Below are 60,948 nucleotides of genomic sequence, written 5' to 3'. Positions count from 1 at the left end.
GAAACGCAACACACTCATTTTGAAATATTCAAAATTGAACCTCAGCCTTCCCGATTGACATTGAAGAATGAAACTCGGCCATCTTGGGAAAAATGCTCAATTTTGGTGCATTTTTTGGTCTGTCTGTGCATGCTCTGTCCTCATGCTGCACGGTAGTTAACTACCATGGCAACGACTGTGTGTGTATGTGTGTGCACGTGCGTGCGTGCGTGTGCGTGCGGGCGTGTGTGTATGTACGCGTGTGTCGGTATCAGTGAAAACATGGAGCGGAGTTTCATTGATTTGGGTTTTCTCTCAATAAACAAGCGAGATGGATTAAATAATAAAGCTGTGACACCGCGGTCTGAAAACAGCGCTGAGTGAATAGGTAGAAGTGTGTGTGTGTGTGTGTGTGTGTGTAGGGGGGTTATTGTTACTGTGATTGCGTGAGAGTTGACAGCTCTGATTAAGCCACTTTTCGTCTTTCTGTTCAATGCATTTTATCCAGGTTTTGTTGTCTACAGATCTGACTTTCTCGCGCATGCGCAAGGTAGATCCACAAATCAGTCATTTGGGAAATTTCCATGAAAGAGGAAAGGTAAGAGGTATTTTCTTAATTGTGGTTTTAGTATCAACCCGTAATGACGAAGCAAGTTATTTCTTTTTTCTGGACAATGTGGTCTATCACAATGATGTATGCTGCAGTGATGTCACATGAATGTATAATAATAATATAATAAATAAATAAATAATAATAATAAATAATTAATATCGTGTTATAACGTGTATTAGTGTGAATGTCGTTTGGAGTTGATTTATTGTCATGTTTTATGTTCAGATGGCAACCAATTCGCCCCGAAAATTTGCAGCGGTGGAGGAGAAAGAGGTGATGGATCTCAGGCATGCGTTTCAAATGTTAAGTGTAAGTATTAAATGTGGCGGGTTTTGTGCTGTTTTGGCGCGTTTTTGACAAGAAGTGGGGAAACAAATTTGCAATCTTATAAAACAATGTTGCTCTGATCTGAGATACTATGAAGTGCTGGTTTTGATGAAAGAAAAAAAAAATTATATCCATTTTATAGCATAATGATCTAATGAACCCATTCTCTGTAGACACACTATTTTGGATGGAGTGACAAGAAAATAAGTGTAATAAATTAGATATGATAAAGATTAGGTGAAATTGGATAAATACATTCTATTATTAATTCCTTATAACATCTACAATTGTTTAACCTCTAAAACTGGAAAGCCCCCACCATCTGGGGCAACAGTGCCCCCTATAAATGAAAAACGTCTCAGAGCAGCGAAACAAGCACCAATATAGTCATATGACACACCATGTTTTTCAAAAGCAGCTCAGCTATCAGCCAGCACCACCATTTACAGCTCAACAAAACACAAGTCAAACACCGAGCAACTGATTGTGCCTTTTGCAAAAACACTGCACTGCACAATGCTTAGATGGAGTAGAGTTGAGCGCCTAAATATATCTCTACTAAAATCTCTAACTTTGCAGTGCTTTACTTTATTAACATGAAACTTGGCACAGATAATGTTCAGATGTCATGTACAGTTTCAAGAGTTTTTTGGCTACAGCAGCAAAATTCAGAAGGTGTTATTCACTCTAAAAGTGTACATTTTTGTCAGGCGAAAATTAAATGTTTAATTTATGCTGTGTTCAATCTTCATTTAGTCTGACCCAGTAACATATATACTGATGCTTCATATTGTTTTATGATTGATGTGTACATTGCTTATTTTGTATATGCAGTACGCCTGTATAGATCCAACGGCTAATCGGGACGAAATATATAAGGAGAGCCTGGCTGTACATGGCCAGGCCATGCAGGTACTGGTGCGCCAGGTGCGGCTGCGGAAGGCCGCAGAGCAGAGGGCAGCCACGCTGGAGCGCCAGCTCAAAGCAGCAAAGCTGCAGCTGGAGGTGGAGCAGGCGGCTGCCTGTCTCCTAAAAGATGGTGAGTGTTTGTGTTTAGTTGTGATTTGCGTGTTGTCAAAGATATGACTGATATGGTTGTGTAATAATATTACAGTGTTTATGTGTTTGTTTTTTGGCTGGATCACAGCAAAGTGGGGGTTAGCCTTAGTCTGTCATTGAGTGAATGAGTGATCAATTTGGTGAGTCATGGAGTTACACCATTGGTTGGTTGAAGTTTCCACCTAGATGTTACCGTTTGAAATTAATAGGATATGAAAAAAAGCTGTCCACAACTATTTTGCTGAAATTCAGCTTAATCACATCATGTGATATGCTATTTCAGTACAGTTTAATAATCAATATTACTGGGACCAGTATAGAAAATTATTGATGAAAATGTCATGTCCAGGAATTCCCATTATAGACAGAAATGAGTATCCCTGTAACATTTGGCAATAATTAGGCCAATTAAGTTTGTCAATTGGCAGGGTTACATGGATATTGTCATTATATTTTTGTTCATGATTGTGTTATAAAGAATCAGTTCGACAAACAGGCAATGACATAATTAATGCATTTATATGTTTTTCTACATGTGTGCAGACAATGACACCCCCCCGCCCCCATTGGAAGAATCAGAGGACGTCCCCATTGACGAATAGTTTTTTTTTGTTAAATTGTTAATTTTTGTTAAATTGTTAAATTTGGAGTTGTATTGTTGTTATATTTTTAATAAAGTTTTATTGATTGTTTCTTGTGGTGGTTGGTTGTTCATTTTGAGGTAATGTGTGTAGGTGTAATTTAAAATGTTATGGGAGGGAGGGAAGTGGAGAGAGATGGTGATAGTTTTGGAATCATTACAAGTTCTCTCCACTGGGTGGCAGGGTTAATCAATTAAGGGTCTTTACTTGTATGTTAAACAAAAACCTTTACTGTGGAATTATTTAACATATACAGGTTGTTCTTTTAATAGTGTGTTATGGTCTGAGCTTTTCCAAATTTAATATGCTTGTTCAGCGTCCTAATCTGAACACATGTACAGTCTCATATTTAGTGACAGTCATAGCGCCACCTACTGGCAAGAGGAAGTCACTTGCTTCATTCTTTCACTAATTACTCCCATAATCTTAAGTATTTGAACCTGAAATTGACTCAGCTGAGATGTAACGCCTGTCATCAAAATCTTTTTGATGACTTCTTCCTGTTGGGCGTGGCCGTGCAAACAATTTCGATGCTTCGCCATAAAGCAGGAAGATGTTATAACTCCTACAGACATGGTCCTGTCTACACCAAATTGATCACACATGTAGAGGGTCCCGCCCTGAACACTTCTATGCATCAATACTGCTTCATATACACAGCGCCACCTACTGGACACAGGAAGTCAGCCTCATATGACAAACATTATCCGATTTACATGAAATTTACAGGATGTGTTCTCCACATCACACACTGCAACATGACATATAATTGGTGGGTGATCTCTAGCGCCACCTAGTGGACACATGCAATGTGACTTAGCCCCATCACACAACGTTGATTAGGAGCCCGGGTGCCAAGAAGTCTACATGCCCGCTGTGTCTGCCGTGTGACTGCAGCACGCACCGACATGCGCGTACGGGGCGGTGCGTGGGGGGGGCTTGGGCCCGATCATCGCTGCTTGCAGCTTTAATTATACATGTTTTTCAGCGTTTGATGAAAAAGCTCCTTGATGGACGTCAACATGTTTCATGTAACTTTTTGTTATTATACTGTAAAGTTTTCTTGAATTTAAATAATCAGTGCTGTTTGTCATTTATTTTTATATGTTTATTATATATTTAATATATTTATATAACTGAGTGAGCTAGAGTTTAGTATTTTTAATTATTAAATTTGAAGCTCTAGGAACATCTGGGGAAACAAAACATTCAGCTTTTTCCTCCTGATCTTAAGAAATGTTGTCATCCAATATCACATGTGAATATTACCTAATATGATCTGATCAGAGAGCAGACAGAGTTGAGGAAGCAGAGAGAAGAGTGGTGCACTACTGATCCATATCTAATAATGAAAAGCTGAACATCAGATAACAAATACACATTGCAATTAATGCCAACTGTTATGAATAGAAAGGTCAAACAATGAAGAGTCACCCATCAAATAGTGAATACAGAGGTAGAACAGTCATTAAATATGAAGAAAGAACCTCCACACAAATTAAACTCCATCCTTTTTTATTTGAAGGTCTATGTCTAGTTTTCGCCACTAGATGGTGCTATTTCATTATATGATGTGAGCCTTCATTATTTGCCTCCACATTCATTGTTTGATGTGGTGATTTGTTATTTGATGTGAGCTGTGTGCCTGAACTGTCAATCAAATCTGCCATCAAAGCTTCACCCATGTCTAAAGAGTACGAGACCTGAAGAGGAGACTCTTGATGAACAGTTTAAAATGAGGAAACACTGTAGAGTCTTGTGTGCGAGTGACATTTTCAACTCACTTGTTGGTATGCTGGACAGGGTCGGGATGGACTGGGTCTGTGCTGTCGGCCTGGCTACAGATGGCGCGCCATCAATTCTCATGAAGAAGGCAGGTGTTTTGACAAATACTCAGAATGTACTTGTACTATATACTGAATGTCAAAAAAACTGAGATATAATGTTGAACGTACTAACTTTTCTTAAGACATCCCAGACTGTTCATCCATGGGCGGAGCCAACGTGGTGGCTGTTATCTGCCCCCCCCCCCCCCCCATTTCATTTCATTTCATTTCATTTTATACTAGTAAAAAAAAAACCTTTTACTGTGATTTGATATTTTCTGCCTCACTGTCGTTAAAGATGTATTAGTTACCGCAGGGGTTTCTGTTTTTCTTCTATGCACTTGAACGTGACACCTGACGAGCCCCTGCAGACTTCACGGGGAGGCCCCGTATGTTGCTACAGTATCTCTCATGGTTAGTAGATTAGGGCTAAACTGTGGTAAAATACTTTCCTTTTTTTAGGATGAAATGTGTTTTATTTGCCATATATTTGCCATATAAACTCCAGACAACACTAATATTCTGTGATGATGTTTGGTGGTTGAAATATTTGAGGAGCAAATTGTCGTACAGGTTACGGCTTGAGGTTATCACTGGTGGTGTGGCTGTTTGACTGGAGGCAAGCCACGTGAGTTTTCTTCATTTAGTTTCACTGTATACAGTAAATGTATTGTGTGCTAACTAAATGCAACAACTGTGTCAAGATAATGGTTTGATGAACTGAAAAATATGCATTATTTATTTCTTCAGGGACAGATGACACCTACGAAGGAAAGAATAACATCAATGTAAAGGTCTGAAACTATTGAGAATTTCTTCATTTTGAAGAAAAAACCAAGTAGCCACAAGAGGAATGATATATTTGTCCAATCACCCAACCCTAATAGACTGTACTTATATAGCGCTTTTCTGGTCGTTATGACCACTCAAAATGCTTTTACACTACATGTCTCATTCACCCGTTCACACACTGATGGCGGGAGCTACCATGCAGGGTGCCAACCTGCTCATCAGGAGGAAACTATACCATTCACCGCTCTACCTCCTGAGCCACAGCCGCCCCGTATAATAAGAGTTTTTAACTGTACTGTTGGCAACCACTTTTCTTTAATATCCAGGGATACAGAACATTTTTCAACTTGGTCTTAAATGTCAATTTAATTGCATTAAGTAATTTTGAATGTCTTTTCTCAGGAGCATTACATGGTGATGAATATGGAGGTGAGGATGAAGACCCATCATCTGCAGTTCAGCAAGTAAAGTTAATCTAATTTTGCGTTGGTGGAAGGAAGGAAATCATGGGGGGGGGGGGTGACATGCAGAAAAGTTCCTCTGGCCAGGTCTTGAACCAGGTTCCGCTGTGTATGTGGCATGCACCCAAACCACTTGACCACCTGGGCACCCAGTGTTATTATTTCATTATTACATGACTGCAGAGCACAAGTCCTGCAGAGGAGACTCAACAAACCGATTCAAATGAGGAAATACTGTAGAGTCTTTAGTTAAAACCACATTTATGTTGACAGCAAGAAGACATGTTTCACAGCTGATTGACAAACCGAGGTGATAGACCGTGGTCAAGATGAAAAACATAGTGTGAACTTTAAGTTCATATTTTCCCACACTGAACCCTCTGGCTTTCTGTTAGGACTAATTGAGAACTGACATAGTGAAAACATATTGACTGTCCACATAATTATATTCAAAGAGTCATTTGACTCAATTTCTAGTACCTCTCAAAATATTTTCATTTAATCTAATTTCTACTGCCTAAAAATATGATTGTACACCATGCACAGTATCAGACACCTCGTCTTTTCTGCTTATTGACACATTAGCTCTAGTGTGAATGTATGAATTTATCGCAACACATCATTGGTGTTGAAGTTAGGCAGGCAGCAACACATATGATGGTGATGGTTTTATGGTTCATGGAAGTGCATAAATGCTTATTGTTTTTATCTTTTTTTAATATAACATATTAACATAACATTTTCCAGGCACAAACCTTTGCAGAAGACATAAGCTAAGATATCTCTACAATTGTGTTCGTTCTTTGCAGGCAACACATTTGTTAGTCAGGGCTTCTACACACAACACATACCTCACCACAATGCAGGAACTGTTGTTGCAGAGCACTGGGCGTGTGCTGTAAAACATGCACAAATGAACACATGATTAAATGTTAAACATGTACATGAAAGTTTGATGATTTTATGGTTCATGGATGTGAAATAAATGCTTATTGTGAATATAACTTTTTAAATGCAATATTTTCACAAACCTTTTCACAAGAATTAAGCTAAGATATCTCTGCAGTAGCCAGGAAGTGTGAAGGTGTCAAAGTTTGCTGCGGTCAAACGAACTGAAGTGGTTTGAGCTTCACATATAAGGGAAGGAAACACAGGCAGACTAAACTTAGAACTAGTTTGAGAAAAACTCTGATCTCATATTCACATGAAATGTAACTTCTCTCTTTCTGCTGCATTATAATTGAAGCAAAGTAGAAACATTGTCAGACTGGGAGCAGCTGAGTGACAGAGTGTCAGTGTTGGATGTGAGGATGAGGTCCACTTTGATCTGTGTGCTGGGATTATTCTGTAAGTACATTACTGACTTTGTTTGCATGGCACAGATTAAAGAACATGTTCCTGATTAGTCACAATTACAGAGTATCACTGGTTTCATCAGTTTCTCTGAGAACTTGAACTAGGGCTGGACGATTAATTGAATTTTAATCGCGATATCGATTTTGGCCTCCCGCGATTATAAAAACGTAATAATCGACGCCCCCATCTTTCCCAGCAAGTTCTGTGTCCCGCCCCTCATGTTAGACCCGCTGGAGGAACGGTGTGTTTCTGCACAGATCTGGGAGATTTAAAATGACAGAAAGGCCTTTGGTTGACAAGAAGAAAGGTAGGACTGGGACATCTTCAGTGCTCTCAAATTTCATGAAAAGTTTGGCGTGAGATCACACAGCTATCAGGACGCTGCGCTCTCACACGCGCTGCATTGATGGTCACCAGGGGCGGAGTGGGGCACTAAAAGCCACCGGGAGAATTCTGACCAGCCCAGGCCACCACCGGCCCACTACCAGCCCCCCCCCAACGTTTCTCCCACATATCAACAATTATATTATAATAATATTTATATTCATATATAATAATTTATATATATATATATATGTAATAATTTATATATAAATGATGTATAAAAATGAGTTGCATATGAATACATTATTTATATTTATATATAATAATTTATATATATATATAAAATAATATATATACGTATATCATGGGCGAGCGGTCATAATAAGCTATAAATACAGTGCATGCCCAAGCCCTTCAATAAAAATAATTGAAAATATGTGTGTTCAATTATACAATACCTTAGTTCTACTGTTTTGGTCTTAAATCCGTGCCTAATCTGTCCTGTTCTGCTTGTGAAAAGCTGGAAAGCTGACAGCTTGTTTCGCGCATGCGCACTGTGACACTGAGTGGTACAGTTACTGCTAGAGGCTGTGTTTACTGTAGATGAAGCAGCTTATTTTAACGTCAAGGGGAGATTACGTGTATTTAGACGATCCACACCGAGGGAGGACCTAATTTTCTGTGTACAACATCTTAATTTTTCAACAAACTAAAAAAAAAATTGTTGGCACTCTTACCTCTTGCACATTTTTTGTTTATCGGTAACTTTGTCTGAGTTACCGGTACCGGCAAACCAAGCGGGCAGCTATGCTGGGGGTCCGATATGTATGACGTCGTTGCAGTTATTGTCCAATGACATGCCTCGAAATTTCCCGGGGGTGTAACTTATTTTTCTTTGTTTGTATGGTTACCATGGATCAGCTGCTGTCAAGTTACCGGCTGTCAAGCATCATGTCAGTGCTGAATATTTCTGCTTTCAACACATTGTTGTTGGTAACATGGGGCAAGTGTGAGTTTGAGAGTGCCAAAATCGAGTTGATATACTAGTTAAAAACCATATTATATTTTTTACCCCCCTAACCCTAACCTTTACACCAACACAGCATGTCTTTCTGAAATAATTTATCATTCTCCATATATTGCAATCATTACATTTCCCTATCATATTTCACTAATGAACTTATGCATTTTGTTATTGGCTAAGTCATTAATTCGTCTGAAATATACCATACACATTTGTCTAGCTTGTGCTAGCTTCCGCATAGCAAAAACGTCAATGATTGAGCTCCGACTAACTGTTTTTCTGGCAATTTACCTGCACTACTCATTGATGCCTGACTTCAGAATAAATTTGTTATTTTTGAGCAGTTGGATGCATCCCTCTCCAGCATCCGCTTCTTTTTTATTCTGTCCTTTTCAGCGCCTCCTTTCTCCTTTCTCTTCTTGCCTTCCATGATGCCACAACAATGCAAGCAATCACGTTAACTTGGTCGCTTTCCGAACTTGGTCGATTTCTCTGTCTGTCTGACGTATCTTTAGGGTGATGCCATCAGACGTGGGGCCGCTCATTATATCCCCCTACCAGTGATGCGCGGGTCGGCTTTTTTTAACACCCGCCCCAACCCGACCCGCCAGGAGATCCAACCCGCCCCGCCCGACCCGCAAAAAAAATGCGCTGATCATGACCCGAACCCGACCCGACCCGAGGAATGGAACCTACCGATGAGAACTCATTTGTGACACTGTAAGCCAGGGGTGTCAAACATGCGGCCCGTGGGCCAGAACCGGCCAGCCGAGAGGTCCTGTCGGGCCCAGTTTCCTTCTTCCTCTTCTCCTTCTTTTCCTACCTTTCTTCCTCTCTATCTTCTTTTCCTTCCTTCTTTCCTTCCATCTGTCCTTCCTACCTTTCTTCCTCCATCTTCTTTTCCTTCCTTCCTTCCATCTGTCCTTCCTACCTTTCTTCCTCCGTCTTCTTTTCCTTCCTTCCTTCCTTCCTTCCTTCCTCCCTGTCTTCTTTTCCTTGCTTCCTTCCTTCTTGTCTTATCTTCTCTTCCTTCCATCTTTCCTTCCTGTATTCTCTTTCTTCTCCTCCTTCTTTTCCTTCCTTCCTTCCTTTTAGTGGTCCGGCCCACATGAGATCAAATTGGGCTGTATGTGGCCCTTGAATGAAAATGAGTTTGACACCTCTGCTGTAAGCCATAGATAGACGAGGATTTGCACTGGATTCGCAGTAAAGATTATGATACAATTTCATGAAAGATTAATTGAATATCAAACAACAACAAATACACTGTAAGATTGATTTTTACATCGTTCTTTATTTAACGATTGTGGAAAGCATCTCTCTGCCCTGCGCACAAATACAAACACACACAAGTGTGCACACATGCCAAACATAGTCAAAACTGTAATATCTGCTGTAACATCAGATCTGAGAGCTTACATTTTAGTGAACTGATCTTTGATCACTTGTTTAAATTGAAGTAATAGATCATACAATATACTGTAGGTAACAATGATATTTCAACAAAACGTAGCTATATGTTTAAATTGAAGAAGCACAGAGCATATAATGATATGATGACTCTCAGATCGAGAGGTGAATTAATCTTCTGATCACAATTTAACTTTAGCGTCACTAAGCTATTAAACACATCCGTGTAGGTTATTATTGATTGAGCACAACCATAATGTTGATTTGGAGTGACACCCAACTGTGTTAGGACATAGCGTCAGGTTTGATCTGAAGAGATTGGGGGAAAACGGCACCATCAAGCTTCAGCTCTCTCCCGTTGCCATGGAGATTCAAAACAAAGCAGATAGTCAGCCAGAGTCCGCACAAAAGTAGTCACATAGCGATATTAATAACAGTTTTATTTTAAGGTTTGTCTTCTTCTTCTTTCACATGAAAAATGCTCCAGCTCCAACTCTTCAATTTTAATGTCATGTTTTTAAATGACACTAAACATCTCTACTGAAATCTTGAAATTAATGTGTGTGACTCCTACAATTTATTTGTGAATGGAAAAAACATTTGTGGATCTCAGTTCTACGCTTGTGGATTTGCTTTTTACACACACAGAGTTTTGAAACAAACTTTCCGCCGGTCCGAACGAAAATCCACTCGTATCACTCGGCCATTTTCGGATAGCAAGTGATCGCCTACTGGTGACGTCATTTCCGCATATCAAAGTAAGAGCACGCAGTCTTTCTATGAGCTTTTTAAAATGTTATCAGCGATAAGTGACGTGCATTCATGGTTTCATGTTAATGTCATACAGTGATTATTAGTGTGTGTTTATTTGTTCTATGTATATTATCTAGCACACACTTTCCTATACATTTCTGTTTGAGTATGAAAGGCACCAGGATGCTTGTGGACAAGCATCCTACTTTCACATACTTGGTGAGAACACATTAAAGGTCATCTTTAAACGCTCCGTACTTTTCCACTTCAAGCTACATTGTGTTTTTTTGGTACAGTGGTGTGACTATGTCTAAGACAATGCAAGCATTCACTTCTTATCACTTATAAAAACCCTTAGTAATTAGTGCAACATAGTTCCCTTTAATCATCACAGTCATTTCCTGTATACTCAGCAGATTACACAATGCAACAGCTCAAGGCTACATGAAAATAATATAACAACTTTAATATACTGACACTCTTACTGCTCAAACGCAGGCAGGTGTGTGTGTGTGTGTGTGCGTGTGTGTGTGTGTGTGTGCTGTGTTGTGTGCTAGCACAGGGTATGTGTGTAAAGTGCTGTAGTGTAGTGCATGTTGCTACGGCCTTGTGCTCTGTGTGCTACTCTCTGCTTACATCTCCTGTCACACTTGATACTGACCAGTAAGATGTTCTTAATACTGCAACAGTAAAAGTTATTTAATTAGTGTTAGTGCAATTATCAAAACCAGAATATGATCAGGGTGACTTTTGAACACTAGAAATAAATCATGTACTCATCCAGGCAGCAGTCCAGTGGCACTCAAAGATTACATATAATATTAGTAATAAAAAAAATAAAACATAATAAAAACAATAAAACAATAAAACAACAACTTCAAGTCCCCCTTTTGATCTCATTTTACTGAGATCAACCAAAATAGCTGTTTTCACACTGCTTCATCTTCCCACTCTGCACAGGCCAGTGCAGAATCATCAGTGGCTGCAAGCAGAGGCATCTGATAAGAAGGGGGGTTGGGATAGTCCTTCTTTTCAATGGCTGCAATTATAATGCGATTTTTTCACATGTTGCATACTGCATCACAAGTTGGTCACAAACTGGAAAAGCAACACTTGCTCCACTACAAACGATCTATAAACAAACTCTCAAGGTATTAGACAAGAAGCCATCAAGTCGTCATCACTGCAATATCATTCAAAAGCACAAGTCTTGACTTTTGAAAATTTAGTGTGTCTTGCCGATGTTAGTTAGTGTATAGGGTAATTCATAATCTGGCTGCTCCTCCGTTAAAGGAGTTCATATCACTGCGCCCAGACAACTGGAGAACAACTAGGACGACCAGCAGAGGTCACTGTGCAGTACAGTACAGATGTACTGAGGCCAAGTCCATAAAGCTTGAGCGCTGTTTACAAATCGGGATATAAGAGGTGGAAGGCTAAGCTCAAGGGCTGTGGCAATGACATCATCGAAACGCAGGTATGCGTCTTCACCATCCAAACGAACACTCAATGGCTCGGTTTGCAAATTTTTTCACCCTGGGACCAGGTTTCAGAAAGCTTTGTTTTCAGGCAATGCATTTACAGTATTCGTTTGGACGATCGGCCAAAACGATGCAAAACATCTGCGTTTAATGGCGATGGTCGGTCCGCCCAGGGTCCAAAACTAGCCAAGACCGCCTCTGGTTGTATTTAGGTATATACTTAAAAGATTTTGTCTTATCGAGGTAACTTCAGGGTTAACCCTGGGTTTTCCGTCCTACGACGCTGGTTCACTTCTTACCGGGGTAAATCAGCATGGTAACTTATGCTGAACGGCTAACCTGCTCCGGAGCAGGTTATGTTCTGGATAAGAGATCAACGAGTATGAAAGCACCTCCTGACCAATCAGCTCTCTTAGAAAATGACCTGCCCATTCTTAAAAGATCCTGTCAACATTGGTGCGCGGATCGTGAGAGGAGCGCTTAGGAGAGAATGAGTTTTTAGGGAGATGCAATCCTTTAGATGTCCCTGATGACATCCTATACAACAACATTAAGTTAGTTTAATATTCAACATTAATTTGACATTCAAAATACAAACCTATTATGCGCCTCAACTATTTGAGTGAATGAGGTCAAACCATCTGTAAAACATAGACTCCCTCATGTGCAATAAGGCTTATTTTTTATCTTTTTTACATATAGGGCCTTACAATAAATAAATAACCTTACCACAACTCCAGTTTCAGAACTTGTGCCAGGAAACTTGACAAAAAGTCTCAATAAGAACATCTTGAGAGTAATCGCTGCAAAAGTGCGGAAAAGCAGAATTTTATTCATATTTTTTAATTGTAAAGATTGACCAAAATATATATTTAAAAAAGAATCCTTGTGGCACATGAGGGATATTATTCTGTATGTTATACAGTTGGTTTGACATCATTCACTCAAATAGTTGAAGCGCATAATAGGTTTGTATTTTGAATGTCAAATGAATGTTGAATATTAAACTCACTTAATGCCGGAAATTTTCTGCCAGCATTCCTTCCTGACTTTTGCTGCAGCAACAGTGTTGCTTTTGGTCTGGATGATGTTTGAATTCTTCATATTTATGAATAATAATTGTCTGCTCCTCCATGGTAAAGTAGTCTGCTCTGCAGGGTTTCTCCATGTTTGTGATTGGTCAGACGCTGCAAACACCTCCCCTTTATGTGAACGCGCAGAGATCCAGATTGGAAAACCCTGGGTTGATTTACCGAGTTGATAACCAGCTTCGTAGTACCGCTTATCAGGATTGCGAATGTCTAGGTAAGTCAACCCAGGTAACGGAGAGATATCCCAGGTATGTTAATCCAGCTTCGTAGTACAGGCCTATGGATACTTGTCTCCACTCCTGCCTTCAAGCACAGACACAAGGAAGGGAGAGAAAGAGAGAGAGGGACTGCAGACTAGGAGGCAGACAGGATAGTATATAAATATGTAGTTTTAAATGCCTTTGTTATGATTGTGACTTTTTCAGTTTGATTTTGTCTGATCAAGTTTCATCTTTTTTAGTGATGAATACAATCTGCTACGGACAACCTGAAGGTGAATATTTTTTATTTTTGTTACATATATATATTTATCTCTTATTTGTCATCCACTGTATTTTTCTTAATCTCATCCCATTTTTAGGTTTAAGTTGTATTATGTATATCATTTTAATCCATGTATCAATATAAATACTGAAATGGCTTCATTACTGCCCAAAAGTAAAACAGCTTTTGTCTCAAAATGCATGTTCATGTTGACCTGATGCTTTATGATCGATCCCACTTCTTTTCTTGGCAAGACCCTCCTTACTCTGCCTCTGATTGGCTAGTACTTGTTACTGTCAGTGTTGTTCAAGTTGTGCAACAGTAATAGGAAATTTAAAAAAAAATCTAATTAAAATCTCATTACAATTGTTATAGTTACTGTTTTGTGTTTTTCTCCCAGCAAATAAACCCAAACCCAAACTGACAGCAGACAAAACCATCACACCAGTAGGAGGCAGTGTGACACTGAGCTGCTCTGTGGACGGTTCTGCTGACTGGAAATACGACTGGTTCAGACAAACCTCTGAGTCTTCTGCACCTCAACTCATAAGAAATGTTAATCCAGACAGAGACATAAGTGTTTATCTAGGAGGCATCTACTACTGCAGAGGAGGAAGAGGAGACTCAGTCTTCTACACAGAGGACAGCGACACAGTTACTATTCAGGAAACTGGTGAGTTAAGTCATTAGTTTTTGAATAAAACATTTATTCTTTAAATGTAATTCTTAAACAGTGTCTGAAGTGTGGAAGAAAACCATATGTGGTAACAAGAACCTGAATGAATGGATGATGTAGTCCAGTACCTCTTAGCTCTCTGAAGGAAGTTTGAACATGTATTAAATCCTTTATCATGGTAATAATGCAACATTTGATTAATACTTCAGTTTGTATACAGACACAATAAAGGAGTTGAGGGTTCTTCCCTAATGCTGCTCAGTTTAACTTATAAATATCTGGAAAACACATGACTGTTTAATTCAGTATTATTTGTGGACTTTTCCTTGACATTGAATATCATTTAACTCAATGTTTCAGCTGAAATAGTTTTCCTTTGTTTCAATCTAGATTTTAAATCAGTGAGGAGGCTTTTAGATGATTTTATTGAGTATATTTTAAAATGATCAGAGTCAGTGACGGTAGGTCAGATTCTTTACTCCAATGGCTCCCCCTAGTGGTGACTCCTTTCTCAGCATGAGATCAGACACATCATTACATTTACTCACAGTACTGTGATCCTCAGTTTATTACTTTACCAACTTTTCCTCCTGCTACAAATCATCTTTTCATACAGTGAATGTTTATAAGAAACATGGCTGTGAACAGACTGTCCTGCAAATAAAAGCTTTTCACAACAAATCTTAATACTGAATAAAAAGTTCTCATTCTTATTCATAGAAAGTTTAATTTAATATATATTTAATTCCCAGTAATCTGCCTGCTTAGTAACCTAGACAGCAAAGACACAACTACAGGAGATTATTAAACTGTTCCCTAAAATGACTAACGTTGAACAGTCAAGTCTCTCTGCTCTGTGAGATAAATGAATCCTGTAAAAGTTTAGGTTTAGGTGTTTTGGAGGACTGTTGTCCTCAGTAAAACCTGTTTATCTGACAAATAGATGTGATTACAAAGGTCTGTTTATACTACTTGATTTTTAGTCTTTTGGGTTTTTTCTCTCTTTATTTTATATTTCTAGTTGTGTCCTAACTATGTATTTTTGGTTTGAACAGTTTCCAACAAGGCAGTTGTGACTCTGCAACCCAACTGGTCTCTGATATACAGCGGTGAGACAATCACTGTCAGATGTGAGATACAGAGAGGTGGAAACACTCGATGGGAATTTGAATGGAGAGAAAACAATGTGGTCTCACCTCAGAAAGATAAAGAATTCAGAATCAGTGCTTCTTCTTCCAGTAATATAAACCTCATGTGTAAGGGTAGAAGAGATTTATATTCCTCTACAGAGTGGAGTGAAGCCGTCACACTGAGACGATCATGTAAGTCAAATATGTTCATATCATATTCATGTTTTTCTGTTTCAATCTATCTCGATAAAGGTAACAGTAAATATATTCTCCTTCCTATAATAACGTAGCTTCCTAGTCTGGTGTTAATCTAGAAGAGTCACATTTTTGTTTTTGTTGTGTTTTTTCTCTGAACTGAACAGTGAATAAAGCCGAGTCGACACTGAAAGTAGACAGAAACGTCATACCAGTAGGAGGCGATGTGACACTGACCTGCTCTGTGGACTCCTCTGCTGATTGGAAATACTACTGGTTTAGAGATTATTCTCCTCTTCAGCCCATAACAAATGTTAAACCAGTTAACAAGGTCTCAGAAGGAGGCATCTATTACTGCAGAGCAGGAAGAGGAAACCCAGAGATCTTCACAGAGTTCAGCAGAACAGTCACTGTTTGGAAAGCTGGTGAGTTTAATAATTTGTTGTGGAATAATAAAACATTTATTAATTAAATCTATTATCAGTAGTATAAACAGAGTAATTTTTTTAAGAGGAGGATTAAGGAGATTGTTAATGAAAAGTGAGTATATGTTAGTAGCTCTTGATCCTCTGATGACGGCCTGTTCAGGTTGTAAAGATGTGAAACAAGAGTGGAAGCTTCCACAACACATTTGTCCTGTTAAAGTATTTGAGGAGCTGCTGTCCTGTTTCAGTCCAGACTTTAAATTAGACTTTTAAAGTTTTATATAAGTGTCCTTTAATCCCACTTCTATATTTAATATGTTTAGTATGAAAGACTGTCTCTTATTTATTGCATTTTTTCTTCTGGTAATAAAAAATGGCTATTTTCCTCTTTTTTAATTTAAATGTTTGCCTCTGATGTGTATCTGATGTTTTTAAGATTTTTTTTGGCAAATAAGTTGCTTGACATGTCTTCAAACTGCGTGTGTGTGTGTGTGTAGTTCCAAATAAGGCTGTTGTGACTCTGCAACCCAACTGGACTGAGATATACAGCGGAGAGACGATCATGCTGAGATGTGAGATCCATGACGGAGACACAGAGTGGGAGTATGAATGGAAGAGTCCCCATGGCACATATCCAAATAACAATGAATACAGGATTAGCAAAGCTTCTTCACACCACAGTGGAAACTACAGGTGTAGAGGCAAAATGAAAAATGCAGAACATATTTCAACAGAGTGGAGTGCTGACATCACATTGACAGTATCTGATAGTAAGTCTGATCTTATTTAATTTTACACTGAAAATATTCAATATTCAATAAAATACTTTTTTGTTAGTACATATTTACATATAAAAAATATTTAAATATAATGTAGCTCAATAATAGATAAAATGATACTTGTCTTATATAATATATATTTACTGTCTAGAGACTAAAGTTTTCTCATAACATGTTTTCATTCTGAGAAAATCACTTTCCAACAGAACCACCTGTCCTCACTGTGTCTCCATTATGGCTGAGTCCTGGAGACTCAGTAACTCTGAGCTGTGAGGTTGAACATCCATCTGCAGGATGGAGGTTTTACTGGTATAAGACTGTTCCCAAACTATCAGACTACTCCTACATCTATGAGCTGCTACCTGGTAGCATCAATGGGACTGAACAGGATTCCTACATCATTCATGGACCGACACACACAGCAAGATATAAGTGTAGAGCTGGAAGAGGAGACCCAGTGTATTACACTCAATACAGCAAACCTGGGTTTGTTTGGTCTGGAGGTGAGTTTGTTTGTTTTTGTGTCTTTCTGTCAAGAAGCAGTTGTGATGTCATTATCTGGGTATTGATTGTGGTGAACCTTTGACTTTTCTCCATCAAGTCAAGGTTTCAGTTTTTCACCAAACACAATGTTGATGTTGAATTATTTTACAAACTGGACTGAGCTGGATTTCCTTTAGTTGATCTGAAACCATTAAAGCACCAAAACACTGAGATATTATGATACTGAAACTGAACTCTCCTCTTTACATTCAATACTTTGGATACCTGAGATCATCTTACAGCCAATACTCATTACTTTTACCTACACAGCAGCTGTGTGGTTAAATGAGATTGTATCTGTTCATCAGGAAACTTGTAGATTAACAAAACAGTCAAAGTATAGTCATAAAAACCAGAAAAGTCAGCAGGCAACAAATCAGGTAAATGGACAAAGTACAGAAACTAGAAACCTCAGAAAAGTTTGACTAGTACTTTAAATAGAGACAATGAAGCATCATTTAGTATGAAAAACACAATCCTGTATGTTTGAAAGGTGGCAGGTAAATATTTACAGCTTCACAGTGAACAGTTTCAATAGTTATCTTGGTAGCAAGTTTTCAAGATAGAAAAAATTATCCAAACATCCATATGTTACGAACCCAGCTCGATGGGGAAAAGGGAAGGTAACACACACACAACCGATGGAAAATGGTTGTAAAATAAAATGGGTATTTATTATAACAAATTATGACAACGTGGAATTTAATACAAAAACCAACAGAAAGGGGCCGCTAATACAGCAAAAAGAGGACTCCTTACAAATAAAAATGGAGCTAACTGTCTAATCAATACAGGGAATAATAAACAACAAATCAAATATTCCTAAACCAAAAGTCTAACTACCTACTCTAACGCTATACCAAACAGAAAATACAAGTAATCAGCACCCCTAAACCTAACCAGAAAACACAGTGACACAAATAGGAAAGAAAGAAAGAAACTAGTCTTACCCTGGCCCAAATCTGGGTAACCAAAACACAAGCTATTATTCGAACAAGAACAACTGCTACTACTACTACAACGACTATTGCAGCTACTGAGGTGTCTGCCGGCGTCTGGAGGGCACGCCAGGCTTTTAAAGCTGTCGCACGCTGATTGGAGATGCGCAGCACCAATCAGCCTCATCCACCAGCCGCCAAGGGTCTGCTTCACTGGTCCACCGGAAACCTCGGAGCGGAGCACATATACACACAGAGGAAGGGGAGAAACCATACCAACGGCCTAGGGCCGTAACACCATAAAACAGCTGAAACCTCTCTGTAGCACACTTCACGTCTCCACTGTCAGTCCATATGCTCTGTATGTTCTTAACACTCAGTTTCACCTAAACACAGCACCTGATGCACCGATTATATGATTCAGATGTTTTTATTCTCAACAATAAATAGAATAAAAAATAAAAATAATAATATTTGTATTATGATCTTTTTAAATGTAATATCTCTGTTGATTTTTCATTACATGTTTTCAGATGTTCATTCAGCAGTGACTCTCAAAGTGAGTCCTGACAGAGTGCAGCACTTCACCTCTGACTCTGTCTCACTGAGCTGTGAAGGAAACTTTACTGGGAGAGTGAGGAGGTTTCCTGAGGGTCGCTACAGGTCAGACTGTAACTGGAGGTCCATGACTGAATCCACATGCAACATCTACAGTTATCATCAGAGTGATGCAGTGTACTGGTGTGAGTCTGGATCAGGAGAGTTCAGCAATGCCGTCAACATCACTAGACAGAGTATGTTTTCATTACATATATTTTATTTTCATCTTGTATTTAAATTATTTTCAACATGGTGCCACTAATTACACTTCCTGTGTAGACAAACAAGTTATATACACTAACTTCTTGTTAAACGCAAGTAAACTGTGAACCAAAATTAAACCTTTCTTTAAAATTACACCAAAACTCAGCTTCATATTTATTTAAACAAGGGGAAATCAATCACATTTCTTAAGTTTTGATGATAAAATTAAAATGCTGATTTAGTCAGAGGTGTTTTTGTGACAGTAGCCATCCACTGTTTCTTTCATGTGTACCTGTTAGCTCTAGAGCTAACTAGCCATAGCTATATTTACAGTTATGTAATAAAGCTGAAATGTTGGGTCTTTGTTCAGCTACACTGATTCTGTGAGATATATTAGTTGTAGAAAAATAAAGGTATATGTGTGATCTCTTCTTATAGTTTTATGTCACCTTATTCTAAAGGCCACCAGCTGGTCTCTGACTGAAACTTCTTATTCTTTGACTGTTTTACAGATGCAGATATTATCCTGGTGAGCCCTGTGCATCCTGTGACTGAGGGACAGTCTGTTACTCTTGGCTGCAAACTGAGGACAGGAGAATTACTTTCCAACGTGTTTTTCTATCAAAATGACAAACTTATCCAAAATGATACCAGAAGAGAGCTGAATATCTCTGCAGTGTCAAAGTCAGACGAAGGTTTCTACAAGTGTAAATACTCAGGAGAAGAATCAGCACAGAGTTGGATGTCAGTTCAGGGTGAGTAGGATTAAAACAACTCATACATTTAGTTTTTTATGAACTGTGTTACTGTCTTTGAAAGAAATGTGGACAAACAGAAATTCCAATTTACATGTTTAGTTTCAGAAGATTTAACATATTGGATTAACTTCTCTTATACTGTACATCAAGACCATTAAATAATTATCTCAACATATCATTTATTATCCCTTACAGCAGTGTCCAGACCTGAAAACTCTTCATCTCTTATTCCATTAATTGTTGGGGCGGTTTGTGGAGTTGTATTTATTATTCTCCTGATCCTGTTGTATCTCTACAGACCATCCAAAGGTGAGACTTTTCCTTCTGATGTTAAATGTTTTATTTAATTATTCAAATACAAAGTTGTATTCTGATGTCATGATGTGGAATAGCAGAAAAAATATTTATAAAACAAAACCATGTAACAACAAATATTCTTTTCACAGATTCTCACTCTGTCAGGTTGGTAAAAAACTCTCCTCTCTTTCATTATGAACATAACAGCAGTAACTTCAATGTCTCTTATTAAATTCATTGTATTTGCTAAATGTTTTAGACCAATCCAGTCTAAGAGCACCAATCAGGACTCTGCCACACATCACATGGTCAACCTGAATGAAACTCAAGATCACATCTACAATTCTCTTCTCCACGGTCAGTCTCCATACTAATCCTTATCATTTTATATTTACTTTAAGTGTAACCCTAACATTTCTATTACAGTCTACAAATACAGTAAAGGCTCTAAAACAGACAGTTTGATTTTTACTTGTTGCTCACAGGTGATGTTTGTGTCTATGAATCAATCAGAGGCTCTGAAGACCCTGAAAACGGTAAAGTATAAACCTTAACATGGAGCAGTCTGAAATACAACTATTGTATAATTTTAGAGAAAATCCTTTACAAAACAAAACCATGTAACAACAAATCTCCTTTTCACAGATCCAGACTATGTCAGGTTGGTACAAACCTCTCCTCTCTTTTATTATGAACATAACAGCAGTACCTTCAGTTGTCTATATATCTGTCTATATGTCTATATCTATATCGTGTCTTGTAGAGACAATTCACAGCCTTGTGACTGATGGAAAAAGGAGTGGTTTATTCTGCACAGAAGAAAGTGACTGACTTAAACACATCCAAGTGAACATTATATACAAAGATAGGCAGAGCTACAGAAGACAACACACATACCAGTGTCTCCTGTTATTCTCTACAACCGCAGCTCATCACCTCGTTCTCTCTGATCATACTCTGCTCCCAAACTGTCCTTGATCATTCTCACACCACATATCCTGCTCTTTAGCTGAATCTCTGCACACACACTCTGCCTCGAACTCTTTCTTTGTAAATCAACCTCTGCAATACCATATAATGTCTCTTATTAAATTCATTGTACTTGCTAAATGTTTTAGACCAATCCAGTCTGAGAGCACCAATCAGGACTCTGCCACACATCACATGGTCAACCTGAATGAAACTCAAGATCACATCTACAATTCTCTTCTCCACGGTCAGTCTTCAAACTCATCCTGATTAATTCTGTGATTATTTATTAACTCTAACTCTTCAACATTTCTATTACAGTCTACAAAGACAGTAAAGTTTATCTTTAAACATTTAAGAGTCCCTGTCTGCACTTATCTTCACCATTAAAATCAACATTGATGATTTTTGTTAGAAGTGATATTTGATTGGTGTCGTGCATTTTAAAATGATTAATTTGACTTTGGCCTGACTTTTACTTTTTGCTCACAGGTGATACTTGTCTCTATGAATCAATCAAAGGCTCCGAAGACCCAAAATAGTAAGTGTTTGTAATTATTACTTTTTCATTGAATACCTTGTGTTTGAATATGTGTTTATTTTACATTATGTGTGTTTATTTTACATTATGTGTGTTTATTTTACATTATGTGTGTATGCAGTGCTGAAGAACAGTATTTATACATCAGTGTGTTTATTCAGTATCAGTATGTTTACTAAATTCAGTAAAAGTCATAATACTCTGCTTTGTGACTGCTTTGAGCCCTGTGGACATTATAATACTGTTATTCTTTTATTATCAGTGGAGACATTAACCCTGACAACCCTTCAGTACATTATCATTATAAAATATAACATTACTGACAAATGTTTAATCTTCTCTCCATTTAAAGGAAAATCAGCTCCTGCAGCAACTGATGAAGCTGTTTATTCTGAAGTTAAACCAGGAACAGCTCATGGTAATAATTAATCATACTGATAATTAGATGAATAATCTTATATTGGGATTTCCAAAGCATTAAATTCTGAATAACCCAACACATCTATCTTTTTTGTGATTGTCTTTCAGGTGTGTAAAGACAGCTGTGTGGACAAGGCCAAATAAATATGGTTAACAGCATTTTATAACCATTGTGTGCATCTCTGCTATCCAAATATCAGCCATGCTCAATGCTTCGTACAGTTAATATAATAAGATTATATGAAATAAATACATCATGTGGATTTAATACAGAAAGTACAAGACTACTGAGGTTTATGTAGTTTTTATGCACTGTATTATTATTTTATTTGTAGTTATTTTGTTACTTCATTTAAAAAGTTTGATTGCAGCTATTTCAAAAAGCAGCAGGAGGTATCAGTTTGAAATGTGTAAATGATATTAACCAGGTGATACTGCAGCTTTAAACTCAGCATATTTTTCAGTGTTAGATGAAAAAGCTTCAGGACGGACGTCAACAGTTACTTTGGTATTTGTAATAAACTGCTATCAAATGTTACATGTAAGTTTTTCTGTTGTTATACTGGAAGGTTTTCATGAATTTACTGGTGTTATATGTGCTTCAGTGTTTTTGGCATCAATAAACTTTTTAAAGAATCTAATAATCAGTGGTGTTTTAATTTCTTTTTATATTTAGATAACATATATTTGATATATTTTATAGAGCTTTTTTCTCCTGATCTTAAGAAGTGTTGCCATCCAATATCACATGTGAATATTACCCAATATGATCTGATCAGAGAGCAGACAGAGTTGAGGAAGCAGAGAGGAGAGTGGTGCACTACTGATCCGTATCTAATAATGAAAAGCTGAACATCAAATAACAAATACACATTGCAATTAATGCCAACTGTTATGAATTTATTTGAAGGTCTATGTCTAGTTTTCGCCACTAGATGGTGCTATTTCATTATTTGGTGTGAGCCTTCATTATTTATTGCCTCCACATTCATTGTTTGATGTGGTGTAAACATAAGCAGTCATTATAACACCAGACAGTTTAGTATATAAATATGTAGTTTTAAATGCCTTTGTTATGATTTTGACTTTTTCAGTTTGATTTTGTTAGATCAAGTTTCATCTTTTTTAGTGATGAATACACTCTGCTACGGACAATCTGAAGGTGGCAAATTTTATATTAAATATATAAACAGTACCAGTCAAAAGTCTAGACACGCCATCCCATTCACTTCACAGTATTATTCTTAATCTCATCCCATTTGTGTGTTTAGAATTATTTATCTTCTGTTTCAGGGACAGAAAAAAGTCACATTTAAGGAAGTGAAACATACGACAGTCTGTAATCATACAGCAGAATAAGAAGATGTAGAAACACTATAAATAATTTCCAAATATTAAAAATTGGCTTAGGTTCAAAATAAAGATATTATTATATATGACTTAACTATAGAGTATTTTTTGCTTTTTACTTGAATAATGAAGAAACCGTCTGAACATGTCACATAAAAATAACTGAAGTTAGTTGTTAACTGTTCAGCATTAGTTACCATGGTGATGCACCTCTTAGAGAAGTGATAATAATAAGTAATAGGACTGAAAACCCAGAGTTGAACCTGCAGTAACTTGCAAACACCAAATCCAGCTTCATAGTTCAGACCCCAGATGTTGACCTGATGCATTATTATGGATCCCACTTCTTCTCTTGGCAGGACCCTCCATACTTACGGCCACCTTAAATCCTCGACATTTTGACCGTCACCATCTTGGATTTTTGGAGCAAGAGGTGATGAGAAATGATCATATTTAGATGAGAGGGTGGAGCTGAACGCTAACTGCTAGCTTGGTTGGCATGTTAACATTTACAGTCCTTTATCGTCAAGTTTATATTAAATGGGACCATAATTTACAAAATGAACATCATGCTGTATTGAAGAAGACTTGGACTTAGTGATTGAGACCATAAATTAATTAGGAAACTGTTTACTGAGGTAAATCAAGTGATAAATAGGGTCATTTTCTCGATCTGACTTCTTTTTGGAGCCAGTTGAGTCGCCCCCTGTTGGCCATTAGAGAGAATTGCGGTTTAAGGCTTTACTTTTCAGACCCATAACTACTTTCCGCATAGTGATGGGTTTTCTTTTCATGCATTTATCTGATAATGTTAATGCTTTTATTAACAGGGCAGTATGGTGGACAAACCATCATCTGTAGGTGTAGTCAATTACAACTTCATTAATTATTACACTGGAGGCAATAACGGTGTTTGACTCCAGTGTCTTGATTCGTCATTGTATAACTGTGATAATCGATTACAGTAAATGTGACTACAACTTCCTTCTTTCTTAATCCAGTGGCTTTCTTCTGCATCTCAAGATCTTCTTTTTTTGTTTATTGCATGAAACAGTGCAAAAATGTCAATTATAATTAAATAAAAGCTGCAAAATCCCCACAATTTGACAAGCAGGTACCACTGAATAATGACTAATCGATTAAAATTCAACCCAGAAACGAATTGACTGATCAGCTCACAGTTTCAACACTACACACAGTTCAATTGAATAGATATTTCTAGACAGTCACTCTGCAGTCTTTTTGATTGCAAAGACTTGATGAATAATTGATCCCCATTTTCTTCTCTCTCTCTCTCTCTCTCTCTCTCTCTCTCTCCATCATCTTTCCTCCTCCTCCTGCATGTTTTACCCTCTCAGACTGCGGGTGGGAGCTACTGCTGCTGCTGCTGCTGCTGGGATGGGAAACAGGAAGTGAACGTCACTGACACAGGAATGGGACTGAAAAAAGAAAAAAAGAAAAACACACACACACACACACACACACACACACACATACACACACAGGCGGACAGAAAACACCACCATGATGAGGGGAATGTCAAATCCATAACCGTATGAGGAAACAAGAAATCACCACCTATTTTTCAACTCAGGACAAGAACATTAAAAGATGAATTGTTGTGTCCAGGCTGGATTTGAGGCATCAGGAAGGTAAGATTGTAGCGTTTTAAAGGTTGGGACGATTAATGCTGTGAGTGTGTCTGTGTGTGTGTATGTGTGTTTCTCTCCACCCGAGGCCATGCATCCATCCATGTCTCATCCATCCATCCTTGCATCGCTGTCATATTTAACTATCCCACAGGTTGATTTCACTCCTCTTTCAGGCCGCTTAGCTCGGTTGTCGATGCCTCTCACTTTGCGTCAAAAAAAAAAAAAAAAACAAGTCACCGCTAGCTTGTCTTCAAATGCATCACTGGAGTGTATTTTCAATGGATACAATTTCATGCATTTGGCGCAGAAACGCTTTATTTCATTTTATTTTATGGATGTCTGCACCGTGTAACGCAGATGTAACGGTGGTGCGTTCAGGGCTCACAGGCTGCCATGCTGTGGCTGTGTCATGGCTGTTTTCTGACATTTAGCATCCAAAATCTAATCTGTTTAAACCATTAAAGCAGCATTTCTCTCATTTAGCATTAATCCAGGGTTGTTCTTATTACTATCACCTCTTTAACAATACACAAAGAGTGTAAAAAGTTGGCTTAGATACACAATTAACATTATCAGCATTAATAACTACCCACCTGTGTCCCTAAGTTATTCTACTGATTCTCTGTATTAGGGCTGCAGCTAATGATAACTTTCATCATTGATTAATTAGTCAGTCATTTTATTGATAAATTGGTTATTTGTTTAGGTTGTAAAATGTAAGTAAATCGTGAAAAATGTCTATCAGTGTTTCTCATAGTCCAAGGTGATGTCCTCAAATGTCTTGTTTTGTCCTGAATAACATTCGACAACCCAAAGATATTCAGTTTATTACATATTAGACCAAAGAAACCAGAAAATACTCACATTTAAGAAGCTGTAATCAGAAAATGTGGACTTTTTTCCTTTTAAAAGAATTGACTTACAATATCAAAATAGTTGGCAATAAACAGATTCATCAAGTAATTGTTGCAGCTCTACTCTTAATACTTTAATTTGACTTGATATTCGTGTTTCAAAGGCTTCACCAAACTGCTAGGAATAGAGGTTCAATGGAGAAAAACTAAGTCCTTTCAGTATTTACAACCAGCCATGTGTTTTTTTTATTAGTTAGTGTAAATGTGAACCCCTCCTCAGGTCAGTGAAACCCCCACATTTCCAGATAACACAGCTAACGTGACCTCAGTGTCCATTACTGCAGCTTTTGATAGTGAAGTTGAAGATGAAACAATAATTAGCCTATTAGTTGCTCAGATTTTTGGATAATGAATTATTTATGTCATCTGAAAATGAGAGTTGACTCCCCCGTCATTGACATCCATTATACAAATTATAGTGTAATCCCCTCCTCCACCTTTCACCACCCACCCTGATATCTCAACATATATGAAAACGTGTGTTAATAGCAGCTGTTGTTTAATCTCATCATCGGTTCATTTGTTGATCATTCGCTCTATAAAATGTCAAACAACCATCAAGTTCCTGGACGCCATGAATGATGCTTGTTTGGTCCTTAAATCTAAAGATACTCCGATATACTCCGATATACTCTGATTATACAAACAGGAAACAACAAATCCTCATATTAAGAAGCTTGAGCTGATAGTTTTGACTCATTTACTTGTTGAATTATTAAAAAGGTGTATTGGTAATCAGAATAGTCTGTTTGCTCGTTGCTTCTTTAGTTTAAAGGACTCTTGGATGTTGTGTTTTAGGTTGATGTACGCTCTTCTTTTCCTTTTTCTTAAATCCAAATCCTTGTACGTGTGTCTGTAGACATCACATACAAACATTTAGGTCAAATTTAAAAGGTGATTTTTATGTCATCAGCTGCATATTTGTTTAAAAAGAGGCAAAAATACAAAGATGCCACCTTGGTTTCATACTAACTAGATCTCACATGTTGACAAGAAGTCCCTGATAGCCGTGTTACTTATAAACGTGTGCTCGAGTTAATGTTTCCTCCAGTCTGTCTCTGCTCAGGTGTTCAAGTGTACATTTATAATTTAACACCCGGCGTTTACAGGCAGGTCAAAGCAAAGGCGCACTGCAACGTTCCTTATTTGATTTGCTATCGCTGTTGGTGGTTTTAATCAGCGTTCCTGATTGTGTTACGACTGTCTGGACTGTTTGCCTTCTTCCCCTGTAAGTACCACCTCTCAGTTTCAAACAGTCGCTTCTTCTCATTTAAGTGTTTACCCCCCACCCCCACCCCCTTCCCCTCCTCCCCTCTGTAGCGTGACATATGACCCAGTCTGTAAAATCAGTTCATGTCCGTCGTTGTTCGTGTGGAAGAAAACGATGACGTTGCACAAATCGGTAGAAATAACGTGTTTTTTAAGGATGTTGCTAAATCACTCTGAGCTTTCACTTCCTTGTATCCTCACAGCGTTGAAAACATCAGTCTGCTCTCTTATTAAATCTACCAGAAAGAAATTTGACTATCCGCTTCTCCTCTACATGTAATATAACACTCACAGTTTGTAGTATAGGCTGGATGAATTTATCTGCTGACTAAGCGTTGATCGTACACACACACACACACACACTGAAGGATTTCTTTAATAGATTTATTCATTTAACTTTCACTGCAAGTCAGATACGATTCATTTCTCAGCAATCATTTTGTCCCCTCTGGTTAAAGCATATTAATGTATAACTTATCACCCTGTTCTGTGGTAGACCTTTTTAGCCAACTTCATCTTCATTTCAACTTGTTACCAAAATCTTACACACATGTTTGGAAATGATGGTCAATAGGCCTCATTTAAATTAAACTACACCTCATTTTTGAGTTAAGGCCTGTTCTTGGGTCAAAATTGGAATCATGACAACACGGGAGTTATTATTGATTTGATTGATTTACAAGTGTCAGGTCACCATCTTACACAGACATGTAATACTCATATATACACACATACTTACCTTGTACATGAATACATCTGTGGCAGCTTGTACGTCATTAACCGTTTATGACAACAGATGCATTTATTTCTGCGATAGGTCATTTGGTCTATAAAATGTCAGAAAATGTTGAAAAAAACCTGAATTACCTAAAATGTCCTAAAGCCCAAGATGCAACCTAAAGATATAAAGACATAAATTACAGAAGAAGAGAGAAATCATTACAATATTACAATGTATTAAAAGGTGGAATCAGAGAAATTCAGCATTTTTCCTGAGAGGAATAAAAGATTCAAAATGATAAATCGATTATAGTAGGTGATTAATTTTTTTGTTGAGTGGCGCATTGATTAATTGACTAACCATTGCAGCTCTAATCATGAATCAACTCTATTTGTGATGAATTATATTTTTTGCCTGAATTTTTATTACTTAGTCTGATCAGTAGACTTAAAACTGCTTGGTAATTATTTGGTGAGGGTCTAAAATGATCAATTGTTGTTGTTGTTGTTGTTGATCAGAACTGATGAATTTTCCATCTAGTATCTGATAAATCAACATTATAACTAAAACAATTACAATTAACCCATTATTTGAGTGATAAATAGTTTGTGGAAAATAGTTTCTTAATTGTTAAAAAAATATTTTATAAATGAAAAAACTTTTCTTCTGATTACAGATTCTTAAATGTCAATTCTTCTTTCTTTTCTTTTTTCACATAATTGGTAGTTAAGAGTACTTCTTAGGCTTTTTCTGATGGACATTTGTGACTGTTGAAATTTAATAGATGATAGATAGATTAATAATCTTTTAATTTAAACCAATTAAAACACCTGAATATAACAGTAGGTCTGAAATCAGACAGAAGAGATCCAGTCGCTTCAGTCTGGTGTCTGACTGTCAGCGTCGTGGTTAATGGTGAGGAGTGAGACTTCCCTGTTGTGTTAACTTAGTGGTCCTATCTCTGCGGAGGAGGTGCGAGCCTTTGTCAGTTAGAGGGAGGTCAAAACGCTGAGTCACATCGCAGCAACGGTCGCCTGGGCAACGCCTATGTAGTGAGCAGCCAGAGGATGATAAGGCCGCTTGCTCGCTGCTCAACTGGTTGTGTGGCATCAGCGGACCCTGCAACACACACACACACACACACACACACACACACACACACACACACACACATACTCTCTCCTTCTCCTCACATCCATAAACAAGGACAGCAGCTCCTCAATAAAGCCCCTCCGCTCTCCGTGGTGTAATTATTGTTTTGTTACTCACAGAAAGAACGAGGGGGAAAACATGAACGAGCAAAGCAGAGCGTCATAATAACAGCTATTCACTGTCACTGTAGCAGAGAGAAAGAGAGATGGTAGCAAACATGTCAAAGAGTCTAATTAAAGCAGAGTCTTAATAACACATCTGCCAGTCTGAATGGATAATTAAACACCTTAATAAACATGTCACTGCATTAATAAGCACCCCTGCTGCGTTCAAGTGCTTTAAATTTACCTCGAAAGTTTAGTTGTAAACCAAACAGAACAGTTGAAGGAAGTAGAGAAATGGTCTATCATTACATCAATATGCCTTTCAACACATTTTATTTCCTGTTATTCATATTGCTTGTTTCTTTATCTCTTTATTGATACTCTTCTATTTTTGCTAAATGTCCTCATTGTGGGACTAATAAATGATTATTTTATCTTATCTTACATCTTGACTTTTCTGCTCAGTGTAACTAGAGGTCAAAGGGAGACAAAAGTCGACCCACCTAGAAGCTCTCCGCGTCTGTGTTTTGGCTCCGCAAACGAGCTGAATTGAATTTCCTGGCCGCTGCTGATTCGATAGAGGCTCAAAGGGAAGTCCTGTCTCGCTGTGAATCGCTGTGATTGTTGGCTCGGAGGGAATGAACGTTTCTCTTTCCTCTTTGCCTCACATTAGAGTTTACGCCAGCGAAGATTAAGCGGTCTCTCGGTGTCACTGTTGGCGTTTGCAGAAGGCTTTTTGTCTGTAGCAGCTCGGGCCGGGCTGCAGCGTCCCTGTCGTAACAAAGTGTCAGGATGTATTTGTTAGAGGTGAGTGACTTTCACCGCAACAGGGCCACATCTGAGCTGAGCAGTGTCGACATTAAACAGTCTGTCCAGCAGGGAGCACTGACGCTTTTATTTTGAAGGGTCCCTTTCACAACATATGCTGACCACATTTCTTTTTAAAGGATTCTTATATAAAATGTATTAATCAGACTTTTAATATCTTATTTCTTTCTTTCATATCTTGTCAACATTTAAACTTTTAGTTTTAGCTGCTCTGAACTGACTTCCTGTAACTTTCATATTGACTTTAAGGTCTTCCTCCTTACATACAAAGACCTTAATGGGCTAGGATCAAGCTACACGGTTAACTCCCTTTTTTTAACTATTTGCCTTCAAGTATACTGTGATCATCTGCTGCTGGTTTATTGAAGGTTCACAGCAACAGATGAGAGAAAATCAGTGATTCAACCTTAGTCAATTACATCCTTAAACTGTGGAACAAACTACCGATCGATATTTCAAAAAGAAAGCTAAAAGCTTACCTTAACTTCTTCGCTTTTCTTTCTCTCAATCTGCTTCACACTACTGCACTTCTTTTAAAATGTTAAATGTTACTTGATATAATAGTTTTAGCTACTTTTACTATGCACTATATTACATCCATGTTGTTTTTTGGGGTTCTTTTTTTAACTTTATTCCCCTTTTAGGCCCTTTGTTGTAAAGCACTTTGAGGTGCATCTCTTGTATGAAAGGTGCTGTAGAAAAAAGTTATTATTATTATGGTAGGGCTGTAGTAATTAATATGTCAATACAATATATATTGTAATTTCTTCTTGATAGTAGAAGCTTTGTGATTGTGTAATGCTGAAAATCAACATCATACTGCAGCTCTTTGATAACACTTGAAGTTAAGTTGTCCATTTTATTGAAGTAAAATGGGTAAATACAACATATATAATCCTCTGAATCCTCTGTGGTCAATATATGCAACTATACAGAAAGCTTGCACCTTTTTTCATTTAGATCCAGACATGAAAACTCATTTTAAAGACATGTTTACTAGTCTTAATTGTTTACCTTGTTGTTAGTACACGTGGTATTTTGTTTACGTGCATCCTTTCTTCTGTATTGACCTGATTTGGACTGTAGCCAGATTTATTTTTAAATGCAAAGCTTAGACCGAAGTTTTTATTTGCCGAGTTGAATGTTTGATACTCAGTATTCAGTGCTGCACTCAATCCTCAACGCTGAGCTCACAACTTTTTTTATGCTGAGATTTCTAAACTCTTCACCCTGAAACTTACAATTTTTTTTGTCGATTGTGCTCCTCAGAAACAAACCTTCAATGACTCACTTCGTTCAACTTGCCTTAACGCTCTCTTCTTTAAATACTACCTGAACACTGGATGAAAGGACGGTTGGTTTTGTAACACAAACACTGTCACATGTTGAAGAGAAATCCACTTCCTGAATGAATGCATTTCTTTTTCTTCACTTCCTTGTCATCGCTGAATTTTCTGAGAGTCAGAAAACAAGACAAAAACTAGGATGGAGGGAGCTCTGAAATCTATTAGGCCCAGGTCTCTTTTCACACAGATATAGAGGAGTGTGGAGTCACCTATCAGACAGTAACGGATTAGTGAAGATCAGTCAGGCTGCAGCAGCGAGGTACAATAAAACCCTCTTCCTCTCTCTTTCTTCATTACTTAGTGACTCATCGTAGCTCTAGGCTCATACTCCTATAAATACCTCCAAGTTATCTGTCATTTTCAGGAGTAATGAGGCTGTCGTCGTGGAGATAATTTCAGGTCAAGTCCGTCACCGTCACACACTCACTCACTCACACACACACACAGTCACAGCTACAGCTACACACTCTGCTGCAGTTTCCACGTTTGTCCACATGAGGGAGAGGTTTGAGCGAGGGAGAGGCGGCCCAGTGTCGACGCCGCTCTGCACTCTTTGGTCCAAGCTGTGTTATCATCAAAATCATCGTGTGTCGCTGTAGGCAGGATGTTCGTGTCGTTTTTAATCCCTCCATCTATAAATACACCAGTTTTTTGTCATCATCACTGCCAAATATCTTAATTTAAAATGTTAAATATTGTATGAAGCCTGTTTTTAGCCATGTGTAGTAAGTAATTTAAATATTCCTTTAATTATATGTTGTATGTATGCATGATGATCAGACTTAATTCTGTTTGATTATAATAAAGCCAACTGTGCTTTTCTAAAGATACATCTGGTGTGTTTTTACTGCCAGTTGTATGACTTCATTAACCCAGTCAGACCAGTTTTCAAAATTTACTGGGAAGCCTCCACCCAGTATGTTTACATAATGATCTGATGTTGTCGTCCATTTGTAGAATATCACATCATCTACAGCCATAATACATTTGAGACTACATTTTAAAGCCTTAATAGCAATAGAAGAGGTCTTTAATTTCCTCTTTATTAAGAATAACTATGTAATTATGTACTAAATTTAAGGAAAATTGGGATTTACTGTGGACTGAACCTCTGTTTAAACACAGGAAATATTCTTTTGATATCTCTCTATCATTGGAAACATTATCCTCTATTTATGTAATATGTTTGCCTGTAAATATATGTGACATTTTTGTATTTCAAGGATATGCTACAGTAGCAATTAACTGCAATTATTACATTTTAAGTACACCAATTTTAAACTCTCTGTTTTCTCCATAATCAGCACCAGATCTCATGGTTGCTTCAAGGGAAAGTTTTGGAAATTACCCTGAAATTACAGATCTGTAAACGCCGATAAGAGTGAGGTAAGAATGAAACAAAACAACAGGCTGAGATGTGAAGTTTTTAAATAGTCAGTCGTAGTTGATTTATTGATAGTTTCTCATCTACAATGTGTGATCTTCTGCTGCTCCTTGCATCTCTTGTTCTCCGTCTGTCTTTTTCATCACTGGAGCGACGAGGTTCATGAACTCACTTTAGTTCCTCCTCTTCCTCCTCCTCCTCATCCTCATCATCATCATACATCTTCTCTTTCTTCATATCAGTCACCAGTTGACGACTTTCTGATTCCTTTCTCAAGATAAGTTTCATAATAAACTTGTCTTGTCTACCTGCTCTGAGATCTCACTCTGGGTCCTGATTGCGTCGTCTGTGATGTCCTCCTCGACTGATGATGATGATGATTTTTTTGCTGGACTCTGATTAATGTGTCTGACTGTAATCGAGCCAATCACTGCCTCTCTGTTAGGCTGTCTCTGTTTCCCCACCTGTCAGTGTGCACGTTTATCCACCCGCACCACTCACTCCTTCTTCTTCTTCTTCTTCTTCTTCTTGTAGACTGTGTAATCTCGCATCCTCACAACAAGAGTATGTATATCTCCACCACTCCCTCCCTCCCCTTCCTTCCCTCCCCCCCCCTCCCCATCATCTAGGGCACCGGCGTGTTGCTAAATGGAGTCGGAGCAGCTGTACCACAGAGGCTACTGCAGGAACAGCTACAACAGCATCGCCAGCGCCAGCAGCGACGAGGAGCTGCTGGATGGAGCCGGCGTCATCATGGACTTCCACACCACCGAGGATGACAACCTGCTGGATGGGGACGCTGCTTCCCCAGGTAGGGAGCTCAGGAAATACCTCCCTTCCACAGCTTGATTGGACCCCTAGAGCTTCCCACTCCACGTTCCAAGACTTGACGAGTCCTGACCCCTCACTCTCCGATCAGAGCTTTTCCTTGAATTCTCACTGAGCTTCCCATCGTCCCTCCTTCTTCCCTCTCCACTCCGCTCTTTATGTTGCAGCTTCTTCAAGTCCAAAAGTTGTTTTTTTTTTTTTTTCAAATCTTCTCAGCAGACAAAGCAGCTGCTCTGCTCTGCTGATGTCAAGACGCTCGTGTGTGCTATCATTTGACGCAGTCTCTCCGCTACCCCCCCCCCCAGCCTCTTCCCCTCCAGCCCCTCTTCATCCTCAGTCACATCCACCAGCTGCTCCACATGCCATCCTGTCGCTCCCTTCAGACACCGACAGCATCTATCCAGCGTTATGTTTCTTCTCCCGTTCTGACCTTCAGAGCCTTGCAAATGGTTATAAAACTATTTAATTTAATTTAATTTATTTGACAAGGACATTTACACAGTCAATCAACATTTTAGTTTACACCGCCAAGAGGTTAGTTTAGATCTGTAGTCCCTGGGCAAAGCACAATAAAAAAAGAAGAGAAAGAAAGAAGAAATAATATTAAAATAGACATTACATTTAGAACTGTAAATAACACAAACTATTAACTGAAATAAAAAAATAAATATAGTTACAGAGTTAAAGTCACTTCTTTGTAAGCAAATGAAACTGATTCAGAAATTCAACAACTCAATATTAAGATTGCTTGCTTCTTCCAAAACAAATATAAAAGTAAATTAAGGAGCAGTTAGTAAATGAAAACGTAAACTGAAATATAAATTTGTGGATACAGATGCATTTCTTTAGGCATTAATTTATGATTTTTTAACCTATCTATGCATATATGTTGTTTTAGTTAGTTATTTACAGATGCATTTGTAATTTGAGCTGATTACTAATTCATTACTGGATTAATTTGTGAAATCTTGTTCGCTGTCCTGTTAAATTTCAATTGGCTTTATAATCATTTGCAAGGCTCTCTAAAGGCTTTCTTTTTGTTTTCTTTGATTTTATCTTCATTTCCTTGTTGTCATAATTTTGGTTCTGCTCATAATTATGACAATGCACCAAAACCTTCGTGGTTATATGTGTCCTGCTCTTTCCATCCTCCATCTTGACTAGGACACATTTTTTCTTTTTTTTGAATGATCTCTCTCGTTGTTTTAGTGCTGTTTGCTTTGCGTCTTCGCTGCCAACTGTAAGTGTGCTTTGGCCTTGGGGCGTCGATCCTCCTCCTTCTTTATCCTACGTGGACTTGTCTCTGGTGACAGGTGTAATAACACACACACACGTGGTAGAGCCTGTCTTGTGTGTTTTTACAATGGGTGTGTGTGTGTGTGTGTGTGTGTGTGTGTGTGTGTTCATGAATACGTCATTGGCCTGGCTAAATATAGAAGTACTTAGCTGGAATGTGGTATGCGAGTGAGGCACAGTGTTTTTAGGTTATTAAAAAAATACAGTGGCATATTTGTGGTACCAGTAAGTGTGTTTTTTCTCTCTCTCTCTCTCTCTTGAGTTAAACGTCTGGAAGTAGTTTCTATCCAGCCGCCATGCTGCATGTTACAAGTCATACCTGCCTTCTCGTTGCACTCACCTGTTTGTCATTCATTCAGCGTCTCACTGACACTCTTGAGTGGTGTATCTGGTGTCCCATCCACATCTGATCTGCTGAGTCTGTTTGGTTTTCCTCTCAGAGTAAATATGCTGATTCCTCTCTTGCTGCTTCTTGTTTCGCTTCCTTTTTTTTTTCTTCAGTTTCGATTTGCAGCTGATCAAATAGAAAACGCACATGCTGAAGGTTGTGTCGGAGGTATTGGCTGAGCTTGACTCCACAAATATGAACAACTTGTATTTAATCAGAATACAAGCATCCATGTTAGACATTTGCTGCTTTGATTTTTGTTTTGTGGTCCTCTTTCTCTTTGAATGAGCTCTGAAATCTGCAAACTCTGCTTACAACTGATTGTTTATACAAGGGATCAAGTTCTGTTTAACTCTTGTTTCTATCTGCTTGAATCAGATCATTAAGATGCATTACCTTTTAATTGATTTAAATTAAAAGTTTTCAGGCTGCAAACAGGGTTTACAATTAAAGTGCATATTTATTTGGGAGGAGCATCAAAATGGGAGCTGGTTTTGGTTTGGCAGGCTGTATATTGAAGATGATTTAGAGAGTGAGTTATGTATTATCTTCTGTAAGTGTGGTGCAGCACAGCAGGGATATAAAAAGAGTCTAGACTTGGCCTATTTATTATTGAAGAGGTGACTGTGGGTGACCAGGCCACTCAGTATACGACACACACCAACATAGGACACTTGCAAACACATCCTACTGTGTTTGCAAACATACACAGGGCAGCAGGATGGAGACAAATGAGACAGTGTGGAACAAGTCTGAAGCTAAGCTAAGCTTGCAGCCTGTTATGTTGAAATGCTCGTTACACACTACTGAAACAAACCTATTAGATGTGTGGCTGCAACTAATGATTATTTTAATTACTGATTTAATGTGCCAGTTACTTTCTTAATGGGTTGATTAATTGTTTTGTCTAAGAAATACCAGAAAATAGCGAAAAATGACTGTTATAATGCCTTATTTTGTCTGACTGACACTCCAAAACCCAAGATATTACTATCATATATGACAAAGAAAAGAGTCAAATATTTGCATTTAAGAAGCTGAGTTCCTAAAGCTATAAAAAAATAATTACAGCTCAATGCTGCTCGACTGGTTGATGAATCATTGCAGCTCAAGTTGGTTAAATTGTTAATGGAGAGACACCTTTTACTATTCTTTAGCAGTAATGAAGCAGAACACGTTTAGCTTGAATGTAGCACTGGACCAAATGCCATGTCGTTAGCTTAAACAATACATAAATATAATAAACAAAATGTATCCTCTGTTTTGACAACCCTTGGTAACATTAGCATTCTGCTAAAAGCACAGTTAGCATTTACACACAGTTAGCATATTAATAACTTCATGCTAAATGTAGCATTGCATTTAGGAGGTTACCATGTTAGCATGCCATTGATAGCTTCTAAACTTGATCAGTTGCTTATTACATAATGTAATGTTAAGTATATAAAGTTGAGCATGTTAGCAAATGTATGTGGGTCAGTGCCAAGTAAGGGTTGGCAAGATGAGCAATTCAATTCAAAATAGTTTTAAAAGCAGCATCAGGTTTGTTCAAATGTACATTTTGTGTTTTTGTTGGTTTTATGTCATTTGAAATGGCCACAAAAGAATGATAAATATTGCATATTTCATCCACCTTCAGTGTTTTTAAGTGTAATTGTTTACATTTAAAAACCTTTATTTAATATAAGGACAAGTGGAAATAGTGACGTGCACTCGTTGGCAGAAGATGGAGAGTCAGGGGACCGTCCAAATCACGAGGATTAATTAGAAATCCTAATGAAGATATGATGAAGGGGACTTTTCTTTGGGACTTTCTAAATTTGAGATTTGTACTTTGTCTGTGCGGTATCAGTTTACTAATAGGAGTAGTAGAGGAGGTGTTTGTGTACAGTATGTGAAGAGGGACTTACATTTCAGTGTGTCTGGTCTCTGTCTCTTCTTGTTTTACTGTGAAACTGGACCTCTGGGGGCAGTTAACTACAATCGGTGAAAGCAAGTAACTCTAACCTACCACTGCATACACTGTCACCTCTACTGCAAATAGACAGTTAAATGTTGAAATAAGCAGAAACAACACATCACTAGTACTGTTTATATAGTGGAAAAGTTTAGGTTTTATTGTTCTTATAGTTCAAGAAACCAGAAGGAAGAATTAACACCACAACTTTCTGTACTAACCACATCAAAATGAGAGGTTATCAATCATTTTCAGCTCCTATTTGTCCTCTTTACAGTCCTTCTATTTAAACTGTACTCTACATACTACTGTACACGCCTGGGCTCCACCTACAAGTCCCCGTCAGTCTTGATTTGTGTGATGCCGGCATTCCCAGGAACCAGTTTGGCTCCCGGTCGGTGTGAGTTAGCACATAAAGAAATCTCTGGATGATTTTCCTTCCTAGAAGCTGTTGCTGCCGTCTACCCTCACCCCCTCCTCCCTATCCCCCCTCCTTTCTATTTTTACATGCTTGTGAGGGGTGGGTTCATAGGAAAGCTTTGTGAAGCCCTCCTCTGGGCTACGACTACAGTGTGAGCACTTTAGCGAGGAGGCAGTCTCGCTCTGTAGCCCCATGGAGATTTGTGCTGACACTTTTTTGTTGCCTTCCAAGACGTAAAAATGGAGAAAAATGCTTTGGAAAAGTTTTGTTCTTGAGCTGAAACAGATCTACTCGGTTCCCTTTTCACTCGCTGGATCGGAGAACCTCGAAAGATTTTCCTGTTAAAAAACTTTTTGTAGTGGTTTTGCTGCTTCTAACTTTAACGTCCTGACTGGGACTTGAAGAGGGAGGACACACGCTATGGCTGACATCACCTGTGTCATTGCCTAGCAACAGGAGCCCTGCTGAAAGGTAAGGGGGCCATCATGCTGGTGGTGGTCTTACAGGCATCACAAGACTGTGATTTTATAGCATAGCGGTGACAAAGTTACACCGTGTGAAATGTCAGGCTATTGTTACAGCCTGGGAACCGCGAGGAATGTGGAAAGAGGTTTGTTTCATATAATAACATGAGATTAGAAAGTTTACGAAACACCTGCTTGTGTTGAAATGCAATGACTTATGATCCCTTATGAATTTATCCACGTAATCCAGACTTAGAGGTAGTAGAAATGAGTAAAGTAGGACTCAACTTTAAACATGGAAATCAGGAAGCTCCCCTCTGGTGTTTCTCTACAATAAGAGCTCGTAAAATGTGTCTTATGGGACAGATGTTACTGGACGCCCAGATGATCGCTCACATGTTGTTTTTGTTTCACATCCTCCCTGTGGTGTGAACAATGGAGGGGAAGATTGTGTAATTGCTGTGTCTGTGACATTAGACCCACTTTTTGCTTACTGCAGGCAAGGCAGCAGTTGTAGTCTAATCTAGTGTCCAAAAAAATCAGTCCTATTTAAAAGCTTACTTTCTTTCTTTAATCATTTTTATTGTGTTTTCAGATCTAAACCCACATCAACCCTGAAGTAGCTGTATATTTAAATGCTAATGTCTAAAAATCAGTCACACTGGATATTAAACAGACTTTACTCTCCCGGCTCCAAAGTACAAAGTCCATGTAATGTCCGACTGAGCCCGTGTGTAAATACAGCAGGTCATTTTCCAGATAATTTATAGTGAGTAAGTGGGTGTGTTGCTGGAGTATCTGTCATGTGGCTGCTGCTGGGTAAACACAGTTTTACCTGGGCTTGATCGCTCCACTGTGAGGCTAATGGAAATAAAAGACGTTTTATTTCTGTTGAAAAGCTTGAAAACACGCTGAATTAAAACCACTGTGTACTTTTTGCATCATATCCTGCCTCTTGCAACCTTCGCCTAAACCAAACTGAGTATTTCTGGTAGGTGAGAACATGTCTGGCATGGACCATCTCATGTTTTATGCTACATGTGTGAACTATGGACCTGATTCTGCAGAGTTCACATGTAATTCTACAGTGTAGTAAATATGTTCTTTTTCACAGTAACACTGTATCCGAACAGTTTAATTACTTGATCAGCATCATGTTTGACGTAAATTATCTACTTCTGTCAGTTGGTATTTTACCTGTTGAAGCTGTGCTGGTCATGTGCGGCTCTTCATCTATCATCATCATACTCACTATGCCTGTTTCTGCTTGTTCTGCGTTATTCTGCGTTCTGCGTCTAACTGATCTGCAAGAATCTCTAAATATTTATATATGTTGTTGCGTAGATTGTTTTTTAGCGCTGACAACGAAGCTCTGCTAATTCGGTTCCTTTTAAATTCTTCACAATAAAAGTCTTTACTTATTTAGTCATTTAAAAGCTTTTACTATGAAGTGGCAGATAAAAAAGCAGGAAGTGTTGGGTTTTTTATTAGTAATAACACAATGGTAGGCCTCCTAAAACTGGCCAATCAGAACAGGAGGGGGCTCTTTAAATAGATAGGAGCGTAAACTACCCATTAAGAGAAAGAGGCTGAACTGAGGTGCTGCATAAAGGGCCAGTATATAATAAATAGAGTTTTACGAAAAGCTACTCTAGTGGAGTCCCACAACAAAAAATAGGACCTGCTCTCTATGTAGATACAAAGGGCTTCTTCTAACGTAACAAAATCACAACCATTCCTATTTTCAGCTGATTATACACTAATTAAAACATGCTTATGAATATTATATTCTATTTCTGCCAAGTCTGTTCAACTAGATGCCACTAAATCCTACACACTGCACCTTTAAAGTGATTATTTTTGCCAGAACAGAGGTCTAAAATTACCAAATTTACTATCACATAAGACAATGAAAAGCAGGAAATGATTTTAGCTTCATTAATCAACTCTCTTATAACCTTACCTGCCAGTCTGTTAAACTACATACTAAGCAATTAAAACTTCCTTTTCACCCCCTCTTCCTAAACATACTCAGAGTGGAGTTTTCCATTAAGGCCCCTTCCACCTCCCTTTAAGAGGAGTTAGGAGGGGAGGAGGGGGCTCCACAAAATGACCCCACCCCTCTCCCTTCATACAATCTCACACTCCACTCACCACCACCCTCTACCACCCTCTACTAACCTCTACCACCCTCTACTACCACCCCCCTTGTGACCCGGCATCATGGTCTGTCCCATACAGGCTCGTCTCACTGATCTCCCCTAGCAACCGAAGCTCAATGTGTGTGTACGTGCGTGTGCGTGTCTGTGCGTGCGAGTGCGTGTTCGCGTTCGATGACATCATCAGCCCTTAGCAGTCAGCTGCTGCAGTGGAGAGAGCTAACGGGAGAGGAAAAGGGAGGGAGGGGGGAGGAAGAGAGAGAGAGAGAGAGAGAGAGGGAGATAGGAGATAGGAGGAGGACTGTACACACACACTCACACACACACATACAGCCACGCTTGTGTCCTCCCTGGTAAACATGGCAGCGGTAGCAGCGAGCAGTGCGTAGTGAAGCCTTTAGCCTAGCTTTAGCCTCGGCTTCTCAGCTGTCAACATGGAGGAGGAGGACGCTGCAGCCGACCCCTATCTGCCCTACGACGGGGGAGGGGACACCATCCCCTTGCAGGAGATCCCTAAAAGAGGTAACGCCACGTCCCCACCTCTCTCTTATCTCTTCTTTCTCCCTTCTTCTCCTCCTCGTATAGGGAGCGTATACGTCCATACATATGGCAGCCAGACGCAGGGCAGGTTTAAGCTTAAAGCCGCCCTCCTCTTGCTCTGCTGTGGATTAAGAGCTGCCATTAGTTATGATGACAAAGCTTAAACCTAAGGGGAAGGAAAACTGCTATGTGGCCTATGTTCACCTGGTCTATGATTGATTTACCAGCAGTGTTTGTGCACGTCAGCCCCGGAGATAATGAGATAAAGAAAGAGCAGACTGAGTGTGAAGGGCTTGTGCTCTGGGCCTGTAGTCTTAAACAGCAGCAGCAGTGACTAAAGAGAGCATCCATTTTAATTCACTTGCAACCACATATAATATCTTAAAGTGAATGTCAAGAGATCTATGAGGTGTGTGTGTGTCTGAAATGTTTCACAACCTTTATGCAAGTGTGAGGACACCTGTTGGCCAGATTGAGGATGTCACCTCACATCACACATAACAGGTTGCATAATGAACACATGCATGGTGCCACGGTGCCAAATAGTCACTTTTTTGTGACAAATTCAAATTCTTGCATAGGATCTGTATTTGTCTTTTTTTCCTGTGAGGCCTTCTGGGAGTTTTCCTCTCCATTATGTGTGTGTGTGTGTGTGCGGGTTCCTCCAGGCCTTGTTAGATTCTCACGGTGAGCGAGCAGAGACAAAAAGACCCCAGTGAGTTTAGCAAAAGATCTGCTGCTGCGTACATCCACTTTTATACAAAAGGCACCACATGCTGCATTTTCTCTCTCTTTCTTTCTCTCTCTCTCTCTCTCTCTCTCTCTCTCTCTCTCTCTCTCTCTCTCTCTCTCTCTCTCTCTCTCTCTCTCTCTCTCTATCTTACGACTTTTGAATGAGTAGGGGTTTTTTGGGGGGTTTATTCGTCCTCCTGCAGCAGCATCTTGGTGAGCACATCTTATCGCACATCCGTCTCTTCCATTTCTATCCAGCACTTTTTCCACGTAGAAGCGGCTTCATCTATAAATCTTCTGGTGCAAACAAATTGTATTAGAGCTGAGTTTGTTTGCCAATTTCCTGCTTTAATAACAAGAGAAACTGGTCGTCTAGTGCAACTAACAATTACTTTCATTATTAACTCATCCAAAAAGGGTGAGAATTGTTGATCACTAACAACCTTAAATGTCTTTTTTTTGTCCAGATCAACAGTCATAACTAAAAGATAATTAGAAGCTGGAATTTGGACATTTTCTTCTTTGAAAAATGACTGAAAATGACTAATAGGTTGAATAGTTGACATCTAATCCATTAACTGACTAATCGGTGCAGCTCTAATTGTCTGTACACTGTTATTTCTGCTATTTCTTCCTAATTTAATTCCAAGACTCAACTCAGACCAACAACTATGCAAACACAGTCAATGCTGACATTTCGGGTAATAGCTGATATCGCGAACAAGGGATAGCTCTGTTTTTTTGAAGTGGGGCTTTTGTTTAACTGGGAATCCTCCACGAGACTGGTCATCAGGCTGGCGTTGGTCTACAACGAGGCTCCTCAATCCCATTAGGAGGTTGTCGGGGTCACTTTATGATGCTGATCATATGATGGCGGCTGACCCAGAACATCCCAGCCCGGCCGCCTCCTAAACCTCTGATCTGATTTAGTCAACAGTAGTAGACAGGCCCTGTTAAACGAGGAAAACAGGGGCGGTTGTATGACTGAGAGAAACCTAGAAAACCTGGATTCTCTCCAAATATTAGACACAGAAACCTCTGAGCAGTCAGGCCGATGCTCATTCTTATCGATCATGATCAAACAGGAAGCTCTGAAACGCTGCTCATTTAGAGAAGTGATGTTATCCACCCTCGATGCAGGCTGATGAGAATTGCCTCGTCATAGGTGGAAAGAAACCGAAGCCATATTATTTTTATGTGTGTGGTGTGTGTGAGCGTGTCTTTTTTTTGTCTGCGTGTCAGCACAGGCGTGCCCGCTGGACCGTTGAAGCGTGATGCTGGCGACGTGCTCCTATGCAGTCTTGCCTCTGGTGTCTGTTTTCCGTGGCGTCACCCTCGCCTGGCTCCACACACTGATTCAGCTCCGATGGTTGTTGGCAGTGTAGTGCAGCGTCAACAACAAGAGGGATTTTTGTCTGATTTATCTCATCACTGGAGTTTCTTACCAGACGATGGAAAATTTCATCATCTAAATCAGCCACTTTCTTTTTTTCTTTTATACCTACGTCTGAGGTCGGACTTTTGCACAGCAGCACCATCAGTCTCATTTTTGTACTTTTTAAGGTGCTTTTAGTCTCTCAGGTGCAAATTTATTGAAGCAATATAAGGGTGTCTACTGTAAAGCACTCTGATTTATGGTGCCATTATATATTTCTTGATGATAGCGCTCCTCCTGGCTGCAAGCTCTGTGCCTCACTGTATTAAATATTCTTTCTACTATGTTTGTGTGTGTGTGTGTGTGTGTGTGTGTGTGTGTGTGGTTATGTTGGTCAGTGTTTTTGTAACGGCTCGGCTATGTAGTACTTTTTTGTGCTTCCTTATACTGTTGTTTGTTGCCTTTCGATCAAGTTTGTTCCACTTTGCTCATGAGTCAGACCATGAATCATCAACAGTGGCCCATGTGGGAAAGTAACCTCTCTGACATGGGGATGCTAGTCTTTTTATTTACTTTGTTTAAAATTCATAGATCTTCCTTGAATTTTCTGGAGCAATTTTACCACAAACACACACCCATAAAGACAGACCAAGCCATCACCATCACTATGTCGTTCAATGGGTGGATTAAATAGCCTATTAAAAAACAATCTACTTAAGTTGTGCATTTGTATCCTCCGTCAGCATCAGCCTTTGCATTTTCAGGAACAGTTTCAGTTCTCTTTGTGATTGATTCTGGGCATCAGAAACTGTTTGTTCAGGAAGTGAGTGGAGAAAACTCTGCAGAAAAGTGTTCATTTCCTTTAGAGAAATATTATTATTACTCTAATCAAATTCTTTGACAGCAACTGTACACACAGTCATCACGCTCTGGAGAGAAACCTCACTAACTTTTAATTCATCACCACCTTTTTCCAACTAAGCCGGAAGTTAAAGGACTGTAGGTCTTCCCAGTTTTGACTCTCTTGTGTTTACTAAGCAGATGTAAGCACTGAAGACTCTTAAAGGAACATTGATCAAATATATAACCATCTAAAAAACAGTTGGGAGTTAGAAATCCACTCCATCTAAAGAAGTATTTAGTATTTTTTTCGTTTCTACTGATACTTTTGACTGATCTAGAGCATGGTTGTATTATGAGAGATAGATACTGGACCAAAAATGGGGCACATTCAGTTCAATACGAATTGCTGGGCTGGTGCATACCCCAAAAAAAGTTACTGGATTTGCCTCTCTGTTATGTGACCCACTGAATATGTGCAGTAGTGTTTTCCCCCGCTGGCCCTGTCTGCAAGTTCCCACAGACTCTTCATCGCTCGCTTTTCTCTGTTTTACAAATAAAACCTCCATGGATCAAAAATACATAATAGAGTCATAATTGACCTTGTTTGCTGTTTGAGGTGTCCAATTAACTGTTTTACAGAGATCTCTTTTACAATGGTGGTCGATAGGGAAAAATGTTGGGCTTCATTTTATGTTGCAGTACCACAAATGACCACAGTGAAGAAATTTGGCCACACGGCTGAGCAGCGGTGCCAAATCCAGCTTTTATCATCTATGATAGCATAGAGGGAAAATAAACTGGACCTCTTTATCAGATGCTACTGTTCATGAGTCATTCCGCCTCCTTCTTACGCACACACACACACACACACATCCCTGGACCGTCCAGACTGTAGCCGTCACTCAGGAGCCAAAATGGAGAATGATAGCATCGGTCTGCCTGCCAAGCCTGAACCTCTGCGGCTGCCGAGTCAACATCAGCAACATATCGCAGGACATCGCTGGTCAGATAAAAAAGCCGCACTTGGCCATGTTTACCCCTGCTTGTTCTTATAAGTTCTCGCCAAAGAGTTACGACCTCTTTCCTCTCTCTGTGTCCCTAATGGCACCGAGCATCAAAGGCTGTGTGATATGAGCTAATCAGCTTCACTCTTAAAGCCTCTGCAACATGCATACTGTGGGAAACAGACTTTATCCTCTGCTTCGGTCTCGGTGGGCACTAAGGGGAACATTTTCTGCTCATGTGCAAAAAAGCTTTACTCCAAATTGTTTTATAATCTGTTATATGGCCATGTTTAGAGCCATCAGAGGGATTGTTGTTATTAATGCAGATCACAGAGGGTTAACAGCTATGAACATAACCCAACCCCACTTATAGTTGTACTCAGGAGCTTAAATACGTTGTAGATAATACGTATTGTTTCCAGGAATGTGTATGTTTGCTATTCAAAGGTTTTCTGGGTTTTGTATTAACCATGGTGTGTCATTTAATTGGCATTAGTCTTGCCCACATTTCTGCGTTCACACCTTTTATCTTTTAACCTTGTGAGACCTGCAGAAGGAAAACATGTAGATCTAGTTTTGTTTCATGTTATTACAGATCGTACCACCTAGAAAATTAACTTTTTTTCAATTGTCTACACTCAAGAGCGTCTTTGGCAGAAACTCAATTGAATTTAGCTGGTAAAATAGCAGAATTTATACTTAATGATTCGATTCTGTCAGGAAATAAAAGCTGAAGGTTGAACGAGCTTTCGTCTCCTCGGTAACATTCGCTGCTGCCAACAGCATCGTATCACAAAATGCTGGAAAGTTCAGTTGAGAAGTGTCTGACTCATGGCGTGACTGACTGACTGAATGATAACAGCTGGAGAAATGGAGACGAACTGTAACAAAACAACCATATAACAGCGTTCATGTGGCCTCGGATCGACGTCACATGCACAGAAACACAGTTAAATGTTTTAAGTTTATCTTCCAGTTTGTTATCTGTCTGTAGAAAATAGAAATACTCGTCTAAAGCTCGTCGATTACAATCTGTACAGTTCTCTAGACTCTAAATTGCTGTTGTTGAAAAGAGTAACTTCAAAACGTGAAAATGTTGCTTAAATGACACTTTTTAGTTTGAGGCAAATTATCCATAAAAACACAACGATAAGGAACCAAACTTTCCAAGATCTTATCTTCTTATTACTTGTTCTCGGTTATCTCTTGGTATTTTTTCAGCATTTTTTTATCCATTTAAATTCAGTTTAGATTATAAAAGGGGTCAGAAATGTTTATTTGGAAAGTAAACTGCCAATAAAAGAGTTTAATTTATTAATTTCCCACCTCCTGATGACTTTAAATGATAAGTTTTGGACATAAATCATGTTGTTGAGGCGAAGAATTCTCTAAGTTGACACTAAGGGTCAATTTCCCAGACAGGGATTAAAGTCCAAGACTAGACTTGTTTCTTAATGGATATTTTCATAGATTATTGTCTTCAGTCTAGGACTAGTCTTAATCTCTGTCTGAGAAACTGGACCTAAATGTCTAAACCACTCAAATCGGACTTTTCTACCTTTTAAAATCAGATCTGATTTATTTCTCGGATGTGTGAACAAACCAAATCCATGTTTTTCTTTTCAAATCAAATCTGGGCCGCTTGCACTCGTGGTCTTAGACATCGGATGTGAAACTGATCTTTGTGACCGTGAGATTGGAGGTCGTGGTTTTTTTTAAAAGTCATAATCGCTGGCATTGTCATTCAGCATCGGCACCTTAGAGCTTTGCCAAAATAAACATGTTGCCTCCTTCTTCTTACTCTCATCCTCATCATCTGTATCATCTTCTGGCCTCCACATCAAATAATCCTGAACGTGTATGTTAGCACAGTCGTGTCATACATGTTTATGATTTCACTATCATACAAATTACATCACTCTTGTGCTCACTTGACTCACATTTCAGTTAAATCTGTACGTGAGGCAGCTTTGGACCTCAAAAGTGTCACGAATACTTCACACCTGCAAACATGAATGTAAACCATCAACACAAAAACATCAGATCTGACTAAAAAATGGAGTATTGAGCATTAAGCTAACAGCTGTTTTAGTATCCCAGTTTCTTGACTGGATGCTTATTGTGTTCAGTCTCTTCAGTGGTATGAGAGCTCGGTTTGCTATTTGGTGGAGCCAGATTTAGCCTCACTGTCGATGTTAACAAACACTGTAATTACATCCATGTCAGTACAAATGAATCTGTTGCTGAATATAAACAGATGGCAGAAACAAGTTGGTCTTTTATCTTCTAATGTGTCACAAAAAGTTCCTTATTGTGTTTCTCTGAATACTTAAAGAGAGGCTTTAAGCTTTTGCTATTTTACACACAGACCTGCCTTTGTGTGATCCAGATGAAGAAGCTTCACATATTTGTGGCGTCAGAAGTAGGAGGCTCGGGGCTCCAGTGTTTTTGACAGTTTCAAATGTCAGAGCAAGGTCTGTTCCTTATTTATCAAACAGGCTTTGTGCCAGATAAACTGTGGAGTGATGCATCTTTAAGTTAAGGATATGACCCCCATTCATTTTTCAAAATTGAAAACTGACTTATTGAATTATGAGGATGAAAAAAAAAAAAAAAAAAGCTTAATCATCCCAACAGTGTCTGAGTGCTGTATCGTTAAAAAATCACTTCCTATTGAGGGAAACTTCTCATTTTGCGACCACGTCAGCCGGCAAAGAGAAAAAGCAGTAAATCCAGTGATGTTTTCCAGATAACAGGCGGAGAAAATAACCCTCCAGGCTACTTCTCCTCGCCCTGTTAAAGTGTGTGCATGTGTGTGTCTGTGTGTGCGGATATGACCAAGGATGTTTTTCTCTCTCTCCTCACATTGGATCTGTGCATCAGACCGAACCAGTGACATTTAGCATCTCATGTCATTGTTATAAACAAAGTCACTGTGCTTGTGTATTTATAGCATTAACAAGAAGATCATCTGAAGGGCGGTTGGACAATGTTTGCTTTTCTTTTTTTGTTGTTGTAATTATGAAAATGTGCCGTGACTGATCTTACGTCCTTTTTGAAGTGACTGGACAAGGTCATTGTCCTGCAGCCTGTAGATGGATACAATCACACATTCAGACGAACTGTAGTTTAAATGGGATGGCATCAATGGTTAGTCGCTTGATCCGCCACTTTGATCCAGGTTGAAATGATCTCAGCAGCTACTGAATGAATTTCCTTGAAAGTTCGTGCCAACATTCATTGTTTCCAGAGGATGAAACCTTAAAAATGTTGGCATCCTTTGAAGCATCACCATACAGGTTGACATTTGTAGTTTTTAGTGAGATGTCTTTAACAACTGTTGGATGGATTCCCATGAAATTTGCTGAACATTCATGTGCTGATTAGTATCGACTGAAATAAATCAATACTAAGTAGTATCAAAAATGTCTCCCGTTAAACAATACCTAGTTAGAAAATATGACCATTTGTACGGACTTGCTCAGAGCCGACAGTGCAAGGGTCCTTTGATTTAATGTGACGTGATGCTACAACCCGTCTGTGGTGGTGAAGTCGCGGTGAATTTGATGATGGGTATTGAGGGAAGTATTCAAATGGTATCGTGACAGTATGGGGTTTTTGTTACCGTGGTGAAAAAGCAACGTATCGCTGTGGTTAGGCGGTTTACTGACCCTTCCTAGCATCCATACACCAGCCTTACCCTAAAATGAAACAAACCTGTCCGACTGGAAGGTGGTCGTACAGCCACTTCTTGGTGAAGATGAGGGCACATCAGTTTGTCAGAAGTAGTTTTGGGTAGTCTAGTTTATTGTCGATAGAGGGGATGTTTGCGAGGTATATTGATGGGTTATTGGAAGATTGATGGGATTGTGGTCGACTGGGTTTAGCCTTTAGCCCTAACGGATTCGTGCTTGCTTGCTGTGCTTCCGCTTTTGGCATCCCCCTTGGCGGTGGTTCTCATGAGGTGATGCCGAGGTCTTGTGGCCTTGTGGAGAAAGGCTGTTAAACATCAGCATGTCAGTATGTCATGTAGCATTTATCTCAAAGCGTTGTTCGTCACAACCTCACACTTCCCTTGTTTGACTAATAATGCAGTGTTTTGTAGGGCAAAAGCAGCCACTGAAGGTATAACAAATAATTCAAGTGTCATTTGTACATCTACTTTTAGGTATAACAAGTCTGGATTGTAGGGAATGGACTAGAGATGGTCTTGTAGAAGGCTGAGATGTTTTCAAATGAAATATAAGAGAGCATTTGCAGACACACACATCCACCTGCAAGCTTGAATGCTCTAGCGTAGGTGTGATTGTGTGTATGACTGTGGATAAAAGATTTCTTCCAGGTATTTCAGTGATATTTACTCAACCAAAAGTCTCAGCGGGGCAAATAAACCTCCACTTGCTGATGGGCTGCTGGCCTCGCAGGCTTCTCTCAGTGTGGCTGTGTTTCCGCCAGTCTCATTATATCTCTGGTGACTGTGCAGTGAGCTCCGCAGTGTCTCTAGTGTGCCAGATAATCAAGGAGATGTAGCGCTAATGTTGAGCCAGCAACAAGCAGGACTGTGACAGATCTCTTTACTTTTCAGGATCATTTATAAGGATCAGATGTGTGGCTGAAACGTTTTTGTGTTGTTTTGACAATGTAAAAATATTTAGTGGTACTTGTTTCTCTTTGATATATACTGTAGAGACATACATGATTTTCCAAACAACAAGGAGAATTAAAAGGCCAGAACTGTTTATGTTTTTGTATATACTTTAAAGGGAAGTTACATTATTATATCTTACTTTATTGAAGTAGAATTATACTTTCTGATGTTAACCATCTCTGTTTTCTCTCTTCTTCAGGGTCTAACTACGTCATGTCTAACGGGGGCGGGGCACCCAGCAGCACCACCCACCTGTTGGACTTCCTAGAGGAGCCCATCCCTGGTGTGGGGACCTACGATGACTTCCACACCATCGACTGGGTCCGCGAGAAGTGCAAGGACCGCGAGAGACACCGGAAGGTAAAATGAAACCTCAAATCTTAAAAGTGCAATATGTGAGATTCAGAAACATTCATCCCTTCCTGTCCTCCCACGTCTACGTCCATTTCTAACATGGCAGCCAGGTCACAAGCTTTCTCATATTACACCTAAACAGTACATTAATATATGTGTCTGAAAACAGTAAGAAATTGGCAATAATTTAGTAAACGCTGCACACATTTGTTTTAGTCTGAGATGCTGGTGCTCTAGTGCAACATCTAGTGGGGAAGAATGTGGTATTGCACCTTTAAAGATCTCCGTATTCTTCAAATGAAGTACTATGTGGTGTTTATACAGAACTGTATTTGCTGTTTTAACGCAATTTATAATACAAACAGAGGTAATGATACACTGTCAGACAGTTGTCTCCACCACCTCAAAGTCATTCATGATGTTGTACAGGTTAATAGTTAAGGAAGTGGTTGTTTGAAGATTAAAAAAACATGCCTAATTACATATTTTAGCACATCTGGCTAGTCCTGACCCCAATCACATTGTCTGACGAAGGGTTGTAGATGCTGTTCGGCAACCCAAGAAGAACTCTTAAAACATGGATATAACGTTAAAGGGCTTTTGAAAATGATGCTCATATTTATTTTGTTTGAAATTCAACCGATACTCAGAGCTCACAAGGATCCATGTTGACTCAGTCTACTTCCTGTTCCTTTTTTGCATTTTTTGAGTCAGCAAGAAAACCCTCAGCTGTCTTCTACATTTCCTGCAGCAGTAACAGATTATTTGTCTCAATCTTCATCAGCAGAAAATACAATGAAAATGCCACTGAGCTGTCATTATTTGAGCCACCGCTTGTCGAAGATCTTCTGTTGTAAAAAATCAAGTTGTAAAGAAGTCATGATTGAACTGTTTCCTTCCTGCCTCACTTACTTAACCTCTCTCAGTCAACACTTTAGTCCAAATATTGACACAGTTTCACAGTCTGCTGTCTAGAAGTGTTTCAGTGAATAACTCGTGGAAATTATATCTCTGAGAATTTGAATGTTATTTGAATGATTTCAAACTGTGCTTTTATAACACGGTCCCACCTGCCTTCCAGGAAGTGGTGTAATCAACTGTTTTATTGACTCAACAGAGGAAATCAGGTCACCAGAGTAGATTACGGAAATACTTATCATTGGAGGATAGATATAAACCTTTGACCTACCTCTGTTTAAGTTCAACTAATGACACTTTCTCTTCAGTCTCAAGCTTATTAGTTTCATTTCCTGTTATTCATGCTTCAATATTTCTGCTAATAGTTGCCTGTGTGCTCTCTGTGTGTGTTCAGATAAACAGTAAGAAGAAAGAGTCAGCATGGGAGTTCACAAAGAGCCTGTACGATGCCTGGTCTGGATGGCTGGTGGTGACGCTCACTGGCTTGGCCTCAGGTAACACTAATGCACACGTGCTGTACAAACACACACACACACACACACACACACACACACACCCAAGCACACACAAGCACAGAGCTGTTATCTCCTCTGCTGGTGACTCTCACATGCTTTGCCTAAGGCAGCTCACACTCAGTCTTTTTCTCTTGGTCTTTTGCTTTACCCACTTGCTCATAAGCATATTTTCTCTCTCCTACAGAGCCTCACCACAAATAATTCAGTCCTCTTAAGTCATAAAATCTCATAAATTATTCATGTTTGTATGACCAACACAGGACAGAAAATCTACAGGCCCTTTTACCAAAGTGAAGTTTCTATAAAATGGCTTTTCGTGGTAAAGTTAAAGTAAGATCTGGGATACATAGGGGAAGAAAATGACCTGGGGTACTTGTTGACATGTTTCAGCTCAAATGAGGGTTTATGCAAAATGTAATCTTTAGATTCGTGTACATGTAGATTAATTTTCCTTTTTTTTCATGACATTCAGCGTGACTTTCAAACTAAGTCTTGCATTTCAATTGGAAGTATCTTTTGTGCCTTCACCAGGTTTTTTCTGTCAGTCAGGACTTTGGGACAATCACCATTGAAGAAATAATTATGTAATATATGTGTATTAAAAATAAATATTTTGAATATAATATTAATTTGTTATAAAATAGTTTTATATTCTATTCTATAATGTGTCTGATTATGTTTAGGCACAAAAAACACTTGGTTTGGGTTAAAATGATCACTTAAACGATGAAGTTGCTCACATTACCTCCTCAAAGTTATGCAACCTTTGTCGTCATGGCAACATAAACACCACAACATAATGAATGTCCCAATTCGTGGTGGAAATGGGATGTGAACAGCAGTCTGTATTTATCTATCTACCCAACCAGCCACCTCCAAACTTAAGATAGAAATAAATTAGTTGTAAAATGTTGCAGGCACAAAATATACTTCTGTTTGAAATACATTAGTTTGAAAGTTGTGCTGAGTTGTGAAAAAAGAAAAAAGAACATTTGTGTCACTGTCACATGAATCTACAGTGATTATTTCACAAACTGCTGTTGGTTTACGAGGCTGTTAGAGGCTCATCTGGCCTGTAACATGTCTGTTTGTCGTCTTCTATCAAACCACGCCGTTCTGCTAGCATGGCTGTAGAGGATTCGAACACCTGGCTCTTCGATGTAGTCAAGAAGCTCTAGATTAAAAAATACCTGTGTGAAGATAACGGGCACATATAAATATAACACTTGTAGTGTAACCACCAAGCTAACTGCCTACTGCCTTTCTCTTGTTTTCTACCTCCTTCTTCCTCTCTCCACCCGGCCTTCACCTCCTCATCCGTCTTTTCCTTCCCACTTTCCCTCCGTCTTCCTCCTGCCAGGTGCTTTGGCTGGCCTGATTGACATTGCTGCTGATTGGATGAACGACCTGAAGGAGGGCGTGTGTCTGAGCGCCATGTGGTTCAACCACGAGCAGTGCTGCTGGACGTCCAATGAGACCACCTTTGCTGAGAGGGACAAGTGTCCTCAGTGGAAGAGCTGGGCTGAGCTAATACTTGGGCAGGCGGAGGTAGACTAACACAGGCACAGAAACTTCTGTCATAGTAGAGAAAGATGTGGACAGTGAAGGAGACAGTTTAGAGATAATTAAGACCCTTACAACGCACAACACACGTGACTCATTCACACATTGTATGTATAATTAGATTTTTGTCGCCAGTTAGTTTCACTATTTCACTTCTTCCTTCTTTCTTGCCGCTCTGCAGGGTCCGGGCTCGTACATTATGAACTACTTCATGTACATCTACTGGGCTCTGTCCTTCGCCTTCCTGGCTGTCTGTCTGGTCAAGGTGTTTGCACCCTACGCCTGCGGCTCTGGGATCCCTGAGGTGAGGAAAATGGTGCTTTAGGAAACGGTACCGTATGAAAATGAACTTGCACAAACTTGTCATTCAATGCAATTGACGTTCTCGTGGGAAACAAGTTGGTTTTTAAGCAACATTGTATAACCCAAAAATGTTTTTTACCACAGAGCATTTTTTTTTTATCAACATATTGCGGTTAGCAGGCTATCTCTGTGAGTGTCTTTCCTCTCGCTGGGTTTCAGAGTTGGCTACACACCGAGTGAAGGAGCTTGTGTGGGATTTCTGCAGACTACAAATGTTCTGTTTTATCTCTCGGTTCTTTCCTCACGTCTGATCGATTGTCTGCGGGTGTCAGAAGCTTAGAGCAGTAAATGAAATGGAAAAGTCTTCAAGCCTCTGCATCCGCCTCTAACTCTCCATGAAAGTGGTTTAATTGGTTATGTGCACTCTCAGGGACACACATGCACACAGTGTGCTTTCATGCTCATGGGTTTCCTTTTAATGCCTTCAAGTGCCTTAAAATTGTTAATTTAAGAGCAGCAGGGAGATGCGGCATTTTTGGCCATGCTGTGAAAAAAAAAAGGGAAAAAAGGCATTTTGAGGTGAGCGCTCTGAGCTTTCTAAAAGAAAAATTATCTCTTTGTTGCCATGGGAACTGCATTGCCAGGGAAAGCATGTAGCGGTCTGTGACTTTGAGCATGTTGACAATAGCAGAATAAAGGAAAAGATCAGGCAGAGATGCAGCTAAAGCAAAGTTTGGGTGGATTTTCTCAGAAAGATTGAAAATGAAACTCGAAACAGTTTTTTTAAGCATATAAAAACTGAAAGGATGCCTTAATTTGAAGGATAAAAAAAGACCTTTAACCTTTGCATTTCTCCTCTTCCTCTCCCTCAGATCAAGACCATCCTGAGTGGGTTTATCATCCGTGGCTATCTGGGCAAGTGGACACTGATGATTAAAACCATCACTCTGGTGCTGGCTGTGGCGTCTGGCCTCAGCCTGGGGAAGGAGGGCCCCCTGGTCCATGTGGCCTGCTGCTGTGGGAATATCTTCTCCTACCTCTTCCCCAAATACAGCAAGAATGAGGCCAAGAAACGAGAGGTGAGAGAGAAGAGGTTACGCTTAACATTACAGCAAAGAAAAACTGAAATGTTGCATTTCGCCTTTTAAGATACAGATGATTCATTACACAAGTTTTGAATCTGTTTTGTCTCTACCAGTAATATAAATATATGACCACACATATTCTGTAGTTTTTTGATTACATTCATAGATTATAGACTGTTTTAGAGACCTTTAACTCAGGTGTGTTTGTCTTTGTCACTCAGGTCCTCTCTGCTGCGTCGGCAGCTGGGGTGTCCGTGGCTTTTGGAGCACCAATCGGAGGAGTTCTCTTCAGCTTGGAGGAGGTACAGCACATGAATTGACATTGTGTCTTCATTTTAATTGCTGCAGACATTTTTAAATGATGAGGAATAATTTCAAAATCCCAATGTAGTGCTTCAGTAGGAGGATAATGGATTCAACCTTTCAACTATAGCAAGTCTTCTATCTTCTCCTCTTTCCTCTTCAGGTGAGTTACTACTTCCCTCTAAAGACGCTGTGGCGCTCCTTCTTCGCTGCCCTGGTGGCGGCCTTCGTGCTGCGCTCCATTAACCCGTTTGGTAACAGCCGTCTGGTGCTGTTCTACGTGGAGTACCACACGCCGTGGTACCTGTTTGAGCTCCTACCTTTCATCCTTCTGGGAGTGTTCGGGGGTCTATGGGGCGCCTTCTTCATCCGAGCCAACATTGCATGGTGCAGACGGCGCAAGTCGACTCGCTTCGGCAAGTATTTTGATTTGGTTCCAACATTTTTGTTGATGAGATTGTCTGGAAGATCACTGTCAAGCTATTGTAGAGGTGGAAATTAAACATTTTAGAATAGTAGCGTGATTGTTTCAATTATCTTTACTCCCCTAAGTGTTATTGCGGTATTTAGTCTGACATGTTCTGTTTTCCCTTTTTCCTTCAGGAAAGTACCCAGTGTTGGAGGTGATCCTGGTGGCGGCCATCACAGCTGTAGTTGCTTTCCCAAACCCATACACACGTCAGAACACCAGTGAGCTGATAAAGGAGCTGTTCACTGACTGCGGTCCGCTGGAGTCCTCACAGCTCTGTCAGTACCGCAGCCAGATGAACGGCAGTAAGGCCTTCACTGACAACCCCAACCGACCAGCAGGGTCCGGTGTCTACGCTGCCATGTGGCAGCTCTGCCTGGCGCTCATCTTTAAAATCATCATGACCATATTCACCTTTGGACTGAAGGTGATCCTCTACTTACAGGGCAGATTGTTCTTCATATTTATTTTAATCAAACACTAACACCAGTCTGTGTTGGGTCTGTAGGTACCGTCGGGCTTGTTCATCCCCAGCATGGCCATCGGGGCGATCGCAGGGCGAATCGTTGGCATCGCTGTGGAGCAGCTGGCCTATTACCACCATGACTGGTTCCTGTTCAAAGAGTGGTGCGAGGTGGGCGCTGACTGCATCACTCCAGGGCTCTATGCTATGGTGGGGGCTGCAGCATGTCTGGGTGAGTCAACAAGAAATGGACATTGGTAGATGTTTTTTGCTTTACTGTTAACACAACTATCCCTTTAACATCTGGAGCATTTGGGAAATTGTTGCAAATCAGTGATCTGGACTGCTCTGTAGGGTTTTGGCTTGAATTAGATGATTTTTAAGGTATGTATTTTATTTATATCACAAAAAATACATTCCAATCAAGTTATTTTTAACAATAAAATGTTTCTCAATTGAATTTTCAGAGGTTTACTGAATCACAATATATTGAGATATAAAACTACTTTCATGATGATATAAGATTTTATCCATATTTCCCCATTCCCAGTTACAAGATGTTGGAGGTATACCTAAAAAAATAACAATAAATAAAAGATTAATTATTATGGAACAGTGTGTTGGATTTAGTGGCATTTAGTGGTGAGGTTACAGATTGCAACACACTGAATACTCCATAAGCATGTAGGAAAACCTATGATGGACATGAAACTTGCCAAAGTTCCTCTCTAGAGCCAGTGTTTGGTTTGTCTGTTCTGGGCTACTGTAGACACATGGTGGTGCAACATATAATGGGCTCTGTTGAAGAGGGCCAGCTCCCTCTGTAGATATAAAGACTCAGTCTAGGCTAACGTAAACATACTGAATGACTATTCAATTCAATTCTTGCCAATAGATCCCCCATAGTCTTACATGCTGGTCCTATAAATCTATATATTAATTTCTACAACATGCACATACTATATTGATTCACCCCTTAGCAGAAATATATAGTATAACCTACAAGATTTAAAGTTCCAGTATATTTTTTATTACTCTTCCAATTTTCCAGAAAGTGAAACATGAAAATATACCATGAAGTTACTGTCACTTGGTTAAAAGAAAACTGACATATATAAGTTGGTTTTCATTGAGACCCAGGATGTATGTTTTTTTTTCAGTGGCTCCCCCTGGTGTCATTTTTGAGGCAACTAAATGTTCAGTCTTCACTTTTGCCTCCCCTCTCTCTCTATTTTATGCACAACATGTAAATATACAACTTGTGTTTCTTAAAGCCAGGATCTGTCTTTCTGTGTCTCCATGTGCGTTAACTTCGTCTAATGTGTTATTTTCCTCCTTTCCTCCCTCTGTAGGTGGTGTGACCCGTATGACCGTCTCCCTGGTCGTCATAGTCTTTGAGCTGACTGGCGGTTTGGAGTACATCGTCCCTCTCATGGCTGCCGTCATGACCAGCAAATGGGTGGGAGATGCCTTTGGCCGTGAGGGAATCTACGAAGCCCACATCCGTCTCAACGGATACCCCTTCCTGGACGCCAAGGAGGAGTTCACACACACTACGCTGGCCAGGGAGGTGATGAGGCCACGACGCAGCGACCCACCGTTAGCGGTGCTGACGCAGGATGACCTAACTGTGGAGGAGCTGCAGAGCGTCATCAATGAAACCAGTTATAATGGTTTCCCTGTGATAGTGTCCAAGGAGTCCCAGAGACTGGTGGGCTTCGCTCTGCGCAGGGACATCACTATCGCTATAGGTAATGACATTTCAACAGTTACACAGCACTAAAATGGTGTTTAACCTGGTGCCCAAGTTATTTTAATTTTCCCATATTTAAGTGTCCTTGAGCAGGATTGGAAGGTGTTATCTTGATTAAACAAAATAACATAAAGCAAAAACTAAATCTGAGTTAAGTCTTAAAGGTCGGGGAAGTTTGTAACAGGTCTAAAGAGAGAATTTGTGCACGGCTCTTTTTGAGTTGGCATAACTTTTACTAGTTTAAGTCTCTTAAATTGATCTCTTTCTGTTCCTCTCCTGACAGAAAATGCCCGTCGTAAGCAGGAGGGCATCATGTTAAACTCCAGGGTTTACTTCACCCAGCATGCACCCACCCTACCCGCTGACAGCCCTCGTCCCCTCAAGCTGCGCTCCATCCTGGACATGAGCCCCTTCACCGTCACCGACCACACCCCCATGGAGATCGTGGTGGACATCTTCAGAAAGCTGGGGCTGCGTCAGTGCTTGGTCACTCACAACGGGTAAGTAGGAAGTTAAAGACAACTTGTCTTGGGATCAAAGATGTGCTGAAAGAACAGAGGATTAATCTTTGTTCTGCCTGGGGTCGACAAACATTGCACATACACATGTACACACTGTCCGGTGTTGCATGAGCCCTTTTTGATCCCTGGATCTACCCTGTAATCTGCATGGCCTGGCCCAACCGCTGTGCTGCACTTCCCTCACCCTCCTACTCAACAATAACAGAAAGTCTCCTCAGTAGAAGAGACGGAGCTGCTGAAACTAACCAAAAAACTACATAACAGGTATCCTGCTGGGGAAATACAGTCAGTCAGAAGCAGCAGTCGATGTGTGTCGTGAAACAGTTTTTGCTCCCTTTGAGATTTTTGAACAGTTAATTTAGAACAATGACGAGCGTTGTTCAGCTTATAGTTAATGATAATAAACGTCTCATGATCTGTTCGGCCCTCGTTCTCAGGAAGTCTGTGTAGTCTTGATATAACAGAATGGGATTTTACAGTGAGACACCTGCTGGCGGGATGTAGGAGTTACAGGAGAGATCGATGCTAATAGACTCCTCAATCTCAATATACAGTTAATTTAGTTTTGCTGTGACAATCACCAGAGAGGAACTGTGCAGCAGCGTTGTTTTTATTTGCATTTTTATTTATATCTATTTTTATTAGATCTCATTTCTTTTCTTATCATTAGCAAAAAACCTCATGAAAAGACCCAAAACTAATAATGTGCTCCATCTTTTGATTCATTTATTCTCATGGAAGAGGGAGATATTTAAAAGCAGGTAATAAATATGTAGTTTCACTTTTTTTAAAGGGGAAAAAGGAATTAATAAAAGTAGTTTTTTAATCACATGTTGCTCAAATATTAAACAGTGCAGTAATTGGGGACTATTTTCAGCTACGATTAATGCACGTTTAGCATGCTAGTGAGTATTTATAGCAGCAGGAAGGTGTATGTGGGTCTCTAATGACCATTTGTGATTAAGAAACATGTCACCTGGTAAAATGTAGTTTTAATAGTTTTTAAACAGTGATGATGGAGCTCTAAGAGATAATAAGGTAAATCAGACAAAACCAGTTTGTTTTGGTCTTTTCTTTAGATTTCTTAACTTAATGAAAAATATAAAATAGTATAAGACATTACCAATATTATCCTTAAACATTACTTACACTACTATTTTATAATTTACATCTTTATTTACTTAAATTCTGAATATTGTATAAAGTCATATTAGTTTATATTCATTAGAGTAGAGTCACTACCCATCGTAACACATTTTAAGTTAATTTGCTTTAAGTTAAGTTTTTATCCAGTGTTTTGTGTTGAGTTGTGTGATTTTGAGTTTAAATTTTCTGTTAATCTGTTTTAATATTTTAAGTTAAACCCTGTTATGTATGTTTTGTGCTGCTGCTGTTTGTTCTCTCTCTGTCTCTCTTCTGTTTGATGTTTTTTTTTTGTTTATTCTGTTGTTGTTTATTTTGGGCAGTTTTCCGAGTAATGGATGTGTGTTTCAGGATTGTGTTGGGCATCATCACAAAGAAGAATATATTAGAGCATCTGGAGGAGCTCAAGCAGCACACGGAGCCCCTGGTGACTAGCCGCGCCCCTTTACACACGTGACCCCCTACCACCCTCCACCACCACATACACTTTGGCACCTGTCTCTTAGGCTCCGCCTCTTAGGAGGGATGCATGAAACTGGGTGTGAAAAACTGTTGACAGTTCCCGGCTAAACATTATAAGCCTCCTCCTTTTTCTTCTTCTTCTCTCACTTATTGTACGCACTCTGTTGTCCGTGGGTTGGTCGGGTGTGGATTCACCTCTATAGAGTCGTTCATTTTTAGAATTAAAAAAACCCAAAACAAACATCTGTAGATAGACGACATCTGATCTCCATCTTCATCAATGACAGCTGTTGCAGTTTTGATGTCATTGTATATAGACAAGCTTTTTTTGTGTGTTTCGTGGGTCCTGTAATATCGGACCTTCATGGGAACTGTCACCCACATCACTGTAGAGCCCCTTTCAGACATGTGCTTCATTAAGTTAACATGCTGGCAGTTTAATATTTTATAAAAGTCCTGACACGAGGGAGGACTTTTTAATATTTCCTAAACTCCTAAAACACAGCTGAAGTCTCAGTTAATACCGTCACATTAACATAAAGGTAACTAAAGCACAAAAAATCAATTGTTCACCACGTTAAAATCGCTGTATTCAATCTGTCATTTACCGTAACTATTGTATGATATGTGCAAAGAAAATATCAGTTTAATGAGCCAGCTTGTAGTTGGATCAGTATATAGCACCATGTATAAAAATGTGTTGTAGTCATTTTAGTCTCATTTTATTAAAACATTTACAATATTTGTTAATAATAATTAATCATCAACAAACTAAAATATAACAAGAGTAGATTAAAGTAACATAAAATCCAAATAAAACGAAGGAAGGATAAAATCTAAATATAATGTTATTTGGAAGACATGTAACAAAGTAGATGACTTAATTATAAGATAACATTTGAGATCAAACTGCACCATCATCATCACTGTCAGGTTTTTGGCATATTATTATTGAGTTTATCCAAGAAATTTGCCATAATTCATCTAAAATTCAAATTTTTCAACCTGCAACCTCACAGCAATTCACTCGCATCCCATAGAAAGAGAAATAAACATCAACCACAAAATAAGCTGCAAATCCGTACCTGATGCAGCCTGTAAGAAGTTACTTAAAACATATAACACACACATCTATTTAATATAACAATTATAGAACAGTAACGTTAATGCCAGATGGATGAAGCCAGCAGTGTTGCATGTCTGAAAAGGCCTCAGTACATTCAGAGAAGCTCATCTTCATCACTCTTCATCTGTAGCTACTGTAGCTCTGCTTACTGCTGCATCATGTTAGCACCTACTGCAGATAAAATGTCCATCAAGCTATTTCATTATTATTTTCTGATTTCTAGTGTTTAGTATTTTGGTAGAATTCAGATTATTTTAGTCTGTAAAGCCGTCAGAGGATACAACAGTACATTTAAACCCTCAGCATGTGTGTGCAGTCATGTAACCATGATGCCTGTTGAATGTCTGTGTCTCCATCTTCCTCTCACATCAGTAGTCATTTTATTTTGAAAAGTTCTCCCCCTTCAATTTTCTACCGTCATTAACAAATGTTTTTTCCCCTTTTTTTGTGTTTTTTAATTCCTTCCCCTCTCGACCCCACCGTTTTCGCCCTGGGTCTCC

General features: G+C 39.2%; 3 protein-coding genes and 1 long non-coding RNA gene across 4 annotated transcripts in view; 3 read left to right on the top strand and 1 right to left on the bottom strand.

Moving 5' to 3' along the window:
• Window positions 1–520: 520 nt before the first annotated feature.
• On the top strand, window positions 521–20,712 carry si:ch211-163c2.2 (uncharacterized). The gene is made up of 13 exons (XM_053343114.1): window positions 521–529; window positions 1,754–1,958; window positions 14,021–14,293; window positions 15,352–15,618; window positions 15,789–16,046; window positions 16,544–16,816; window positions 17,032–17,328; window positions 18,840–19,100; window positions 19,623–19,865; window positions 20,064–20,177; window positions 20,315–20,330; window positions 20,425–20,522; window positions 20,651–20,712. The coding sequence occupies exons 1-13, from the start codon at window positions 521–523 to the stop codon at window positions 20,710–20,712; spliced, it is 2,376 nt and encodes a 791-aa protein (XP_053199089.1).
• Window positions 20,713–20,809: 97 nt separating this feature from the next.
• LOC128383971 (uncharacterized) lies at window positions 20,810–22,358 on the top strand. The gene is made up of 5 exons (XR_008324005.1): window positions 20,810–20,826; window positions 21,284–21,381; window positions 21,627–21,675; window positions 22,028–22,093; window positions 22,204–22,358. It is a non-coding gene; the product is annotated as an uncharacterized LOC128383971 (long non-coding RNA).
• An 18,306-nt stretch (window positions 22,359–40,664) lies between these two features.
• Window positions 40,665–60,948, top strand: part of clcn3 (chloride channel 3) — a 248,766-nt gene continuing 228,482 nt past the window's right edge. The window contains exons 1-13 of the mRNA XM_053343551.1: window positions 40,665–40,850; window positions 49,670–49,830; window positions 51,137–51,236; window positions 52,618–52,805; window positions 53,002–53,124; window positions 53,996–54,202; window positions 54,430–54,510; window positions 54,675–54,921; window positions 55,115–55,407; window positions 55,489–55,675; window positions 56,796–57,194; window positions 57,480–57,696; window positions 59,212–59,287. Coding sequence (XP_053199526.1) covers window positions 40,763–40,850; window positions 49,670–49,830; window positions 51,137–51,236; window positions 52,618–52,805; window positions 53,002–53,124; window positions 53,996–54,202; window positions 54,430–54,510; window positions 54,675–54,921; window positions 55,115–55,407; window positions 55,489–55,675; window positions 56,796–57,194; window positions 57,480–57,696; window positions 59,212–59,287 — 2,367 coding nt within the window. The 5' untranslated portion in view covers window positions 40,665–40,762. The remainder of the gene's footprint in view (window positions 40,851–49,669; window positions 49,831–51,136; window positions 51,237–52,617; window positions 52,806–53,001; window positions 53,125–53,995; window positions 54,203–54,429; window positions 54,511–54,674; window positions 54,922–55,114; window positions 55,408–55,488; window positions 55,676–56,795; window positions 57,195–57,479; window positions 57,697–59,211; window positions 59,288–60,948) is intronic.
• aadat (aminoadipate aminotransferase) overlaps window positions 51,236–60,948 on the bottom strand; it is a 42,266-nt gene continuing 32,553 nt past the window's right edge. Inside the window, exon 15 of the mRNA XM_053343530.1 lies at window positions 51,236–51,246. The gene's annotated coding sequence lies outside the window, so the exon portion shown is untranslated. The remainder of the gene's footprint in view (window positions 51,247–60,948) is intronic.

Source organism: Scomber japonicus, chromosome 22 (genome assembly GCF_027409825.1).
Source record: "Scomber japonicus isolate fScoJap1 chromosome 22, fScoJap1.pri, whole genome shotgun sequence".
NCBI lineage: Eukaryota > Metazoa > Chordata > Actinopteri > Scombriformes > Scombridae > Scomber > Scomber japonicus.
Note: the sequence above shows the minus strand (reverse complement) of the source record. Positions and strands in the feature narration are given on the sequence as shown.

Coding starts and splice junctions, on each gene's coding strand:
- si:ch211-163c2.2 (XM_053343114.1), top strand. Junction 1,959..14,020: donor TGCCTGTCTCCTAAAAGATG/GTGAGTGTTTGT, acceptor TTTTTCTCCCAG/CAAATAAACCCAAACCCAAA. Junction 17,329..18,839: donor TGGGTTTGTTTGGTCTGGAG/GTGAGTTTGTTT, acceptor ACATGTTTTCAG/ATGTTCATTCAGCAGTGACT.